The 72,089-nt window shown below is 40.4% G+C and overlaps 1 protein-coding gene and 1 long non-coding RNA gene across 5 annotated transcripts; both read right to left on the bottom strand.

Moving 5' to 3' along the window:
- Nucleotides 1–31,072: 31,072 nt before the first annotated feature.
- Nucleotides 31,073–55,707, bottom strand: LOC124721493. The gene is made up of 2 exons (XR_007006339.1): nucleotides 55,663–55,707; nucleotides 31,073–31,223 (listed from the first exon to the last, which is right to left on the bottom strand). It is a non-coding gene; the product is annotated as an uncharacterized LOC124721493 (long non-coding RNA).
- LOC124721491 (nascent polypeptide-associated complex subunit alpha-like) lies at nucleotides 31,073–62,039 on the bottom strand. Of its 4 annotated transcripts, none has more exons than XM_047246499.1 (6): nucleotides 61,901–62,039; nucleotides 55,118–55,390; nucleotides 38,169–38,288; nucleotides 34,635–34,730; nucleotides 31,989–32,150; nucleotides 31,073–31,829 (listed from the first exon to the last, which is right to left on the bottom strand). In XM_047246499.1, exons 2-6 carry the CDS (start codon nucleotides 55,370–55,372, stop codon nucleotides 31,815–31,817), a joined length of 648 nt encoding a protein of 215 aa, XP_047102455.1. In that variant the 5' UTR covers nucleotides 55,373–55,390; nucleotides 61,901–62,039; the 3' UTR covers nucleotides 31,073–31,814. The 4 variants fall into 4 exon arrangements, with proteins under 4 accessions (XP_047102455.1, XP_047102456.1, XP_047102457.1 ...); XM_047246500.1 differs by having other exon boundaries at nucleotides 55,118–55,386; XM_047246501.1 differs by lacking the exon at nucleotides 61,901–62,039 and adding an exon at nucleotides 61,655–61,790.
- Nucleotides 62,040–72,089: the final 10,050 nt, after the last annotated feature.

The raw sequence follows: 72,089 nt of genomic DNA, 5'->3' as shown, positions 1-72,089 counted from the left end.
CCATACATGCCATATGGCATTGAATGAGGCTGAACCCATTGATGTGGCTGCTTACAATCAACTCCTGTCACGAAAATTTATCAAATTATTGGTGTAATACCACCTGACATCCACAGAACAGTAGTCGCAGAAATGGAGAAAAAGAAGCATTAAATCGATTCTAGACACAGCTTCTTGATATGAACCACAAAAACCTAGGTTGAGGTCAACGAGGAGCTTCAGGCGCACTTCATCAGGAATTCTGTTAGCACCTGGAACTTGCCGAACAGGGCTGCAAACAATTCATTAACCAAAAGAATTGGGGAAAATATCAAAGAAGAACATGCTTAGGGCTTTCATATGCTGTATATGGCACTGAAGACATTAAACTGACTGAGGAGTGAGTGTCACAATACAATGCGAAGCTCAGGAAGTGGGGCTTGATGACTGAAGATGAGTCCTGTGATTGTGATGACCTGCACGACCGACATCATCTCCTAGTCTGCAGAAACCTGTCCGATTCCTGTACCACAGAAGATCTATATGCATCAAGTGATAAGGCCATCAACACAGGAGATATTCTGGAGCTTACATTCATCTAATAGAAAACAGCAGTGCCTGCCACAATTACGCCATTATTTTTATTATTTTCTATTACCCATGTCCTGGACATGTCAAATAAATAACTAAATTACAAACTTGTTGATGGAAGTTTTGGAACTGTGCATCATCCACATCTCTACTGACATGATCGTTGCATACATGCCTCATATTAAGCTCAGGGTGAAGGCATGTTTGTGGAGGGAATGTAAATAAAATTTAGTGGGGTCGTTGTAGGGATGTTGTGAGGGTGACAAGGTATCCATATTATGCTCATATTTTTTGAATGGCACACAGTCAAGGAGGCACTAACTTGAATCTGTTGGTTTGGAATTTGACTGTATATTTCACATATATAGAAGGAATCCATATCATAATGTTGTTCCATACAAAATTAAACCTTAATGTTGTCCTGTTTATCACACACAACAATATCAAAAACAGAAACAGAAACTGGTAAAGGCTTATCAGGTCATTATCTTTACAATTTGAAAATGGGAAAAACTGGATCCATTCAAGTCCGGATAATATTTCCAGAATAAGATTTTCACTCTGCAGCAGAGTGTGTGCCGATACGAAACTTCCTGGCAGATTAAAACTGTGTGCCAGACCGAGATTCGAAACTGAGGCCTTTGCATGTTGCGGGCAAGTGCTCTACCAACAGAAAATGAGGTATCTAAGCACAACTAACAACCTGTCCTCAATGCTTTGCTTCCGCCGGTACCTCATTTCCTACTTTCCAAACTTCACAGTCTGTGAAGTTTCACAGGACAGCTTCTGTGAAGTTCGGAAGGTGCTGCTGTAAAAAGAGTGATGCGCGAAGCATTCAACCACTACCACCGTCATACCTTAGCAAAAGATCTTGCTGAAAACCCATGGAAATTCTGGTCTTACGTAAAATCGGTAAGCGGGTCGAAGGCTTTCATCCAGTCACTCACTGATCAGTCTGGCCTGTCAATGGAAGACAGCAAAACAAAAGCTGAAATTTTAAATTTAGCATTTGAGAAATCTTTCACGCAGGAAGATCGTACAAACATACTGCCGTTTGAGTCTCGTACAGATTCCCGTATGGAGGACACAGTGACAGACATCCCTGGGGTTGTGAAGCAGCTGAATGGGTTGAAAACAAATAAATCACCAGGTCCTGATGGGATTCCAATTCGGTTTTACAGAGAGTACTCTACTGCATTGGCTTCTTACCTAGCTTGCATTTATCGCGAATCTCTTGCCCAACGTATAAAGTCCTGAGCGACTGGAAAAAAGCGCAGGTGACGCCTGTATATAAGAAGGGTAGAAGGACGGATCCTCAAAATTACAGACCACTATCCTTAACATTGGTTTGTTGCATGATTCTCGAACATGTTCTCAGTTCGAATATAATGAATTTCCTTGAGACAGAGAAGTTGCTGTCCATGCATCAGCACGGCTTTAGAAAGCATCGCTCCTGCGAAAGGCAACTTGCCCTTTTTTCACATGATATCTTGCGAACCATGGATGAAGGGTATCAGATGGATGCCATATTCCTTGACTTCCAGAAAGCGTTGGACTTGGTGCAACACTGCAGACTCCTAACTAAGGTACGAGCATATGGGGTTGGTTCACAAGTATGGGAGCGGCTCGTAGACTTCTTAAGTAATAGAACCCAGTACATCGTCCTCGATGGTGAGTGTTCATCGGAGGTGAGGGTATCATCTGGAGTGCCGCAGGGAAGTGTGGTAGGTCCGCTGTTGTTTTCTATCTACATAAATGATCTTTTGGATATGGTGGGTAGCAATGTGCGGCTGTTTGCTGATGATGCTGTGGTGTACGGGAAGGTGCCGTCGTTGGGTGACTGTAGGAGGATACAAGATGACTTGGACAGGATTTGTGATTGGTGTAAAGAATGGCAACTAACTCTAAATATAGATAAATGTAAATTAATGCAGAGGAATAGGAAAATGAATCCTGTAATGTTTGAATACTCCATTAGTAGTGTAGCACTTGACACAGTCACGTCGATTAAATATTTGGGCGTAACATTGCAGAGCGATATGAAGTGGGACAAGCATGTAATGGCAGTTGTGGGGGAGGCGGATGGTCGTCTTTGGTTCATTGGTAGAATTTAGGAAGATATGGATCATCTGTAAAGGAGACTGCTTATAAAACACTAATACGACCTACTCTTGAGTACTGCTCGAGCGTTTGGGATCACTATCGGGTTGGATTGAGGGAGGACATAGAAGCGATTCAGAGGCAGGCTGCTAGATTTGTTACTGGTAGGTGTGAACATCACTCGAGTGTAACAGAAATGCTTCAGGAACTCGGTGGGAGTCTCTAGAGGAAAGGAGGCATTTGTTTCGTGAATCGCAACTGAAGAAATTTAGAGAACCAGCACTTGAGGCTGACTGCCGCCAACTTACATTTCGCAGAAAGACCACAAAGATAAGAGAGATTAGGGCTCATACAGAGGCATATAGGCAATCATTTTTCCCTCGTTCTGTTTGGGAGTGGAACAGGGAGAGAAGATGCTAGTTGTGGTATGAGGTACCCTCTGCCACACACCGTATGGTGGATTGTGGAGTATGTATGTACATATGTAGATGTAGATGAAGGTAGGAGTTAAATACTGGTGAAGGTAAAGCTGTGAGGATGGGTCGCAAGTCATGCTTGAGTGGCTCAGGTGGTAGAGCACTTGCCCACGAAAGGCAAAGATCCCGAGTTCACATCTTGATCTGGCACACGGTTTTAATCTGCCAGGAAGTTTCAGACAACATTTATTCGTTTATACTGAGACTAATGAAATGGACTTTAATACAGATAATGGTTTTGAAATTTTAGAGAATTTTCATGGCTCTGAAACTTTAACATTGGCTTTTCATAGTGTGAAGGGCCACAAATAATGCACTGAACAGTACTGGGTAACAAATTCCCATGTTTTTTCTTGCTGTTTGCATCATTCTTGAAAGTAATATTTGTAACTGCTAACTGGAGTGCATGCTTCTTCAAATGCATGCGGATGGAAACTGGTGCATTTACATGTATTTGAGTGCATATAGAGGTCTGTTTTTCTAACAGCCTCATCATTCAAAAGCCAGACAGTTCTCAGAGGACTGGCAGAGGTCTTTTAGACAAGGCTTTTAAAAGAGTCATTACAAAATTACACTTGCTTTGTTACAATTATTGTGGTCTTCATCCAAAACACAACAAGAGATTGCAATGTGGCAATTGTGGTATGAATCCATTAAAACATGCAAGTAATGATCAATGCATAGCCTGCGAAAAATTTCCAGATAATCATCCACTGGCATCATACAGTGTCCAAATTGCTGGAACAAGCAGTTTTGAAGATAAAATTCATTCCACATCTTCAGAATGGTTGGATGGTTGGTTTAATGATTAAAGGGACCAAACTATGAGGTCACCAGTCCATCCTACCTGGAACAGGCAAGTCAACAAAACTGCACCCCAAAGAACGGTCTTGTGTGTGAAACCTATGGAAAGAAAATCCCAAGGTCTACCACCAACATAGCGTAGAGAAAGGAACAAGGAAAAAGAAAAGTGGTGTGGAAAGGAGAAAGGCAGGTGAGATGCTCCATCCAGGGAGCAGCCAGAGGCCCCCAAAAGTAGAAAGTATGATGGGTAACATACCCCCCACCACTTGCTTAAGGCACCCTATCCAAAAATACCCAGAAAAGACTAGCAATACAGACAAGGTGAGAGAAGCACAAGAAAAATGAAGTAGAATGCCAAGTCAAACAGAACCAGTTGTGAAGGGGGAAGAAGAGCAAAATAGTGGGTAGGGTGAGGTCTGGGGTGATCTGCATAGCCCAGAGAACTGCTGCCTGTTTAGGGCAGGCAACAGGGAATCATGCCAACACCTCAATGGGCTGACAAAGCTTAGATGTCCTCCCTTAGAGAGAGTGGTAAAAACTCCCTTCATAAGTAAACCACAAAACTAGGTCAGCCACTGAAGCATCATCTACTGACACTATGGGTAGCAAGTCAGCCAGATTTAGAGTCCACTACAGGGTGGCTAGGTTAAGACAGTCTAGCAGAATGTGGACCACTGTCAAACAGGTACCACAGTGACAATGGTGCAAATTCTCGCAGTGGAGGAGATGACCATGAGTTAGCCAAGTATGGCTGATGTGGAGCCAGCAAAGGATGATGAAGTCCTTGGGAGAGACCAGCATGGAGGAGATTCACAAATTCGTGGCCTCCTTCATCACCCATAGTTTGGTCAGCAAAGTAAGAGTATGCCATTCAATACTCCAGATCATTAGAACTTGATGGTATAATACTGATTAAAGGTCTGATTCCGGAATAACAGTCTCAAGAGGCAACTTGCTGGTAGGTAATTTGGCCAGCATGTCAGCAAGTTCATTCCCCATGATCCCAACACGACCCAGTGTCCAGACAAAGACCAACGAGCATCCACATTGTTCAAGAGTAATAAGAAAATCCTGGATAGTCAGGACCAAGTGACGGCAAGGGTAACAATGGTCAAGAGCTTGTAAACTCCTTAAAGAGTTGCAACAGATGATGAAGGATTCACCGGTGCAGGAATGGATATGCTCAAGAACATGAGGTATGGCTACCAGCTCCACAGTGAAAACACTGCAGCCATCCAGCAAGCAGTAGAGTTCATTACATCCCTCACGAACGTAAGCGAAGCCAGCACGACCAGCAACCATCGAGACATCAGTATAGACTACTGCTGAACCCCAAAACAGGCCGAGAATGGAGAAGAATTGGCGGTGGAAGGCCTCAGGATGAACCGAGTCTTTCAGATATTGTGATATGTCAGGAAACAACTGTGGATGTGGAACACACAGTGCAGGTGTACGTGAATGGACCTGTCTGTATATGGAAAAAGGAGATGGTAGTTCAGGTTCTCTGGGGACCAGTGGATGCATAATGCATAAGCAATCAACTGTTGTTAATGCAGAACTGAAACTGTGGAACCCCTCCCTCTGCTAGGTGGCTGGTCATGGAGGTAGTCCAAAAGGCACCAGTTGCTAATCATACCCCACTGTGGTTTATCAGGTCCAGCATCTGTAAAGTTGATGGTGCTGATGATCCGTAAGCGAGATTCCTGTAATCTAGACACGACTTTACGAATGCTGTCTAGAGCTATATCAGAGTAGAGCGATCTGCACCCTAGTTGGTGCTGCTGAAGCATCGAAGAGCACTGAGGTGAGACCAACATGTCAGCTTTCTTTGACAAAGATGAGAAAGCCATGTCAACTGGGCATCGAAAGCCAGACCCAAAAAACGATGGGAGTCCACCATACAGGGGGAATGGTCATCAAGGTACAGATCCAGATGGGGATGAACTTTATGGTGACAACAGAGATGCATAACACAGGTCTTGGCAGCCAAAAACTGGAAGCCACGAGTGCCGGCCCAAGAATGTGCTGGGTGTGTAGCTCCCTGCAGTCTACATTCAACAACATCCATTGTTGATGAACAACAATAAATGCAAAAATCATCAGCATACAAAGAGGGGAACATGGTAGGTGCTGCAGCCACCAACAGACTGTTGACAGCCACTAAAAACAGAGGTACACTCAAAACAAAACCCTGCAGAACCTCATTCTCCTGCAGAGGGGTAATGCTACGGGAGGTGCCAACCTGTAACTGAAAAAGTGTGACATGAAAAAAAGTTCGAGATAGAAATTGGGACCAGGCAATGGAGGCTCCATTCATGTAAAGTGGCAAGGATGTGATGGCCCCATGTGGTATCATTTGCTTTATGCAGACATAAGAAGACTGTGCAACAAGGTGTTCATGCTGAGCAAAATCTGTTTGGATAGTAGACTCCAGGTGGACTATATTGTTAGTAGTGCAGCCTTGGGGGAAACCACCATGGATCAAAGCCCAAAGGTCCCAGGATTGAAGAATCCAATACAGCCTTTGACTCACCATATTTTCAAGCAACTTGCAGTGGGCATTGTTAAACAGATCGTAAGATCATTGTCCACATGGGAGGTTGTTTACCTGATTTCAAAACTGGAATAATGACACTTTCTTACCATTGGGTAGGGAACTCCCTCTCACTCCAGAGGTGGTTAAAAAGCACAAGTATATGATGCTGGCTAGCCACTGATAAGTGTTGAAGCATTTGGTTGTGCACACAGTCTAGTCTGGGAGCCATATTGAGGCAGAGCGCATAGGGGCTGGTGAATTTCCATTCGCTAAATGGGGTGTTATAAGGCTCCAGGCAGTGGGGAACAAAAGATCGGAGGGGGTCATTCCAGACACTGTATGAGAAGATGGAATGCAAGTGGATAGTGGACCTATGCTGAGCCCTGGGCAAAACGCTCAGGGACAGGATCTGCAATGGTGAGGATAACACCATTCAGGGAAATTCCCAGGATACATGCAGGTGGATGCTTGACAAAAATGCACCTGATCTTCGCCCAAATCTATGAAGAGGATGTAAGTGGCCATATGGCACCGACATATCATTGTAGCAAATCCATTTCTGCTGTTTCAGAAGATAATGGCCTGTGCACAAAGCCATTTAAAGGCCAGGAGGTAGTCAAGAGATGGATGCCATTTGTAGCACTGAAGGTCACGACAGCAGTCTAGCAGCCATAGCAATTTTGAGAGTTACCAATGTATGGTCTTTTGCTGGGGAGAACCCGAGGAAGAAGGAATCACCAAAGCAGCTGTTGAAAGGATGTCATTGGTCAAACTCCGTATGGACTCATCAAAGCCGTTGTGTGGTGGACCGGTCACAATGGTAGCTAAGGACAATGCATCCCAATTAGTAAAGGCCCACCTGGGAGGGCATCCAGATGAGTGGTGATTAAGAAAAGATATTATGATTGGAAAATGATTGTGGTTGCATAAATCATGATGAACTCCCCATTGAATGAAGGGGAGGAATCAAGGGATACAGATGGAAAGATCAATGGCTGAGAAAGTGCCATGTGTCACACAACAGTGTGTGGAGGCTTGTGTTGGCGAGATCAAACCCTGCCAGCAGGTCTTCAACAATCCTGTCCCGGTCATTGGTCACACTACCATCCCACAGAAGGTTGTAGGCATTAAAATACCCAAGGAGAAGAAAGAGCCAGTCTGGTGGTAGATAAAGATTGCCTACTGTTACCACAGAGTCTAAATGGATTCTAACGGCCACCATTTCCAGCACAATATGAAGAATAACACAGGAACCAACAATGTCCATGCAGACCAATGTACAGACATCACCAATGACTTGCAAAAGGCCAACCCAGTTCTGGCAGAGAGCTTGGAAATCATGAACAGTTGGTGAATGAGTAACCACAAAACGAGATTCCTGCAACGCAGTACAAGCTACACAGTAGAGAGGGAGAAGAGACTGCAGTTCTGGGAGGTGATGATAGTAACCATTTCAGATCCAGTGGAGGAGAGTGGTTTCTTCTCCAGACAAAGAGAAGGCACAGTTCCATGAGAAAATGGAGGGGGGGAGACCACTAGGGAGGAGGAAAGGAAAGGGGTACATGATGGAGTTAAGGAGGTGGAGGTGGTGGAAAAGGAGGAGGAGGAGGTGTAAACAGTGCAACAGAGGCAAAGGTACACATTAAAGATACCAAGTGGAAATGGTTGAGTTTCTGTCAGGCCTCAGAGTAGAATAGATGGCCAAGAGTTCTGAATTTCTGAATCTTCCTTTTCTTTTTATAGATTGGACAATCCGGTGAGCATGGACAGTGTGGGACTGAACAGTTTATGCGGTTTGGCGGTGGGCTGCAAGGACTCCCCATATGAAGAGGGCAGCTACAGTCACTGAAAATAGGATTTGCCTCACATTGCAAAGATATCTGACCAAAATGGAAATATTGGAAACAGTGAATGGAAAGTGAGATATAATACTTGTAAATCTCTGTGTCAACTTCACCAAACTTATCTTTGTTATATTCTACAAAAAGAGCAGTATGGTAGCAGTGAGTCTCCCCATCCATCTTGGGACAAACCAAGTAATGGGGAACGGGTTTTGCCCCAAACCGGTTGGCATGGCCCTCTAACCAGGTGGTGACTACAGATGGGAAGGCTAATAAAGCAAAAGTAGGAACAAAGAGAGAACCATTCCTGTCTGAAGAAACAGTCGTGGAAGAGCAGCCAGAAGTATGGAGCTTAGCATGTGCAGAGCTTCTGCCCTCATACAACCCACTATGATCAGGGCCTCACACCAGGGGCGCCTCCAAGCTGCGGCAAGGGCTGCCTGGGACGGTGGTTGTTGCTGGGAGTTTTAATACGCTGAAAAGACGAGCAACCACTCCTAGGTATAAAAGACAAGCAACCACTCCTAGGTATAAAAGACAAGCAACCACTCCTAGGTATAAAAGACAAGCAACCAATCCTGCATTTACACAAAGTGGTGGCATTCAGGTACCAGAAGTGTGATCCACGTGTTGTCAGGGGACTCAGCCAGAGGGGTACGTAACAGCCTCACCACATGGACTGGTTATGTGTGCTGGTGACCTAGTGGAAGGGAGAGGACTATGGTGGTGAAGGAAGTAGTGAAGTACGGGAGAGGAGGAACTCACTCTGGAGATCCTAGGGAGTGAATTCTTCCCAAATGGCCCATGCTAAGGAATCAGAATTTAAAAACAGAGGTGAAGCCCCAAGGGGGACCGGAACAAGCTGGGGGAAAAAGAAAGGGGGAGAGTAGAAACATGAGATGCAAGACCAAAAAGGAGCGGTGGAACCGAGGAAATAGATGGGTTGTCATAAAGGGAAACACCGAGGGGAAAATGGGGGGGGGGCACAATGGGAAGGAGTCAATAATGGGAGGGAATACTGCCCAAAAGAGAGGAGAGGCTGCAATATCTCATGGCCTATGCATGCCACAAACATACCCACTGAAGAACTATGGGACCCCTACGGAGATCTTCAGAATGGGGACTAATCACTACAGCTATCCCATATCCAGGCAGCAGAAATAGTTCTTTTTGCTGACAATGCAATTACTATAATCAAGCCTAATAAAATAACTTCAACACTTGAAAATGTAAGCAACAGTTTCTTAAAAATTACTAACTTGTTCTCCGCAAATGGACTGTCACTGAATTTGGATAAAACACAATACATGCAATTCAATACAGCATATGGCCTTACCATAATACATTAAGGTAAATCAATAATTGAAACAAAATATGATAAATTCTTAAGGGGCTCCGGAACGCCCTATACTTGCAATGTTAAAATAACGCTTATAAATTACATCTTTCCTCACAAAGTATTTGAGGTAGGAAGTTGAACTTTTTACAGATTATTTATTGGAATATGGGCTACAACTTAACACAGGGATTTTACAAAATTTTAGTTCAGTTATTAAAGATGATTTTTTTTCAATTGTAATGAAAATTCACAACATTTTTTGCAATTTTTTATTTATATATTCAAAAATATACAGTTTTTTGGAAAAAGGCTGTGTTAAATTATGCAGAAGGTACTGTGTAACATTTACTGAAAGTTTGAAACAAATATGTTTGGAAGATCCTTAGAAAACATGTAATTAGTATGAGAAAATAAAAGTTTTGGGAATCGAGCGACAAAGATTGGATTAACTTTTTAGTGCATTCCAGGTCCATAGGATGGATTATCTTCATCCTCTGCAAACTCCTCCTCCAGCTTCCTCTTGTTCCTCCTCCTGTTTACTCTTGCTTGTATTTCTAGACTCTTTACAGCCCTGTCTGCAGCCCGAAGGTGTTCCTTGTCTAAAGCAAGCATCGCTCGTACCATGTTAGAACCTATCATCATTCCCATATTTCTAAATACCTTGCACCTTACAATGTTGCCATCATTGAAAGTCGCAACAGCATCATACACACCAAAGTGAAGTGTTTCTATTCCAACAAATACAGTCTTGGGGATTCTCGACCATATAACACTATTTACACTTTCATTGGGGTTTTGAGTTTTTCCGTGAATACACTTTTTCAACAGTTCAGGTGCTGCTAAGTCTCTGAAAATAGGTTTTATCACCTCCATTATTCCATGAGGCAGACTATGCTTATGAGTGTACACTTCACCAGTTAGCAATCCTTTGTTATATTTACACCAACTGTCTTCTTCTTTGGGACACAAGCTATGTTGGGGATTTTCATCGGTTGAAGAAGTATGAAAAAAAAGAGCCCAAACAGCCTTCTTCATTTCGTCGACACTTTGTGTATTTTGCCTAATAGCCATTCCATAATAGTTCTGTATTTTGTCAATCACACTGTCAGTTAACCTTCCCTTCCCATCCAACCCTTTACCATCACTGATTTTTTGTTTTTTGTACGAAGCTTTCAGTCGCCGAAGTCTTGTTCCCATTCGCTTCTGTACGTGTCCAATACACTCAAATTTCTGCACTACAACATCATCACCATAGGGCTTCAGTCCTTGAACATGTTTGAAACTTTTAGAATCACCGTCACCAAGGTAATTAACATATCGCACTTTATCACACGCCTCAGAACGCTGGAATATACTGGCAACACCAGCCACTTCCATTCCTCCACTACTGCCACTATAGTTAACTTTGCAATTATTTTCATGTGTACCTTTATATTTTTGTTGACATCTACAATACTTTGATATTACTGCTACATCTAAAACTTTCCCTGTATACATACTGGTGGCAGATACTACACCATGAAGAGATGTGTGTCCCCGTTTATGCCAGGTACCATCGAACGCTGCAGTCAAATCTCTGTTACCATTATTTTCCATTACTGCCTCTTCCACAGCGTTCTTCATAGATTCTATACAGACATCTTCTACTTTAGACCCTATTAATTTATTATAGGTTGTAAACTTGGTTGGGGGATTTGGAAGATTCATGATGCCACAGAAAATTACACCTGCAGTAGCACCCTTACCAACTGAACGCAAGGAATAAACAAATCTAATGTTGTGTTCGTAGCTTTTGCTACCATTTTCTTCAGTTGCAGTTACTGCAACACTGTTCCAAAAGGTGGTCATGCATGAACACTTATCACATTTCAGTTGTATTTCACTAGCAAGTCCTACGTGCTTTATTATGGAGAGTTCCAGACCAACTTCACTACAATGAATACATCTTACACAGTTTGAAGAAATTCCTTTGAGAACCGACATATCAAATATTTCATTCACATCCGATTCGCCCATAAAACATTCATAGTTTTCACTCATTGAACCAAGCTTCTTCTGTGAAGTATTTTCTTTCCCACTTTGACCGCTATCGGCAGGTGTACTTGAGAGGTTAGGTTCACTCACTTGGTTATCGTCTTTATTGTTTACAGTAATAACACATACCTTTGGCTTTCCAACATTTCTCCTTTTCTTAAAAGCCTTCAGAGGATTTCTAATAACTTTACTTTTACTCATTATTATACTTCAACAAAACAGAGACTCAAGAAACAGAATTAATTACGAATATTTTCGAGATAATGACAGAGTAAATAAACATGAAACAATTGACAATCACACCAGCGATATATATTGAACCATCACAGGTTAGCCACAACACATACTTTATCTCACATCACTAAAATGTACCTGATGAACACGGACGTTAATAATAACACCATTTGACAGCAGTTTAACAGCGCCACAGTGGGTCACGCCCATGTAGAACACATTTCAAAAAATATTTAAAAATAGTTGTAGTCATCGGAATTGAATAAATTATATATCTATTAAAAGGTAATAGTCTGCAGATTCAGAAAACGCAAAAAAGTAAAAATTGAACTTTTCATGATTTTGAGCCTTTCCAGAGCCCCTTAAGTGTTTATGTTGATAAGAAACTGAACTGCAAGTCACATGTTGCAGGTCATTAGCCTTAGCTATGTAATGTTGTGGATAACATCAGATTTTGGGGATGAGAATGACAAAGTTGAGAGAGAGAGAGAGAGAGAGAGAGAGAGAGAGAGAGAGAGAGAGTCATAAAAAACATTGAAGAAATCATGTACATTATCTGCTTGTTACCATTTTTGCTCCTGAGGAGGAGAACTATAACTGTAAAACTGACTACATAATAGCGAGAGACTGCAATTATGATTCATTGAACATGGAAATGACTAGCCAACTAACTCCTTATTGCAAAAAAGGAGTGATGGCATTTCTCTTATACAATTTTGGCAGTTCTTTCAGCCTTGCAGATGGAACTTTTGGAATAAGAAAAGCAATTAATGAAAGAAAAACTGCAAGCAAACAGTTGGCAGAGATAAGCATTTAGTGTACCACTACATGAGCAAGACTCAATCTGCAATGAATATAGTAATGGGAATAGTGTATGATGAAAACACCTATTTTAGAAAAACTAGTGGAGTACATGTGAAAAAAGGTAAATAAAAAGCAGCTTATGGTAAACATAGTAAACAATTATTTAAATTACTGTGTTAAAAACTAATAAAAATATTTTAACACTCTAAACAATGTCAATAATTGTACATGAAATGCTAAACACTGATTCAAGTCATCACATTGAAAATTACGGACAAGCAGTTTTGGGGTATGTTGCACTAGCATCAATCACCATACAAAACAAAAACAGTTACCACCTTCAGAAAAAAGAAGTGAAACAAAAATTATAAATGGTGATACAATTAAATGCACTTATTTTCTGAACTTCAGTATCATCTTAATAACGAAAGTACTGATCATGTTCACAGTCCTGAAGTAACAATTCTAAAAGACATTATATGTTGGCTTTCATCTAGGGATCTTCAGCCAACATCTGTTTATCAATTTTTCTGACATTCTGGCAGCACAAGAGGCTGGCATTTTCAAAGGTTCATCCTCTATTGCTGGTGGCAGACTGCAGCTCAGCCTGCAGCTGGAGAGACTCCAGTCTACCACTAGCAATGCATGGTGAACCTTTGACAATGCCAGACACTTGTGCTGGCAAAATATCAGAAAAATTGTGTAACAGATGTTAGCTGAGAATCCCGAAACAAAAGCCTACAGACAATACATCAACAAGTGACCACAAAAGCCTCATTAGCTTTTGAGCTTCTGAAAGAGAGCACATCTTTAACATCAGATTATTCTATTGAATGAAAGATGGTGATCAGCTGAACCCTGAAAAATCTAGTCGTCGATAATGGCTGTTTTAAAATTCTGGTTCCCATAAAACTGATTTTTGGTTTCTGTGAATAATATAAGATGATTATTTTCAATTATCAGCATGAGGAAGTTTTAATTCATAAGAGTCATGACATGTCTTAACTGATATTCGGTAAACCAGATTCATAAGAAAAAATAATATCGGAAAAAGTATGGTGGAATATGCTTCACAGGCATGTGTCAAATAAGATGCTGATTCCATTTTGAAATATCTTGAAAAATTATAAAAGATTAAGACTTACTTTTCATCACTTGGATTTAAAGGAAAGTCTAGCACCTGTTGTCAATTTTGGTCACAACAAACTGAAACTCGCTACATCTATATAAATGGTTAGATATGTATGAAGGTAGTATCTGTTCCCGAAAGAAGAGATACCATTGATGACCGTGCAGCTTCTCTAGAGTGAAATGATAATTAAATCAACACCCTAGCTGCAAACAGGCACTGGTGTACATCATTGGGAACATGTTGAAAATGTGTGCCCCGACCAGGACTCGAACCTGGGATCTCCTGCTTACATGGCAGACACTATCCATCTGAGCCACCGAGGGCACAGAGGATAGTGCGCCTGCAGGGACTTATCCCTTGCACACTCCCTGTGAGACCCACATTCCCAACATGTCCACACCACTACATTCATGGTGCGCCTAATAGATGTTTTCCCATCAGACTCATTACTCGTGGCAGATTACTCTACCAAGTCCCGGACGAGTTGTGTTCGCACAAGGTAAATGACTGGGTAGCCATATTTTAACTATATATGAAGGTAGTATCTGTTCCTGAAAGAACAGATACCATTTATGACTGTGCACCTTCTCTAGAATAAGGGGTAAGTCCCTGCAGGTGCACTATCCTCCATGCCCTCAGTGGCTCAGATGGGTAGAGCATCTGCCATGTAAGCAGGAGATCCCGGGTTCGAGTCCCAGTTGGGGCACACATTTTCAACTTGTCCCCAATGTAGTATATCAAAACCTGTTTGCCGCTACCCAAATTCCACAGGACCTCCAGAAGAGAAATTTCTTTGGGATGCTAAAAACTAAACTAGAATAAGATTTATATTTAACATTTCAACTATCATATTGCATGAAATGTGGGTGAAGAAAACTACTTTTGAACTCTACTGAATTTAATAAAAACCCTATATTTGACTGTTCACATAAAAATGAATCATTAAACTGCTCAATAATTGATCTGAAGACTGAGAGAGAAACAAACTTTTCAACAGTAACACAATGCATACAGTTTGTGATAAATGATGTCATCATTGACTTGACCCTCCCTAAAAACAGTGCAATAAAGCACATATAAAATTGTAACTCCCGCCACATCGTTAAAACTAACTAAAGAATGGAGTTTATCAGAATGAATAATGTAATACTCATTGATTAATCACAAAATATTGCAACTTATGTAGATGTGAATTTGTTTGAGAATGCTAATACAATTCTAAAAGTTTATAGTATTGTCTATGTTCTGGCATAATGACATGCACCAATACGAAGATCAAGAATGATACAGCACAGAGGGTTGTGAGATGATGTCAGCCAATAGCATGCTGACTAGGACATCACCATGGCAGGAGTGGTATCTACATGAAGAGAATAAAAGCAACGCACCACCTAGAATATGCGCACTGGTAGACTGGCACTAGAAGATGGACTAGAAGAGAGGCACTAGAAGAACCGCAGTGATATTAACAATAGCAGTGACTTATGAACTTGGGTACATTACTTGCCTGGACATTGTATATAGTGAATGACATTGGTTATTTGCATGTCACCATTTGCTTGCGACCCAAATTTAAGTACCGTTAATTCAATTACTGTACCATTTATAGAATTTTCTTGTGTGTTGTATAGCTATCTGAGAAAACAGCTACATAGGTGCCCTACAAGACACGAGTGGGCAGGATACCACAGTCTACTCAACAACTGCACTAGAATCTCTTATAAAAGCAGCGTTTCTAGCTCATACTGAAGGTCAAAGAATGCTACTTCAGATATCAAATGTAGATGGAACTAAAGGTCCTGTATTTCCAAATAAGTTTGCCCAGATACTTTAGTTAGATAAAGAAGTGCTAGGCCATAAATTTTTTCAAGCAAAGTGCACCAAGTAAGATGGTGCAATGGTTAACACATTGAACTTACATTTGGGAGGACAATGGTTCAAATCCCCATCTGGCTATCCAGATTTAGGTTTTCAATCATCAACTTTCCAGTTGCAGACTTGGAATATACTGCATTAATGACATGGGCCTTGTGATTAAATTTTTAGCAGTGGGTCAAATTTTTATGTATGTTCTATAACACCCAGGGGAAGATTTTATTCTGTTCACCTGTGTAGCCGCCCGTGTAGCAAACTGCTTATGCAGCATGCAGCGTTGTTTACTCGGTTTGGCTAGCGCAAGCTGCCGGTGTGGAATGGGGTGATCACAAGCAAGGGACTCAACACAGCAAATAGCTGGCTGCTCAAATGTATGAGCCGGCAAGACATTGGAATCATACTGATCTAGTATTTGCACTACCTGCTGAAATGATGCATTGGACTGTTTCAAATCTGTTCTCCAAGTTTGACATCAGGTACATTGCACACAATCACATCACGCAACATAACATCAGAATATAAAGCACCACAAGCACATCTGAATTTACATCTCCTCGTCATACCCAGAAAATCTATTAACCACTCGCAATAAGTTTGTTCTGAACGTTTTTTTTGCAATTGAAGAATGCTACCACGTTCACTTGTTGTTCATAATAGTTTGATAGTGAGTCTACCACTGCATCATAAGCAAGTTCACTCAGAGTGGCATTAGGGAAGTTTTTGAATTAATCTGAACACTACACTTCCTATCGTGAATAATAGATACGGAGGTTGCACAGAACCTGGGACATTGTGAGCTAGCATATGGGCATTGACGTGGTGCAGCCACTCGAGCCATTCCTCATCTTGTTCACTAAACTGTTGAAAAGGTGGTAGAGCAGCTGTAGCAGGCGGTGCTTGTTCTGTTGGGCACGCAGCATTGGCCAGTAGCTGCTGCACCGCGTTGAGCAGTGTAGATATTCCAGAATGAAATTGTGACTCAGCAGCGGAGTGTGTGCTGATCTGAAGGTAGGAGACGAGGTACTGGCGGAAGTAAAGCTGTGAGGGTGCATCACAAAGTGTTTGGGATCCCCACCAGTTCAGATTGGAGTAAGACATTGATTCGTGATTGGTAGTTTTGAACAACATGCAATTATTATCGAGATGCTTCACTAACTCGAATGGGAACCTTTGAAGGGAAGGGAAAGTTCGTTTCAGGGAATGCAATTGAAAAAAGTAGCTAATCAGTATTTGAAGCTGACTGCAGACTGATTCTACTTCTGTTAATGTAGATTTTGCGTAAGGACCACAAAAATAAGAGAAATTACAGCTTGTACAGAGACATATAGACACGAAACCCGACATGAATTTGATATTGACATATAGACAATCGTTTTTTGCTCTTTCTATTTGAGATTGAACAGTAAAGGAGACGACTAGTAGTGGTACAAGGTACTTCTGCCATGCACCATATGGTGGCTTGTGGGGTGCGTATGTAGATGCAGACGGCAGCAAGACCGTGGGCAAGGGGGATAGTAGGATGTGGATGGTTGAGAGTCAGAGATGGAAGTGGTTGATGTCTTTAATATCAGATGCTACACTGTGATCAATTGGTTGGTGGTGTTGATAGACAAGAGTAGGTATACTTTCATTTGGAGCACAATAACCAGCTACAATAAGGTGTCCAGGGTTGTTGGGTTTATGGATTTTGGGAAGAATGCAGAAGGTGGGTTTTTGGGATGAGGAGGATGACAGATTGAGAGAAAAGATCAGGGATAAGCCTTTGGATTTGAGTAGGGATTGGAGCTTATTCCGGACTTCTGGTATGGGATCGCTATGACAGAGCTTTTAAGTGAATAGTTAGACAGTTGGCAGAAGCCTTCCTTCAGGTAGCTACTGCAATTCACCATGACACTGGTGGAGCCTTTGTATGCAGAGAGGATGATTAAATCTGGGTCTGTGTTGAGGTTCTGGATGGCTATTCTTTCTTACGTTGTGGGATTTTTGTTCTTGGGAAAAGGCCTGGGGAAGGATGGTGAAGCCAAGTTGGAGGTAAGGAATTTCTGGAGTGGTTAAATGGGAAAGGCAGGGGCTCACAGCTGGATGGTGGTATGAACTGGATGAGGCAAGGTTCAGTCTCGGGATTAGGCTGCCTTTGGTTGGAGAGACCAGTAGCAAAGAAGTGTTTCTACTTAAGGCATCGGAAGAAGCAGAGTAGTTGTTTGAGGAGCCCAGAGCATAGCTGAACTTGAGTCTGCACCTGAAGGTGAGGCCTTTGGACAGGGTTTAACTTCAGTAAGTCTGGAGTTGACAACAGTGTTTTGAGTTTGTTTAGGTCCTGATAGTACACAATGGCCAGGGCTAATTTATAAGTCTCAAGAGAAAACCTGAAGTTTTCAAATACATCAGTCAATAAAATAACAAGATTGCAAGTATATATTTTAGTAATTTCCAGAAGTCTTACACTAAAAAAAACTCTCCATGCATCACAAGTATGTTTATACTCTGTCTGGTAACAGTATCACCAGTAAGTAGACTTCTGAAATGCTCTCTTTGAGGTAGGTAGTTATGTTTCTAGTATTTATTTGATCTGTTAAATACTCATATGGAAAGAGACCTTTATGACAGAATTAACTAAAATGAAATTATCACTAGCATGTGTCATAACTACATCCTGTTTGTCTCTATCAAAACTCATCTGTAAGGAGCATGCCAAAAAACTAGTGGGTCTATAAATCAATTATTTCATTACACTACTTATCAATAATTGAAAGTTTAAAATATTTTGTGACTAATTTGTATTTCTTGGTATTATATGGTAGTAGGGTGACATAATCTTTTATTATAAAAATATCCATCACAATTTGTGCAGTTATGGAGGTGGTTTGTAACTTAGCATTTTTTATGTGCAGTTCTGCAGAATTTTCCTGCGATTCCTGATTTTTAAGGACACACACACACACCACCTAGTCCCCTACATGGCAGGGTCTGCGCTAACATTGCCAACACTATTTTTTTGCTGGTGGACTGGTTGCGGGTGGGGGGTGAAGTAGGTAGAGGGAGAGGGTGGCGAGTAGGACTCTGTGTGTGTGTGTGTGTGTGTGTGTGTGTGTGTGTGTGTGTGAGAGAGAGGTAGCAGTAGCAACCACTGGAAAGCAGCATATGCTGAAGCAACGTGAGTTGAGTGGGAGTGACAGGAAAGAGGAAGGGGGGGGGGGGAGACTTTGCTTGATGGTGTGGGTAGATGGGGAACCTGGCATTAAGGCCAGGATGATTACAGGATGGGAGAATGTGTTTTAAGAATAACTCCAATCTTCGTAACTCAAAGAACAGCCACTGAAATTTAGCATGTTGTGCCACTAGATTGTCATCTTTGTTTTTCACAACAGTTTGGCAGCAGCCATTCATCCTTGTGGACATCTGGCTGGTAGTCGTGCAAACATAAAAAGCTGTACAGTGTTTGCAGCAGAATTCATATATGACATGGCTTTTTTCCTCTGATGGGGTAGAATAAGCCTGTGATGGGGCTGGAGTAGGTGGTGTTGAGTGAGTGGATTGGGCAGGTTTTGCACCTTGCTCTGCCACAGGCATATGATTTCTGTGGCACAAGGTTGGGAGTGCGAATGGCATAGGGCAGACTAGGATGATCTGTAGGTTGGGTGGGTGACCGAACATCACTTTGAGGATGTGGGGGATGGATCTTGGGTAGAATGGCCATGATTTCAGGGCAGATTGAGAGATAATCAGAGCACTGGCAAAGGATGTTATTCAGTTGATCCAGGTCAGGGTCCTTTGTAGCTGATTCTTGGGAGTGTTGGAGGATTGGGAGAGTGTAATGATACGGCACAGGAAATCTGTTTACGGACTAGGTTTGGGGGTTGATGCCTGTCTGTGAAGACCTTTGTGAGGTCTTCAGCATACTGGACAAGAGAATGCTCATCACTACAGATACACATTGTGTGTGTATGTGTGTGTGTGTGTGTGGTTTTTTCCTTCTGATTAAACATAAAAAGCTCTGTTTGGTACCCACACAATCTCATTGTGTGTCCGATTTGCTACATAATATTCAACTTTGATGGAAATTTCAATAAGTAATCATTTTTCACAAATATCACTTATTCAGAATGTGAAATTCGGTGTGCTGTCATTCTTCCATTACTTTAGGTCTGACCAGAGTTTTTGGTTTGGTTGTAGGCCAAATAATAAAGCTGTCCCCAAAACTCCCTTAAAAACAAATTAATAGAAGTACCACCATATTTTGTCTAAATAAATAATGACAAAACACCAACACAACTAACAGACTAGTACAAGATAAGAAGCACTCAAAACAGCCCACATCCATCCACCATTCCTCCCACGCTGAAGTAAGGGGTGAAGAGAACAAGTAGGAAGACCTTTTCCCATCGTAGTTCAGTGTTAAGCCAAATGGTGTACTGTTGTTTTCAGTGCATTTTTACTAACTATAACACATATAATAAATCTAATACTGCAACTTGTAGTGAAGTTTTTTGTGTCTGCATCATCAATAAACCCACAATAACTTCGGAACACTTTTTCACTATGAGAAACTGTAAATCTTCACTGTCCTTGTCTGCAAAGCAAACAGGTAGGAACATCATCTCCTTTTCTGGTCTGATTAGTATTACATAGATGAATAATGTATTGAGTTTTTTACTCTGGGCACTGGAATCTCCTTTGCTTGGTTGTCGAGCTAGTAGTCTTGTGATTGACTTCCGGCAACCAGCTGCTCTATTGAGTGCCTTCAGATCCTGCATTGAAGGGTTCCTGTCTTTAATATGTTGTGTATATTCCCTTAATTTAATGCTAGTACTTAACTATGCTCGAGACAATTGCAAGTACTTACGTTTTGTCTGTGTTTACAGTTTGCGATGTCTTCAAATACGTCGATACACAATGTATTTTATCCAACTGATGCACACCGTCCATGAATGAGGTTATACGAGTCTACCAACAGGCAATCACTGGATGCCTATGTTAACAGTTATGTTGCTAGTTGAATGGTCATCACACTCACAAGGATATTTATTTAGGTCATCAACTCACTGTCTTCAGAAAAATTGTTCCTCCTTTAAACAGTGGTTAGCGGTTACCATACAGATCAATATTCAACAGAGCAATGAAATGCTTACATCATTCTCATGGTCATCAGTGTTACGAAGACAATAGCAGTCTTCAACCCCATCAATAGCAAGCACTTATTAAAGGAAACGTGACTATCAGACACACGTTAGCAGACGAAATGATTATACACTTTTAAGATTATCTGTATGGTCAGAAAATGTGATGTTTCACTGCAATCAAAAGTCTGTTTTACTTAAATCGTTTCTTCGCAGTGCATAATGCACTAGGCTGGACTGTATTTGTGCGATGATTCTGAAAGAAAATTTCTTCAGTTAACTAAATTCTTACTGTTTGATACTATTTTTGTTGAGATACAATATAATCTTTGATTGTCAGGGTTTTATGACTTTCAGCAATATATTTATTCCCAAAAAAAATTGCCTTCATTGGAATGCAGGTAACTGGTTGCATTCACTATTGTCGAATGTCATACTACAAGTTTAACATCTCATTGGCTAAGTGGCTGATGGAAAATCACTTACCAGCAGGGTATCAGCGCAATGAATAAAGCATTGGAGACTGCTCTGAAAGTCGTCATTAGCACAGCACATCATCCCCGGTGCAGAAGAGATGTGCTGTCCTTCTGCCCACACCCTACATATGCTAATGAGAATGGGAATGGGGGGAGAACTAACCAATGCAAAAGAAGAAAGAAATTTAGAAAGAGTTGGAGCTATTGATGGACTGACTGCCATTTCATAAGTTCTAGTGCCACATCATTCAATAATTCACAGTGATTATCTGTGTATTTGGCTGTACAACTAGGCATCTCATTTGCTAAGCACTGAATGAATACAAATGTTAGTAAAATGGTAGTGTGACAAACTTCAAAATAATAATCCTGCACGTATGACTACTCTTTATTACAAAATTAAATGTTCAGTGCAATTAGATGTCAAAAAATGATTCCAGTGCTGTTTGTGAAGTGATGATGGTGAGATAATAACTTTATTCCTTGCTTAATGACATTAACTGATTGAGTAGTCTATGCTGCTAAGTAACAGAAAATTTTCAGTCTATAATCAACGCAATAATGTTCTGTAATGGAACTAGAGTTTCCATTACAATCCTGTGTTGTACTGAACCCACATCATTTCACCAACGAATCTCTCTTGTTTAAAACTAACTCTTCAAGATCGGTTTGTCAATAATTATTTTGACAAAATTCACATTTCTATAATGAATCCGTAATATTATGTAATTGGATAATTATTGAATCTGCTGCTTGGACTTCATCTACCTTCAATATTTGTTGACCAGTTTGGAGTGTACCTATCATCAGAGGCTATTAACATGTAATTGGAGACATATCACACAATGTTGAGATAAAATTTGTACAGATAAATTCTGGTCAGTTAAAGATGTCCTACTATTACTGTCTTTTGGTGTAAAAATTTCTAAGCTTCATTTAAATTTTTGGGATTTGTGACAAAATTAGTAACTAAAAACCTTACTCAGTTACTTAAAGTAACTTACACTGAAACCATCACTCAGATGCACATGAAAAGTCCTCTCAGATATAATTTTTCATGGCAGACTACTAGACTATTCTCGTCCCTATACACAGAATACCTTCTTTTTGCTTCAATTCCAGTTATCTACTTTTATGTTAGACTTTCACTCTTACTGCCATTTCTGCTCCTCCTCATTACTTTTTGGTCTGAATTAGTCTACTATAATTATTCCACTATAAGAATTAGCTCTACTAATAGTAAATACATGCAGCATTATGCTTCAGTTGGTGTGTGTGTGTGTGTTTAGCTAATTTGTATAAGCAGTTTGTCAGTGTGTGTGTGTGTGTGTGTGTGTGTGTGTGTGTGTGTGTGTGTGTGTGTGTGTGTGTGTGTTTAGCTAATTTGTATAAGCAGTTGGTCAGATCACGTCAAAAAAGTGGTATCCACAACTTTAAAATGTACTTCATTTCTAAATATGCCATCAACACGCATCAGACATTGATGAACATATTACAAACCTCTGTGAATCAATATGGTAGTATTAAAAATAGCCACAAGTGGGAACATTCATTGTTTCACTCTATAACAACTACAACAGCCAAATCTTACATTTTGCTAAGGTACAAATTCAGTTACAGAAATTAAATACAAGGCTAACCAGTTTATGCTGTTAACCTCTCGTATGTGGAGTAAGAGGTGCATTTTACAGCATTATCATCACACACAGTATTCACATACAAGTAAACATTTATGGTAAACACGAGAAATAAAGGATGGCAGTTGAAATGCAATTTTGTAGGATATTTTGAAAAAGTTTTTATGCCAATGGTTCACAGCAGGAGATCACATTGCAGGAAGGCATACACTGTGTCAAATACCTTAAATATATAAGATGAAGCTATGAGAATATTTTCAACAGGGAAATACTACAGAAAATGTTTAGGAGCAGTGAAGGACCTAGTCGGTGAAGAATGATAAATCCTGATGATGGGTGGTGAGGTGAGGCAATATGACCTACTTAAAGAATATGACACTACAGCAAAAATAAAAGGATTAAGAAGGTTGGCCAAGTAATGAGATCATAAGAAGCTGATACATCAAGACAGTGGTGGTGGAATCCCATTCAGACGGCTGAGAAGGAGATCATTAAATGAGAGCTCACTTAGCTTGTAACTGCTATTTTGTTTTTGATGATGATAGTAGTAGTAGTTGGTTGGTTGGTTGGTTGTTTGAGGTTAAAGGGACCAAACAGCAAGGTCATCAGTCCCTTGTTTCAAATAGACTCCATTCTGCTAACGGGGCATCTCAGAAAAGTCAGAACAATAAAACGGAAAAAGGGGAAACGTAAAAGGGCAGTCACGTTGTCAATAGTAAAAACAAATGAGGGAAGTTGGCAAGAGAACGAACCCAACACTATGCTGAAGCAGCATAGGCAAGACCACCTGTGACTTAAAAGGTACAACTGCTATAACGCAGGAAGTACGTATGGGAATAGAAAAACTAACCAAGCCTTAAAAAGAAGGGGGTAAAAACAGAGTAAAAGGGAAAGAAAAGAGGATTCCGGTCAGGGAGGTGAATCGGGAATCTCTGAACACTGCCTACAGTGGGAGACACCCAAACACTCACCGCCCTGCCAACACCAGAGGGAGATTAAAAACTTTAAAACTGAGAATAAAAACCACTCTCCCGGAGGAAACCTAGAACCAAAGAGACCATCCGGGAATCGTCAGCCAACATCAAAGGTAAAGTGTGGGGGAGTCTGTACTTAGCACGCAGAGCCAAAAGAAGGGGGCATTCAACCAAAATGTGGGCCACTGACTGGAAGGCTCCACAACCACATAGCGGGGGTGGCTCATCGCGCAAAAGGAAACCATGGGTCAGCCTGGTATGGCCAATGCGGAGACGACACAGTGTGGTCGAGTCCTTGCGGGAGAGGCGAAAGGAAGAACGCCATGGGCCTGGATTCACCTTAATTGCACGAAGTTTTTAGACAGTGGAGTAGCCTCCCAAGAATTGGCCCATGACTGTGCAAAGTGGGATTTGATGTGAAGCCGTAAATCCGCTGCAGGAGGGGTTACAGAAAACGGGGGGTAAGTAACTGCTCCCCCAGCCAAACGATCAGCGAGCTCATTACCCGGGATACCTACATGGCCCGGGACCCATAGGAAGTCAATGGAACAAGCAGCACGGTGAAGATCAGCGAGATGGTCATGGATGGCAGAGACCCAGGGATGGCGCGAAAAACACCGGTCAATAGCAAGAAGGCCACTCATCGAGTCCGTACATAACAAAACGCGGTTTTGTTGGGATTGGTTAATAAAGGTAAGGGCCCGGGAAATTGCCATCAATTCCGCAGTAAACACCCCACATGAGGGTGGCAGTAGATGATTTTCCGTTCCAACAAAGGACGTAAAGGCATACCCAACATGATCAGCAGATTTAGAGCCATCAGTGTAAAAAACAACAGCATCCCGAAACTCCCATAAAATTTGGCGGAAAAAGGAGCGGAACACCACCGGGGGGGATGGAATCTTTCGGACCGCGGCGGAGATCCATCCGAATTCGAGGCCGAGGAACTAACCAAGGAGGGGTGGAGGGGAGGGAGCGAGGAAGACAGGACAAAGAATGAAGCCGAAAATCACGGTTAAGAGACGCAAGGCGCAGTCCAACCGGTAAACCCGCCTGTGGGCGGGAGTCAGGCGGGCGACGTCCATGGTCTGGGAATAGGATAGAATAGGAAGGATGAGCGGGAGAAGAACGGATAGTAAGGGCATAAGACACCAGAAGCTGGGACCGCCGAACAGAAAGGGGGGGGGATCCCAGCTTCAACCAGGAGACTATCAACAGGGCTAGTAGGGAAGGCACCGGTGGCCAAACGGATACCACGATGGTGGACCGGATCCAGCACGTGCAGCGTGGAAGGAGCAGCTGAACCATAAACTTGACAACCATAGTCCAAACGTGACAGAACTAGAGCACGATAAAGACGGAGGAGGAGGGAACGGTCCGCACCCCAAGAGGAGTGGGCAAGGAAGCGAAGGACATTGAGTTTACGGAAACATCCTACCTTCAGGAGTCTGATATGGGGCAGCCAAGTGAGCTTGTTGTCGAAAAGAAGACCGAGGAAACGAAACTGTGGAACCACAGGCAATCTTTGTGCAGCGAGATAGAGCTCTGGATCAGGGTGGACCGTAGTACGGCGACAGAAGTGGACCACCCGCGATTTTAAAGGAGAGAATTGAAACCCGTGTGAGAGGGTCCATGCAGAGGCACGCCGTATAGCCACCTGGAGCTGCCGTTCTGCAGATGGCATCGAGGAGGAACTAACCCAAATGCAGAAATCATCCACATACAGGGCAGGGGCGGCCAAGGGACCGACAGAGGCCACAAGTCCATCGATAGCAATGAGGAAAAGAAGGACACTCACGACAGAACCCTGTGGGATGCCCGTCTCCTGGGTCCGTGGAGAACTAAAAGCAGTACCAACTCGAACTCTGAATGACCGATGGATCAGGAACCGGCGGATAAAAATCGGGAGTGGGCCCCGAAGACCCCACTGATGAAGGGTTAGTAAGATGTGATGGCGCCAGGCCGTGTCATAGGCCTTGCAAAGGTCAAAAAACACTGCAACCAAATGGCGGCGCTGGGAAAAAGCCTGCCGAACTGCGGATTCCAAGCGAAGTAAATGATCGATTGGAGATCGTCCCTCTCGAAAGCCACACTGGTAAGGGGACAATAGATCCCGAGATTCGAGGACCCAAGTGAGCCGACGGGCTACCAGCCGTTCAAGCAACTTACAACCAACATTGGTCAAACTAATTGGCCGATAGCTGTCAACAGATAGGGGGTTCTGACCAGGCTTAAGGACAGGAACCACAATGCTATCCCTCCACTGAGAAGGGAAGTCACCCTGGAGCCAGATACGGTTAAACACCCGAAGAAGATGGTGCCGTTGTGGAGCACTGAGATGTTGAAGCAGCTGGTTATGAATGGAATCTGGGCCAGGGGCCGTATCGTGAGAAGAAGATAGAGCAGAAAGAAATTCCCATTCAGTGAAAGGTTCGTTGTAAGATTCTGACTCACAAGTGGTGAAACATAAGGTGACAGCTTCAGCCTGCTGTTTTTGATGAAGGAAAGCAGCTGGATAGGAGGCCGACGCTGATGCCACTGCAAAATGGGTCGCAAGATGTTCTGCGAGAACTAATGGGTCCGTACAAATGCCATCTGGGAGGTGAAGGCCTGGGAGGGTGGACTGCCGATAGCAACCTTAGAGAGAGCGAAGTGTAGCCCATACCCGTGACAGAGGGACAGTGGAACCAAGGGAAGAAACGAATCGTTCCCAACATATCCGCTTGCTCTGTTTGATTAAATAACGGGCTTTAGCGCGAAGGCGCTTAAAGGTAGAAAGGCTGGCTACAGATGGGTGCCTCTTAAAGTGTTGCAAAGCTCGACGGCGATCACGGATGGCAATGGCAATGGCCGTACTCCACCACGGGACTCGCCGACGACGAAATTGTCCAGATGAGCGCGGGACAGCAAGGTTAGCAGCGCGAACAATCGCGTCAGACATGTCACGTAGGACGTCATCAATACAACCCGACAAAGAGGGAGAAAACTCGACCTGTGCAGTATATAGAGGCCAATCGGCGCGGTGGAAAGACCAACGAGGTAACCTCTCCATCGGGGAGCGGGAAGGGAGCGTGATAATCAACGGGAAATGGTCACTATCACAAAGGTCGTCGTGTGGCGACCAGTGTAATGAAGGGAGGAGAGAGGGAGAAGAAAGAGAAAGATCAATGGCAGAAAAGGTACCATGACCAGCACTGAAATGAGTAGGGGAGCCATCATTAAGAAGGCACAGGTCGTGGTCTGCAATAAATTGGTCTATAAGAAGACCTCGTCTAGATGGAAAGGCACTGCCCCACAAAGGATGATGAGCATTAAAATCCCCAAGGAGGAGGAAGGGAGGAGGAAGTTGCTGAAGAAGGGTGGTTAAGGCAGCAGGTGTAAGAGTCCTGTCAGGAGGGAGATAAAGATTGCATACTGTGACTGCAGAGTCTAAGTGGACCCTAACAGCAACCGCTTCCAATGTAGTTTGGAGAGGAATCCACGTGCTAGCAATGTCTGTACGGACCAACGTACAAACGCCACCAGAAGCCCGCAAGGGTCCGACCCGATTTCGACAGAAAACACGGAACCCACGGAGGGTCGGTGAGTGAGCATCAGTAAAATGAGATTCCTGGAGAACCACACAAGCTGCTGAGTAGGACGAAAGAAGGGATTTCAATTCCGGAAGGTGACGATAGTAGCCATTACAATTCCATTGGAGAACCACAGAACGATGGTTTAAATGAGGGCTGAACACGCTAAATCCAGTCATACCGCCGGGTCCCCACCCGTCACCGACAAGGAGGGGGCGACATCCATGAACGACAGGTCAGAATCCGGTTGTGAAGTCGGGGAAGGGACCTCCGGTGACACCAGAGGCTCTTTGTTCCGGGACTTATGTTTCTTCTTCTTTTCAGGCTGAGATCGAGGAGGGCTGTGTGGCATAATGGAGCCAGCTGCAGCAAGATCAGGAACAGAAAGAGACCGGGCGACCTGGGGGCCGATAGACTGCGGCTCTCGCGGTCGCCGCGCTGCAGCAGACCTTTAACCTGGAAGGTGCCGGGAAGGGGCATCCCGGGAGAGGCGCCCTTGACCGGCAGACGCCGAAGGAGTGGGACACTTCTCCGGCTGGGGAGGGGGAGCAGCGCCCAGAGGAGAAGGTGTGGGAGCCGCAGGGGAGGGGGGGAAGGAGAGGGGTCCGGGATGGGGGTAAGGAAGGGGGAGGAAGGGATGAAGATGTAACCAAGGCGTAACTAGATGTCATGGACACAGGGTGCAATCGTGCATATTTCTTACGGGCCTCTGTGTAGCTTAAACGATCAAGGGACTTATACTCCTGTATCTTTTTTTCTTTCTTATAGACTGGGCAATCTGCTGAACGTGGAGAATGACTACCATGACAATTTACACATACAGGAGGGGGAACACAGGGACTCCCCTCATGGAGTGGACGTCCACAGTCACCACAGAGAGGGTCCTGGGAACAGCGAGAAGACATGTGGCCAAAACGCAAGCACTTAAAACACCGCATAGGAGGTGGGATGTACGGCTTCACATCACAGCGATAGACCATAATCTTAACTTTCTCAGGAAGGGTATCCCCTTCAAAGGCCAGGATAAAGGCACCAGTATCAATACGATTATCTTTAGGACCCTTCTGAACACGCCGAACAAAGTGAACACCCCGCCGTCCGAGATTGTCCCGAAGTTTCTCACGAGTTTGAAGGATGAGGTCTCTGTGAAAAATCACACCTTGTACCATATTTAGAGACTGGTGAGGGGTAATGGACACGGGTATTGTGCCAAGATGGGTACAGGCACGAAGGGCCGCAGATTGGGCAGCCGAAGCAGTTTTTATCAGCAACGAACCCGACCGCATCTTGCTCAGGGAGTCCACTTCGCCGAACTTGTCTTCAATGTGTTCCACAAAGAATAAAGGTTTGACACTGGTGAAAGTATCTCCATCAGTCCTGGTGCAAACTAGATAACGGGGAAAGGTTTTGCCCCTAGATGACGGGCCTGACCCTCCTCCCAGGGGGTAGCCACGGAAGGGAAGGCCGAAGGGGCAAGAGAAGCAGCACTTGAGGAATCAGTACCACGCAGAGAGACGGCCGCAGAAGGGCGGCCAGAGTTTTGGACCCGTATGCGTTTCATCTGCATAGCGTCCGCCCTGATACCACCCACTCCGATCAGGGGCTCTCCTCACGGGCGCCACCCAGCCACAGCAAGGGCCGTCTGGCACGGCGGCCATTGCCGGGAGTTCCGATGCTCCAGGATGACGAGCAACCACTCCAAGGCATGCATGAGGAGGTCACAGCTCAGGTATCAGAAGTGTGATCCCTGTGTGTTCAGGGGGCTCAACCAAAAGGGTACATAGCGACCCCACCACACAGGCTGGCTACCGTGCTGGCTATGCACCCTAGCATCAGACAACGACGTAAAAGAAAAGGTGGAATGTACTAGGAGGGCACACGTCGGAGACACTAGGTAAGGTGCTCTTCCCCAAATGGCTCACACTACGGAAGAGAAATTTTGGAATGGAGGTCAAACCCCAGAGGGGACCAAGGAATGCCAAAAGGAGGAGATGGTTACGCAACAAAGCTTGAGTGTAAAACCAACAGAACCAGGAGGATAGCAGGGGCCAACATAAGCAAAGACACCAATAGAGGGAGAGGAGAGGGCGAGGGGAAAGGGGTATGGAGGGGAAAGGAGGGGAAGGGAAAGGAAATGCAGCCCGGGAGAGAAAGAAGGCTGCAATGGCTCGGGGCCCCGTGCTCGCCACGCAGTAGTAGTAGTAACAATAACAACAGAGTACACTAGAGAGAGAGAGAGAGAGAGAGAGAGAGAGAGAGAGAGTAAACATCTCTCACTCTCGAACTCTCAATCACTATGTGCTAAAAGTTCTCACTCTAAATCAACTTTTGGATGTATCAGTATTTGAAAGCAACCCAACCATCACAAGCTGAAGGTTGGTTTGGGCATCACAACTTTTTAGAAGACATGGCACTTTGCCTTAGTCCGAGTTGAGAGCAGCCCCAATGAGGGAGACCTACCATTGAAAACAGAATCACAATTGCAATGCATCTTGCCATTTTCACTTGCACTAAGAACTATTAGATATAAAATTCACACCATGTTCCATATAATAAACCTGTATAATAGATTGGGAACTGAACCTGTAACACTTCTGATGTGAATGATACCCTTTTTATGAACTACCTAGATTGCTCTAATTATGATGGACTATATACATGTCTACCCCAGGATTAGCAGAAGACAGTCTAAATAAACCCATGTACATACATAAAATTCAAGAGTTTGCTATGATTATTTCTGGAAATGGTGACTTGTTCACTGTTCCCATATGAAAACAACAGACAACAGTTTTCACTGTTTGACCACAAATGAAAAACAAGGTGTGACAGTACTTTTTGATTCAATGACAGGTGCAGTGGGTATCAGTTATCTCCTGTGTGTTGCTGTTACTAATACTGCCTATTTTTCGAACTCTAAGCTGACTCAGGCCAACAGTTTAGTTTTCCTATCTACCACTGGTACTTATTGTCACTAGTTCTAATGGGTCATTTACAGTGTTTTAATAAACTGGAACCATTTTCTAAACATCCATCACTATGCTGTCAAAAACTTTTCTGCTGTAGGGCTATTCCACTATAAACCCCCCCCCCCCCCCCCAAAGTAGTCTTGTAATTCCATATTTTGTGTCACTACTCTGTCAAAATCATGTAAGTAACAATGCTGGATGTCCAAAGTACAGAGATCTAAAAGTAATCTACATGGAGATAAGCTATCAGAAGACACTGTGTCAAATACACCCCAAAATGGATCATCATCGCGTATTGAACACTTGAAATATTAAACAGTTCTTAATTATCTGTGTGTAAAGAAGGAATGCTCAAATACTTTGCAAATTAAATTATTATAAGCACTGCAGATTATGTTGGTTTTTCCATGTCCTATATTGGGAGCTCCATCTCTGTTAGAAATTGAAAGATAACAGGAACATCCATATGCGAGAACTTTTATAACAAAATAATACTTCTTACTTCACAAAGCACATATTTATAAATTTCATCCACAACACAGCAGTCAAAATGAGGTCAAAGTAACGACACACTCTGAGAAATCATGTAAATATTAACAGTTTTTATTTCATAAAACGTACAAAGTGGCACAGAGGAAAAAACAACAATGTAGCCAATTTCTGGCTTCAAATCGTAAGTACTGAAAACAAAACACACACACACACACACACACACACACACACACACACACACCTAGCTTTTGAGTCCTAAGGCAAGAGCTGATTCACAATGTACAAAGATTCACTGTAATAACTTTGTTTGTTTACCTACACAAACATTTATAGATGGCTTTCTATTACAGTACACCTGACAGAACTGTGGAACACATTGTACTCAAATAGAATAACTGTTTCTTTTTCTGACGTAAGATATCTTGCAACATGGAACGAAAACATAAACACAGATAAAATAAGCAGAATCAGAAATGAGCAAAGAACACATGGGGGTGGGTGTGCATAGTTTAATGCATGTAATGTGATTCACAACCATTAAGTATTTAAAGACCAAATTATGATTAGAACTAAGAGGTATCATGGATCCAAAGTATTTGTATATTTTTCCTTCAAAATCAATGCTCACTGAATAAGGGACCCCCAAAAATGATTTAAAACACATGGTGTGTTCCACTCAGCATAGAAGTTAATGAGTAAAAGTCAACAGAAGTGTCTTCTTAAACAGATATGACCACGTACACAGTGACATCATTGACTCCACACACCCTGATGATAAAAGGCTACTGTGCATCCGAATTACACACACCACAGAATCAAGAAACACTGATAATCACATTGTCAGTTCCTGCAACAATAAAGAATACCAAATAATAATTTTCAAAAGAATATTTGTTAGTTTTATTACCAAACTTTGTCCAAGTTCTTTAAATCTGAACATATGAACTTATTCAATAGCTATTCCAGTGATATATCATCACACATATTACATAAATAAAATACTCACCATAATGGCATTGACAATATCATTGCGATTATTTTTCAATGCTTTTATGGCTTTTCCTCTGCTGACATTTGCTTGAGACATAACAAGTTCAACATCTTTCTCTTCAACACCTGAGTCATCAATTTCTTCCTCCTCACTCTCTTCTTGAATTGGTGGAACAATCTGAAAATTATGAAACAAAAATTAGCCTATATAACAGTCCTAAAAAGTTATTCACCAATTTTCATAATCATGTTCCTAGTAACTACTTCATTCTACATTTAAAAAAAAGACACCATGAAGGAACCACAAAAAATGAGATGGAAAACTTACAGTAAAACAAGTGATTACCATTTCAGAAAGAGTGGGATGATTTATTCAAGAGAAAGAGCTTCGCCACTGACCAAGTAAATAATGCACTGGTCCACATCTGACCCTTAAGCAAGCAGTTGTTTGGCTTGGCACTGATTGATAGATTTGTTGGATGTCCTCATGAGGGATATCGTGCCAAATTGTCCAACTGCCATGTTAGATTGTCTAAATCCCAAGGTGACTGGAGAGCCATACCAATAAAGCTCCAAACATTCTCAATTGGGGAGAGATCTGGCATCCTTTCTGGTCAACAGAGCTTGCAACCATGATGACAATCAGTAGGAACTCTTGCTAGGTGTAGGCTAGTATTATCTTGCTAAAATGTAAGCCCAGAATGGCTTGCCATGAAGGGCAACAAAATAAGGCTTAAAATATCAACAACATACCACTGTGTTGTACGTGGTCCTGCTATGAAAAGAAATGGCCGTATGGGTGCAACAGTAAGGTTGGCACACCACTGCTGACTGGGGCACCTCCAGACATGTCTTAGCTGGACATCGGGGCTCAATTCAAAGTGGGACTTATCATTGAGAACAATTCTGTACCAGTCAGAGAGATTCCAGGCAACAAAGTGAGCATGTGGTGAAAGAGAACAAACTACGACTGGCCGGTGGCTGGCCCCTACCACTCAACTTGCTGAAAATGTGATCAAAGTAATTTTAATCTGAGTACAGTTTGTTGCCTGCTTAGCCCACGACCATGTAGCACGTCAAAACCACTATAAGCACAATTCACAATTACATAAAAAATTGGAGTATTGTTTGAAAACATTATATGGATCTGAAGGCTAGTAATTTATTAAGGAATTATTTCAATTTCTGCATTAGACTAGAAAAATACAACACACAAAAAGTGAAATTGTGGCTAAAACTGTTTCTATTTGGATCTAATTTCCTCATCAGGCTCCCCATCTTGATGTTACTTACATATTGCCACAAACTAAAGATAAAGTTCATTTTTATTTATGAAATTCTGTCACAACTGCCTACTTTGGTCATTCTACTTAGCAAACTGAGCTGCCTCAGAAAGCATCCTTACAACTTTTTCTTGAATATGTCCAGCTTATTTAAACAGATGTGCTACTGTGGACTGTGTTTTTGTAATGTGATGAGCATCTGTGCCCATGGCCTTTTGCACATGGTACTTTATGTTTTTAAACATTTTAGCTACGACAAACCTTTCATAATTTGCTGACTTATGAACATGATAACATAGCATGAGAATCAACGTAAAACGAACATGCTTCACAACACAAAGATTTTTAAGACCTGAAGGTGACAGTGAAGTCTGTTGAAACTGATTGTTTTAAATAAAGGAACATTTTATGCAATCTAGGCTATTGAGTGGTGTTTCTCCCCCCCCCCCCCCCCCCCCCCCTCAGCACGTAAAACAGATCCCTCCTTCAGCAACCTCAAAATGAGAAAATCCACTTCACAGCACTGGCAGTTGAATGCATATAAACCCAAGCGGCATGCGTATAAATGTTCACAGCACCTGGGAGACTGTAGCAGGAGAGAGAACCATGCCCACAGCACTGAAAGGGGTAATAATACTAAGCATATGATAAATAACACTTCATATCCCAACTCTAATGAATTTTATGAGGTCCTCTGTTCAAGCAGCACATTTCAATGCCACTTCACCATACACAGAAACAAGCTGTTACATAATAGGGAGTTGAAAGGTCACTTCTATCAGTCAAATTTATGCAGAAATAAGTTACAGCTCTTTAGATGAGTGAAACATCAATAATTTCAAATTGTCCAATCAACGTAACAGATTTCCAATCTTTAAAACACTATTGTAATAAATCAACTGGAATCAATCTTTACAGCCCAGGGCATATTCTTACTCCTTTTTACCCCCCCCCCCCCCCCCCCCCCCAAGCTCACTAATTTTGTTCTGATTAAAAACTCCTGACAAACACACACACACACACACACACACACACACACACACACACACACACACACACACACACACACCTGGGAATAGCCCACAGATTAGTTTACTCCATAAGTTGCTAACCCTGAGATGCACTTCCAGATGAAATTCTGTCCCATTCCACATGTATTTTCATGGTAGACTAACTTTCTTTCTGTTCACAATGTGATCGTTTTGCAGAATTTGCAAAACAATAACACGTAAAGAAGATGAGTAATAGTTAAGGACTCATGTTTTCTCTAAAAAACTAAGAAGTTAACTATTGGGTGTGATAACTTCCATAGCAAATAATGATGACATACCGTGTACATTATATGTTTTTCAAATTATTATTAAAGGTACTGCACTTACTTTTGCATTTGTGCTTGCTTCTGCAGCAGTAGACACTTCAGCTGTTTTGAATTTCTCTGCTGCTGCCATTTGTGCCTGCTGGCTCAGGTCTTCTATCTGGAATGGTAATATTAAGAATTATTCTTACAATCAACAACATAGTGAATGCATATTCCTGTTACTGCGTGAATTATCTCCAGAACTTCCTACAAAACAATTTCCGATTTTCCTTTCTGTGGATCACTGACAGCTTGTCATCGATCCACTCACTATCAATACTTATTGTCACTGATTCTTACTTGTTAAGTAACTACCACTCTGTTGGAATATTTTCTGTTCATTTTTTCATATGGATTTCAGTCTTCAATACCTTGTCATTATTTAGGACTGACAAAACCTAACACATGAACTTTCACATTTAACCTCTTTACTTTCCAAGAAGAAACATTTATTCAAAACATTCAGGATTGCCAAAGGTTTCCCCAAGTGGAATTCTCTGATATTTCCCTCATTTCCAGACAAATTTTAGCATTGTTCCCCGACAAATTTTGAGATCTCACAGGTAAGTTAGGTTGTAAGTTGACAATCTGTTTTTGCAGCTACAGTATAAGAAACAAGAGTGCAAACAAGGAAATATTAAAAAACACTTCCAAGCAGATGGCATTTCCTGACATGAGCAAAAATCTGAAGTAGTAACATGAACATCTTTTGTAATGAATTGTTTTTAGATGGAGAAGTAAGCCAAATGGTATTGTGTTTCATTAAGACAAATGATATTTTGTTTCAATAAAACGAAATTATTTTTTGGAAATGCTGACCAGACACAGAAATGAAATGAATGAATAAAACAAAACACATTTATGACAAAAATACACATTTCCTTGGAGTTTCAAGACAGTTTTAAAATACCTTCACTGATTTCAGAATCTCAGAAACAAGTAGGCCTCTTGAAAGAAGTGTAAAAGGTGTGGAAGAATTGTGTAAACCAACACTGTAGGTGACTGCCAGTGGGTTATAACCCACTGTGTTATATCTATTATTTTACAAGTATTGTGTGATTTTTCTTTCAAGAAATATGATGCCAGTGACAGTGACTCACAATTTTCTTCTTCTTCTTGTCCATACTTTCTAACATATAAACTACCGTATTTACTCGAATCTAAGCCGCATTTTTTTTCCGGTTTTTGTAATTCAAAAAACCGCCTGCGGCGTAGAATCGAGTGCAAAGCAAGCGGAAGTTCTGCAAAATGTTGGTAGGTGCCGCCACAACTAACTTCTGCCATCGAATATACGTAGCACTACACAGGCATGCTTTGCGGGCACAAAGATAAATACCGGTATTGGCGCCAAAACCTCTGCATCAGTAAATAAATTTAAAAAAAAAAGGTGGAAGACGATCTTCTTTCTCAACCCCGAGTTTCGACCACTGCATTTTCGTACATTATCCAACGAAGTAAATACAAATTCCGTATTGTACATCTTCAAATGTAGCAGCATTTCAATGTACTACGAAAATCAGACTGGCAAGACTGTTTGGGATGTTTGTCAATATGGCCAATTCTACATTCTGAATTTTTTCCTACCTGTGAGAAGAGATGGTTGCTAATAGGAACTTCTATGAATTGCGAATCACATGCATATTCTCGTCACCATAAGAATAATATGAATATATACATTTTGTCATGTATTGTTTCGTGTTTGCTGCTATATCATTCAAATCCTGTCTGCCTAATAAACTACGAAACTAGAGAGACAACAGCAAACGCGCAAGAATATACATATCATGTCATGTTTATATTCGTATTATTCTTATGCCTAATAGTGATACAGTCAGAAATGAAGCACGGCAATTGACTAAATTTTTATATCTAAGATGACTAGTTTCTGTGCAAAATGTAATGTATTAAAGAGGCGCCTGCAAAGATTTTCAAACGGAGAAAAATTTTCCCTAAACACTCATTCAGAACATCATCTATCACACGCAGTCTATTATTTGGTGCTTGTTGATCATTATCAAAAAAAAGCAGCAGTGTAAGTAACAACAAATAGCAGTCTCTTGCCATTGTTTCGCCAATGAGATGATTCCTCTCTTTAAAAAAAAAAATTTTTATAAGCGGTCGTAGCACGCACAAAAGCAAGCCATGCCGCGAGCGGTGACAGGCCGTCGCCCGTAAACACTCATTATCAGAATGCTACAAACAATGAATGACACAGTACAGTAATGCATTTTCACCTTAGAGTGACGTAAACAAAGAGAACGGCACTTATGAGATCAAAGAAAAATAAGCAATCAATTCTAACCAGACGAAGCACGTGAAAAAGGAAGGGTACCCGTATAAATATGGACAGGGCGCCTAACGCATAGCAATGGCTACCTGGTAAAACTTAACTGCTAAGCTTACGACTCGAACCAAACCACTGTAGCTGTATCGTCATTCATTCAAGCTAAATTGTATCTCATATTACAATGGACCAACTTTGTTTCGATTTGGAGGTGCGATCTGAAACTTCTCTCTCCCCTTGAATTTCGAGTCTCATTTTTCAGGTGCGGCTTAGATTCGAGTGCAGCTTAGATTCGAGTGAATACGGTATTTTTGAAGTGTAAAAATGTACTACAACAAATGAAATGTATATAGAATGCCACACTGTACAATGTACTTGCAGTGAGACAGTCACAATTCTCAAAATCCATCGCTTGTGGCCTCTGGTCTGCTGAGGACCATCTAAGTCCTGGGTACATGGATAAACCATGAAAATCCGCAGCATTACGCCACACACAAACACACCCACCTGAGGGCAGATCGGTGAGACTAGATCCAATGGACAGGGCCTGCATGTTACAAATACCATCAGAAATGACCTGCGGTTTTGGCCCGTTGTGGAAATTCAACTGTGTGGCCAGCTATTCATGAGCCACAGACAGTATGTGGATGAGGTGAGACCATGATGATCAATCCGTGCAATGGATAGGTTGTTCAATTATTTTGAGAATCAGTAATAATGAGGATAGGTAGCAACTCACCCCGAAGATGATTTCTAAGCTGCAGAGAGCTACATAGAAGAGACAAACACACTCTGACAACTAAATTTTCAGCCATAGCTTTTGTCAGGAAACAAGAGCAGACACACACATTCACACAATCACTCAGACAAAACTCACGCACACGACTGCTGTCTCTGAGCACTGTGTCTACAGTTTCTGAGGATCAGATCCAAACAAACCAATCCTCATGCCTCCCTGCCTCTCATAGGCAGCTGCTACGCTAGTGGCAAGATGTGGTGGCAGCATTGACTGCTAGCTGAAGGGAGTGGTAGGGAGGGGAGAAGCAGCAAGAATGAGGGGGTAGGGAAGTGGTGTACATACTTAGCAGCACCAAGCCAGCATGATGCCTCAAACAAACCATTTCATTTACTAAGACAAAAACTAGATTTTCCGGTGGTTTTCAAATTTCCCAAATGTGTTTGAAATTCCCTGATATTCCCCGATTTCCAGAACCCGTGGCAACTGAATTACATTATATTATAAAAATTCAAACACAGTTTCAAAATATTTACCTTTGCTTCACCAAAAACAATGTACGTATCAGATGCTGGATTTTTATACACATCTGGTTTGTTTATAATGAACAGTATATTTTTCGATTTTCTTACTGTAACTCTATTGACACCTTGCACCTGAAACAGAATTATATGAATTAATGAACACCAAACCACCTTTGCATATTTTTGTAATTTCATCATATTTAAGAGCCTCCACAAGAAATGTCTACACAATGACTTTCTTGCAAAATGTGTAACCAATATTCTTAAGTTAATGATAGTACATTCAACAACTATTCACAAACTGGTACACTAAAAGTAAGACTGCTACAATTACATGAACTAATTAACATGTTCCACACCATACACCTACAGAAACTTGTTCACTGGAAAAAAAAAAGTATTTTATTTAATAAAATTGCAGCCAAATAGCCATATACACGCACCTCTCTCTACTTCTACCTTTATGAATAAATGGCACAGATCTGTACTGATTCAGTCGAATAGTAGGCACAAGACCTCTAGAATAAAAAAAACCCAGCAAGAATATTAACAAGGGAACAGCTCACAGACAGCTTACACATGTATCCAAGGTATTGATAATAGTGTAGTCATGGTATTCATAACGCTATTTAAGAAGAAAAATGTTGGTTTATATTTTATCTTTCACACACTATTAGTATTTCATAGTGTGCGAAATTAGGTCACACACTTCTCTGGAAGGAAAGTCAATAACAAATTCATACAAAAATTTATGGGAATTGATTGATAACTTCTTATAAACATTTCGAACGTTCTTCACAACTGCCTAGCAAAACTTAGAACCTTGAGTTGCATCTATTTCCCTCCCCACATATCTAAGCACAGGAAAAATTAGTGTTTTGCAATAAATGCAAAATAGATGCCAATTCTGTCCCTAAATGTGAAAAAACAGAATTACTTAACAGACAATTTCATAGTGAATTGTATCCAAATGAACTATTTTATGAGAGATAGTTTGAAATAGTTTTATTTTCTGCATACAAATATCTAAAATGTAACCAATTTTCAGTTACTGCTATCATACATCATGTGGCGAAACCCAATTTGGAAAGATAATGTGTACAAGAAACCATTTGCAAAATAAAATGTGCATGAATGCAATGTATCAATGTGCTTATGCTCTTTTGCTGTGACAACTGTGGGTGGTTGGATGGTTCATTTAAAATACACACCTTGTAATGCAATGTAGTGCTCAACCATGGAACTTAGCATTTTATAACAAAGAAATGCATATGTTTGTTAGCTAGCTAAGTTCAAAAATTTGTATAATGCACACAGTCTAATGTGGAAAATTAGATGACAGATATTTTGACCTTTAGTTGCTTCAAATACTGCTAGAGGTCTGGACTGAACTACATCATTAACAACACTCCACCATCCTCAACAAGCAATTGCATGGTAACTGTTCCTGAATCCTTTGTATTGTGTGTTGTTCTTTCTTATTTTGAAATGAGTGAAGTGACTAAGCCTGGCCCATCACAGATTTTGAGGGCGACCCTTACAACACCAGAAGAGATTGGTGATCCCCGAGTCAGTTCTGCTTTCGCAGAACCCAAGTGTAGGCTGCTACCCTGCAAGAGGGAGGCAGGACTTGTTTCCTTGCACTACTACTCCCCTCCGACAGTCAGAATTTTAATTTGTTTACATCTATCTAATCTAATTTGTTTACATCTATACAGTGTACACACACTGCACTAAAGTGACTGGAAAACAAAATGTTATGTTTCTCGACTGCGCCAATATTCTTTCCCTGACAAAATGGAGTTACTATCTGTAGCATCGTCAAGCATGGGTCACAAAGCAACAAATTCCCACAAAATGTAACATTTAATATTCTGCAGATTTTGGAATCATGCAATTGGGCAGGAAAAGGCAAGTAATGCCCAGAAACATCTTCAATAAGAGACACATTCAAGCTCACTCGTAGGAAACCACTACTCTTTTCAATAGAACAATCATTTGTTGAAAGCCTAAATACAGCCAAATAAAGAAATCTACCAGTCAAAAAGTTCCCAATCAGTACGAAAAAACCACCAACAGTGAATTTCAAAGAACGAAGGCTTAGTTGTCTTCCCTCACACAAATGTGACAATCTTTTAAATGTGTGCATCTAATCATTTAAAAAAAAATTAAACATGTGATTTTCGACCAATACACAAGCGAATTTTGCAAAAAAATAGATGCTACATTTTCTAGTCCACACAAAAAACTAAGGACGACTTATCACCAACAAGACAGATCAGGTGGTGGGACTAATTTAAGACACAGTGTAAGGAAAATCAAAGCTGAGGATGAGATAAAAGTTTATCATTTAGTTTGTGAGTGACTATGGGAAAAGAGCAGAGGCCTACTTACACAGTAAAATTTGACCTTAAAGTGATCAGCTATGCAAAGGAACACGGAAAGTGGGAAGCTGGATGTAGATTTCATGTTGATGAAAAAAAAGTTGGTCGGTGGTGAGCAACTGAAGAGTAACTCTTAAACAGTTCATAAAATCAGTGTTAATTTCAGGGGCAAAAGTGAAAATATACAGATGAGGAAATAATACACTCAATTTTGTAGTTCAAAACAGGAAGTGTGGATATTTCATTACAACTGAAATGCTTCAGTTTGAAGATTGCAAAATAATTTGTATAAAAATTTAAAGTTTCATACAGGTTGGTTCTTGTGTTTTACACAACAAAATAATCTGTTTGTCCAGAGCTACAATGGGTAAAAACTGCCTCAAACTTATGGAAACAGTGCTGTAACTATCTATTACATGTGTGCACCGCTTTACAGTATGTTCTCTGCCACTAGAGGCTACCCGGTCTGCTAATATGACAGCAGTTGTAAGCGCAGTCTGCCGACTGCTCCCCTGCTGGAACTGATGTCTATATTGGGCGGAGCACTAGGCTCTGCTAATTGTATTGCACCTTGTCTTCCACGTGTATGTACTGTTTGAGCAATAAATTAGTGTTCTCTGATTAGAACACTTTTTTAGTGATGAGTATTGCATTCGACTCAATGTGTTCCACTTCAGTCATTGGTCCTTTGAGTTTTAATTTCCATGGAGCCAGTGTTTAAATCTCTTTTCAGGCAACAGCACGCCCTGACAGTTACTATTTCTAGTTTAATGACTACACTGGCACAACCTGCAGCCCTGCCAACAACATATGCTCCACCATTCCCTGCATACGACGACGCGCAGGACGGGGATTCTTACGAAAAACACCTGCGGCAACATTTCCAGGCATTTGGAGTAACAGACGTAAACTTGTCCAAGCCCCTTTTCTTGTTGTCTCGTGGGCATCAGTAGTTGTCAGCTCAACCCCTCAACAACTTACGAGAACCTTCAAGTCTTTCTTTTGATCAGACGTGTGAGTTATCTTCCACCTACCATTGTAAATTTAGTCACATTATTGCGGCTAGTGGAATTTGACTGCTGCCAAAAGCAACCAAAACAGCCATACAGGGCATGGGCAGCAGAACTACGTGGACTTAGCCACTGTTGTAATTTTGTGGCAAAACGTCTTTAAAGAATCGTGTGCAGCCAAATGGTTCATGATGCAATCAAACGTTTTTCTCCCGATGGAGGAGTTCAAAAGTGAGCTCTACAGTGTGAAAAACCCTAAGTTTACAAAGTATTGAACATAGTTCAGTCGTCTGAAGTTTCACGAGCTGCAGTTTGTCCAATAGAAGCCTGGTCCAAAGTTTCAGAATCAGTTCCTCTCACTCCTCCCAGCCTTCTTGCAGTTCGCAGGGAATGTAGACACTACTGCAGCAGTCCAGCAGACGTCCCAGTATCATATACATATAGTCTGGCCCATGAACTATGGCAGTTCACACAGGTTGACAAACGGATGGTGACTGCATTGTTCCTGGTTCAAAAGCGACAGTTGTGGTATGCACACACACATCCATTGCTTCGCTTACCACCCCCATCAGCCACAACAACCCGCAACAAATGGAATAAAAATTCGCTAAATAACTCACTATGATCATGTGTAATGCTAGCATGGGCACAATATTCACAGCATAGAGCTCAGAGCACTACTGAACACTCATTGGCTGTCAGAGACTGTGACACAGGTATGCAGAATGAACCTGAACTTGACCGCCATCATTTGCGACTCCAAATATAATTATTGTTTGCAACAACAGTGTGTCACAACAACACCTTTGAACTCCACTGCCTTCATGACCGTGTGTCCCAAGCACTGGGCAACATGTAATAGAAGTCATAAGAAAGGACACACGGCTCCTGTATGCAGCTCCTTTCCCAACATGAGTGAGGCTGAAACGAACATGGATGCAAACAAAGTGTCAGTAGTGATGGTGTCTCAAAGCAAGTTATACACTGAAGTGCATGTGTTTAACAAACACTGAGAACGCAGGTGGACATGGGTGCAGCAGCAACATTGGTAAATTCTCAGACTTATGTGAATTTGGGTTGTTCTCGTCTGACTCCAGTGTAATGGGGGCTGGCGTGTTATAGCAAACAACAGATTCCCATTCTTTGGCAGTTATTCGTTCATTAACATTCCGCGTTGTGGACAATGCTTACAATGGAAATCTATTTGGTTTGCATGCTTTTAAACTGTCTGGATTCTCCATCGATGATTAAGTGCATTTGGATTCTGATCAAGTTCCATATCAACAGTTAGTTGCTCTCTGTGTCTCTATTTTCTCCAGGACTGGTTTGTGCAACAGAATTTCAGGCTCATATTACAATGAAACAGTTTGCCTGTCACTGTTTTTCCTAAGCCTGCCCTGTATCGGAAACTTGACAAAAATCAAGTAAAAGCGCAGCACCACCGGTAATAGCAAACATCCTACAGGTAAATTACACCCCTGTGGTGATTTTAAAAAACTCAGTTATTACACAATCCAATGCTGATATATATCCTTTGCTGTGTCCTCATGACAATGCACATGGTATATCAGGTGCAATTACTTTCCACCGAAACAGGCAGAAACAAAATGTACCAGCGACACAGCTGCAGGTAACATATGCCATGGTCAAGAGAGGGTACCTTGGGCTAGCAGAATGCCAGGTGGCACAGTCATCATCATCATCATCATCATCATCATCATCATCATCATCATCATCAGGAAATTTAATATAAATTGTAAATCCAGTTTACTAAAAATGACAAAAGCAAAGCTGTAAGGCATAAAACTGCGTAAGACAAGACAGAAAATATTACACATGTAAAAATCACAGCATATTAAAAAACAAACACACCTTTATTTTCATAATGAAGAATCTGTAATTGCTTTCGACGTCACAAAGCTGATGATTGCACTGACATGAATGAGTTCCTTGTGGACTACCACTGCTAGGATAACCATGTTCCACATCTGTTCTGAACTCACTCCCAGTCTGATGTAAAACTTGTGACAAGATTACACTTACACCCCCCCCCCCCTCTTTCCAATATAAAACTTATTAACAGCTGCTCTACATTATGTCTGAGCAGCTTCACAAATTTGTTCATAGCACAAACCTATCACTATGTTATGCTTCTTAAACACTTCAGACACTGTGCCAACAGACATGTCTAACTTCTTCGTTTTTTTACTCCAGTTCCTTCGTAGTCTGTGACAGTTTTTTTCACCCTTTTCCTAATATCACTTTCTCTAAATACATTTGCAATCCTTATCTGTACAATGGTGGTCATATCCCTGTCAGTGGCCTCTAGTCAAGCCCAATTTTTTTTTAAAGACGTGAAGAAGAAAAAAAAAAAAGAGCTTTCTTCTGTGACGGGGGATGATTAGAATTTGCATCAATAATGACATCTGTTAGTGTCGGTTTACAAAAAACCTCGTATTCTAAACACTGACCATTCCTATTTATCAATAAATCCAAATAGTTCAGTAAACCTTCAATTTCAAACTAAATTTATGATGTAAAGAGTAAAAAATTTCTTGTAGTTTCAGTGTCTCATCCTTACTATCATTAAAAATGATGAATATATTGTCAACAGCTCTCCCGCCCTCTCAGAAGGTAAATTTAATTATTAACAAATCAGACATAGTATAGAGCAGCCAGTTAATAAATTTTGCAATGGAGGGAGAAGGGGGGGTCTAAGATAAAGTGTGGAGCTTGTGACAAGTTTTACATCAGACAGGCTGGGAGTGAGTTCAGAATGCGATATAGGGAACATGGTTATCCTAGCTGTGATAGTCCACTAGGAGCTCATTTAGTCAGTGGAGTCACCAGCTTTGTGACACCGAAAACAACTTACAGATTCTTCATTCATGAAAATAAAGCAGTTTATTTGGATATCTTGGAAGGCCTAGAAATTTTCAAACACAGACGGTGCTTCCATGACCTTTACTTACTGAGCAGATCACTGGAACAAGAGACTGGTTTTTTCTCATTTTTGATAATGTCTTCAATTGCCACTGGAAGTAAAAATGGTGTGCCCTTTGCGACCACTGTTTATAACACCAAATGTTTGGTGATGTTTGCTGCACTGATGAGTTTCTTAATATGCTGTAATTTTCACATATGTAATGTTTGCTGCCATATCTTACACGATTTTATGCCTTTGAGTTTTGCTTTTATCATTGTTAGTAATCTGGATATACAATTTATACTAATTTCCTCATGATACTGATGGCTCCACCACCTGGTATTCTACTCGCCCAAGGTGCGCTCTATTGGTCATGGCATATGTTACCTGCAGTTGTGGCACTGGTACATTTGGTTTCTGTCTGTGTGAGTGGAAAGTTATTGCATCTGATATACCATATGCATTTCTTGCTTCTTGAGCTTATAAAGGGTGATTCATGAAGGTATGCAAATATTTTAGCACATTATTCTACAAGTAAAACTAAAGAAAACAAGTTCATATAAACATATGTCCACAAATGTTTACTTACGGAGTTACAACTAATAAAAGATTTTGCCTGAAATTTAGCAACTTTGCAAATACGTAGCCATCACAAAACAGTACGAGGTTAAAGTAAAGCATATTTTCAATTTTTTTGTTGTTATTGGTCTCGTGAACCTAATAAAACCTGTTCCGGATGTGTATCTGCAGTAGTTTTCCAGGACATCCAGAGAAGCAAAGGTTATTATACAAGTAAATTTCTTTACTTTCCATTAAGAATATAGAAACATTTACGTCATTGTTGGCAACCGTTAGTGATTTGTTTCAGTCAGTTTCTAAGCTTGAAAAGAGTTAATTTTCTGTATTGTTCAGTGAAAGAACATAACAGTGTATTTAAGTGAAACCACATGGTAACTTTTGTAGTTTGTAGATTATTTATGAAATAGGAATGCCTTTCAAATTTACGACAGAGGAATACATTTCTGAACATTTGTTGGGAATGTATTGTGAAATTGTATGTGCACTTATCCTCAATACCCTATCAGTTAATGGTAACAACCTCTTCTGCCAGTATATAAGAGCCAAAACTTTACTCATTCAGCTGTTAGCAAAACACCCTGAGGAAGGCCATTTGCAACAGTGACCAGAATGTTGGAAAATTTCACACACTGACAATGCAGTCACATACCCAGGAGAATTTTATTGACAATACTGACACTTGTCTCAAAATGCATATGACCAAGGAAAACAATTAGAAACAGAGTGAGGTGGAAACCTACAAAATGACACTCATGCACTCACTTTGACCTACACAGTCACACTACCTCACACACCTTACAACAGTGAAAGGTGGTATGCCTTTGATTAAAACAGAAGTAAGATGACAGATGAGTTAAAAGAAAGGCAGAGAAATGTGACTGGCTGACCAATTACAAAAAACATGGATGAGGCAGTCACACTGTAACACATTAAAAACTTCTCCTCAAAATTTTTGGAAGCAAGCTGGACAAACCACAAAACCTTAAAACTGTTACCGCATTTGTGTGAATATTACTTAAAACAGCAGATCTGTCAGAAAATCTGCTGCAGCCTGCTGGATGGAATGTAATAAAAATGCGGTGCACACTGAGCTGCATGCCACAAGCACCATACATTGGAGGGTCCTCTCACCAGAGCAAGAAACCATGCATTCCAGGCCTGTGGTCTATGCGAAAATGAGTAAGGTCAACCTCGTCCCATCTGGAAGGAGGTACACCATAGCTGCATTGTCAGCTTTACAAGATGAAGCTTGTTGTCTGTCACTTCCAGCCATTCATTTCCCATTGATGCAACACTACACCTCAACAGTGAAACAATAGCATGCAGGGGTATGGCACACTGAACTAACTGAGGAACACGACAACTCCTTGGCTGCTATGTCAGCCCTTTCGTTTCCTGCAACACCCATGAGCCCTGGCACCCAGCAGAACACCTGTTTGCCAAGCCTTCATAGCTGGAGGAGGGCATGTTGGATATCCTAGACTACTTTATCACTTGATACAAGTGGTGTAGACTGAAGGACATAGGAACAGATGAGGAATTTAGCACACATGGGACAAATCATCTGCTCCAGCACTGAATACAGTGAACTTTGGTGGCAACCAAATCATGAGAACACGATCCGTGAAGACAACAGAGCAGAGCAACAGATGGAGTCACCTGTTTACCCATTCAAAAATACAGCTACGTAGTCAGGTTCCTCATTTAGAATGTCAGAAAATATCTTATTAAAAACAGAAGCAGGAGTGCAATAATCCCTCCTGCCACTGCATCAGACCTAAAACGAATCTGAGCCTCTGAAGTAACCAAGGTGGCAGTTGGTTAAAGACCCAGATTTGAGCCCATACATGCCCGACACCAAAGGGTTCCAACATACACTTTGCACAGATCCCAAATGGTCTTGTTGCCTGCAGATGATTGGTAGAGGCCAGATGAGCAACGGTATGCTATGCTGGGGAATTGGATGTAGCGAGGGACTGACATACCTGATGCACCATGAGAAGCTGCAATCAGATGGTAAGTAGGGGTTCATTAGCCTCGGCACAAACAATTGCCGTGAAAGCGTGATCTCCTTACGGTGTGCAGCGTCAATGATTTTCAAGTACAAAGGCCTCGTTGACCTGTACACTGTGCACCCATAGTCCAGCCGCAATCAAATGAAAGCCCTATAAACAAAATGGAGCAGATGTGCCCTCCCTGCTCCCTAAGACCTATGGCTAAGACACTACAAAATGTTCAACACCTTCACGTCCTCAAACTGGGCGAAAAAAATCACTTTGATGAGAAGGACTGAATAAACATTGAGAGATAGCCACAGATGCCCAATTGGTGGAGCTGCCCTAGAATACTGTGGTGCCTAGTAGTATCGTACACCTTACTAAAAAATATACCTACATAATGCTGTTGATCAAGGTGAGCTTGCTGAATAGCCACCTCTAGCAGGTTCAGAATGTTGATGCTGGACAAAAATCTCCTGAATCCACAGTGAAAGCAACTTACGAGCTGCCTAGTCTCAAACATCCAGACCAGATGACCGTTAACCATTCGCTCCAAGGTCTTTTCTACACAGCTCGTTAAAGGTGACACTCTGGTAACTACTGGGAGATGTCTGCCTCTAATGGTTTGAGAAGTGGGATCAAAATTGCCTCCCTCCATGAATTGGGAAAATTGCCTGTCGACCACATCGAATTAAAACATCATAAGAGAACTTCCTTTGACACTGGTGGCGAGTTCCGCAGCATGCTGTATCTGACTGGGCATAGTATCACGAGCCACAGACGAGCCGAATACAGCTCCCACATGGAGAACGGACGGTTGTAGGACTCTGAATTGTTAGACCTGAGGTTCAATTCAGGCTCTCCATGGTAGCACGGTAATGACAGAACAATGGATCCTGGCAGGCAGTGGCAGTAGTCAGTGCAAAATGCTCTGCCATTGTATGTGCATTGTCTCCAGGTGTTTTTTGAAAACACCCCTGATTCAACAATGACTACCTTTACTGGAAACCATACTGATGGCTTCACATACCATAGTAGAACACATGGAATGGTCAATGAGAGTCCACTAACACTTGCCAAAAGCTTTTCTTGCTTTCCTTGATGACACATCTAGCTTTTGCCTTTGTTAGCCGAAAGCCTGTGAGGTTTTGCACCACCAGGTGGCTCAAACTGTCACAGACCCAAATGATCGAATGACACTCATTAGTCCACCAAAAGACTGGTGGCCTCTTAGGACAATGATGTGACTTTGGGATGAGAGGTCAGCAGTGTGGTGGACTACTCATGAGATGTGGTCCACCCACTCCTGGATGGTGTCATGGCACTCAAACACAGCCAGTTGGCTGAACAGCCTCCAGTTAACTCTTCTCCTCTACCATGGCTGCATCCTTTCAGAGAGAACTCCACCTAGAAGATGAATATGAAGTGGTAAGTGGTCAATGGAACAAAGGTCATCAGTGACTTTCCACCGAACAGAGTCTGCAAGGGCTGGAGAGCAGAAAGAGAGGTTGATGGCTGAGCATGACCCAGTAATAGAATAGAAATGAGTGGGAAGTGCCTGTGTTGAGAATGCACGGCTTGTGAGACGTCATGAGATTTTCCAATACCCAACCCCAATGGCAAGTAGATGTCAAACCTCACAATATATGACGGGCACTGAAGTCTCCCAGTATGAGAAATGGTCACAGGAGTTGTTCTATTCGACATGTTAGTGCCTTAGAGTCAATTGCATCATGTGGAGGTAAATATGGTGAACAAACTGTGATCCTCTTACATACATGAACTACAAGTGTAATTGCTTGCAGGTCAGTAGGTAGAGGGAGAGCAGAGGAGTAGTGCACGTTATTGACAAAGAAGGCGACCCCTCCCTTCACCCTTCCACAGTCAGGTCATCCTTGCAGTAGTGTGTACAGTCCTGTAGGACAGGGACATCAAATGCTTTAAAATATGTTTCCTGCAAATACAAATAGAGGGGGTGTTTCCTACACTATAGTTCAATTCTTTTATCTTGGCAGCTTGCGCATGCCCGCCTAGACGCGGGAGATTGCTGTGTTGCCAGTTGCACACGACGTACGCGCCAAGAGAAGCAGCGCCATAGTATAGCATAGTTCGCAAGCTTACGTTTAGGGGGGAGCGCGCAGTTCATGAAGTAAAGCCACCACGGCCGCATTAACCCTTTCGCTGTTACAAAGACGTGCTCCCTGCATTCCGCGCTGTGGGCGATTTTGTCACTGCACTGCTCGCCTGTGCAGACACATTGTGTTCCGACTGCTTTGACACTCTTTATCATTCAATTCCACAAAAACTATTTGGCTCAAAAATTAGATTTTTACCTATCTTCTTGACTGATACCTTCCCCCCATAAATGACTTAATTTTGTTTCGATGTTCAACGCAGTTATTATGCAGCATTAAATATAGTAAACCATTGCACGAAATTTTGAAGAGTTTGCAGAGTTAAAGTCCATAGAGTATACTTTCCGGATTGTCGATTTTAGTTGCCACAATGTTGAGAATGAAATGTGGACAAGATACCTATATATTTCATTTAATTTAAGTACCACATAAGTGTCGTATGTAATATTGAGAAATATTCCACCTTTCGCGACTGTAACAAAAGTTTTACTTACACTGGGCACGTTTGGCTTTATTTTAAAGCACTTCATTCAATCAAAAGGAAGTAGACAGAATACATGAAACAAAACTGTGGACTTACAAAAATATTAGGACTTGAATATACCGTCTGACAGTGAAGTGCTCAGAGCTATGTCAAATATAATTTTGTGTGTGGCACACACAAACAGCATTTATTTGCTAAAACACTGATGAGCCAACACAAACGTTGAATATTGTGCTACCGCAGCACAAAACTACGAAAGGTGACTTGGCAATGGAGGACACAAAATACAGTCCTCTTATGATGCTTCAAAAGAGAGAAACGCGTCTGGTCTAAATAAGTCGCTTATTACAGTTGCAGAAGAGGGATATATTTCAATACCATTGGTAAAACTGCAACTGTGGAACAAAAACAAGAAATAGAACATGAATACCATTGTGTATGTGCCATACCTTTCACCAATGGAAGTGCTTTAAAATAAAGCCAAACGCGCCCTGTATAAATAAAACTTTTATTACAGTCGCGAAGGATGGAATATTTCTCAATATTACATACGACACCTATGTGGTACTTAAATTAAATGAGATATTGTTATACATTAAATATTATATGAAATTTAGGTATCTTGTCCACATTTCATTCTCAACATTGTGGCAACTAAAATCGACGATACGGAAAGTATACACTATGGACTTTTACCTCTGTAAACTCTTCAAAATTTCGTGCAATGGTTTACTACATTTAATGCTGCACATCAAAACAAAATTAAGTCATTTATGGGGGGAAGGTATCAGTCAAGAAGACGTGTAAAAATCAAATTTTTTGGCCAAATAGTTTTTGTGAAATCGAATGGTAAGTGTGTCAAAGCAGTGGGAACACCATGTGTCTGCACAGGCGAGAAGTGCAGTGATGACAAAATCGCGCACAGCGCGGAATGCGGGGAGCACGTGTCTGCAGCAGCGAAAAAGTTATTGAAGAGGCAAAGCTCTAGAAATTTCATTCAAACGAATAAAATTCGTGAAGTAAGGCACTCCAATATTGTTTTTAAATAAAGAAAATATTAAGCACCACACAAGGTTAGAACTCATAACCTTTCACTTGGCAGCCCAACACCTTAACTGTTCCGCTACCTCAGCTCATCGAACAGTGTAACTCCATAAGGACTCTAACACCTCACGCAACTACTTATAAACACTATTGGTATGACTATGAATTACTCACGCTTCGTCGAAGTACAATAGGAAATAAACAATTACCCCTGTTCTTTATTGCGAGAAAGCAGTTCGTGAGATTGAAACAAACACCTTTCCTTGCTATCGCCTGAATTAGGAGTCTTATTGCTTGTTTGGTTTAATTAATTAATAGAATATGAAGCAATTGGTATAAAGAATGCTTTTTCCAAGCTTTCTATAAAAGAAAGTCTGCTATCAAGACATTGCTTTTGTTCTATTACTTTATTTATGACTGAACGTTTCTAAAACTGAAGACACTCGTCCGTGCTCTGCACTGCAGTCGAGATCTGGCAACATCGTTCTCTGTTCATTGGCTGACTGTGTTTTGTGACGTCAGATGCGCAGAACGAACCTAAACTCGGCCGCCAAGATATATGACGCGCACTTTAGCTGTTTCAGTTCCTACACATGTCCGGAACTCATTAACATTCCACTGCAGTATGGGAGCCACCTAACACAGGAGTATCACTTTCATTCTGACTTTCTGCCAGGGAGGGGAGCCTGCATTGGGTGGAGGCCAGTCGGGTGGGGTGGGGGAGGTGGGGGATGATTGCCCCAGTCCCACATCATGTGGGAATCTGGAGAGACTTCAGAGAGAATGACATCGACATTTTTGGGCTGTTTACCTTCTGACTATATCAGTAGTGGATGCTTTGCCTTTGATTTTGGAGCCACAACTGCAGCTATGTGGTTGTAGCACTGGGCAGTGTACCAGACTGAACCTTTGGATGGCAAGGAGCTCTGCAATGTAGACAACCACAGCCTTTCCGAAAGGGAAATACAGAAGCGTCCGATCCCGCCCGTCTGCTTTGACCCATGACGTCACAAATATGGCGGAAACGACCATAAACCACGATTCCAATATGGCGCATATAAAGTCGTTAAGTACACATTATAAAGACGAAAATACATCGGAAAACACACACACACACACACACACACACACACACACACACACACACACACACACACACACACACACACACCAACGAAAAAATACTCAACCTAAAGAAAGACCCAACTGACCTACGCCCTCCCCCCACACCTCACCCCCCCCACCATAAAATAAAAAACCCACAAGCAAATACCAAATGCAACATAAAAAAACTCAATCACACACTACAACTCAAAAATAACTTCAACAAAATAGATCCTCCACAAGTAAAACACAAACCAACACCCCCCCCCCCCCACAAACTCTAACACGAAATAAACCACCCACCCCACCCTGAGCCGCAGCCACCCACCCAAAACAACCCAACTAACCACTTTCGGCCTATACATTTTACTAACAGCCCTTCAAAAAACCCAAAAAACACAATAGCCCTCAGGGACACTCTTCCGCCAACAGTACTCATCTAAATGAGACTGAAGGTTGGAAGAGCGCCTCTTCCCCCTCCCAAGAACTGACTTAATAGCCCCCAACATCCCCTCCGTTGTATTTGTGCAAGCCCCCCCCTCTCATAATTTTTGAACTCTAAGCCATAGTTAACGACAAAATGATTGAATCCCCTCTCACCCAACCCCTTATATGAAGAAAATGCATCTGAAATTACTCTGGACCCCAGTTCTATGTACTCCTCAATTAACCCCACTAATTCTGCCTTAAACCTCCCTTCCACAACCCTAAAAACACATTCAGAACACCCACCCCCCAGAACAAACAGCCCCCCACACCCAGATACCAACCACATACTTACCCCTCCCATACTTCCTTTTCCGGAACTGTGACTCGTCCACCTCCACAACAACCCCACGCCCTCCCCCCCCCCCCCCCACCAACTTACCCCTGTACTTAATAAACTCTGAATACACTTCATGGCAAAAAGAAAACCAATCAAGCACACTCCTCTCACTCACACCAGTCTCATGCACGCAAAAACTGTGTGGGGATCTATAACAAAAATAATAAGTCACCAGTACAATCTCACGCATGCTCAACCTAGACCTAGAACCAGGAACCACGCCGTATGGAACGCCAAATGTCATCCTTTCGACAGTGCCACATGTAACCGTCCCTGGTCCGAGACGCCGGCACTTTAGCCAACTTCATTTCTTCACGACTAATAAAGCACTTCACGATCTCGGCAATTAAGCCAAACAGCTGCAACAACTGTATCAGTTCCAAAGCGGTGTTTCCCATCATTTCCCTCAGACACGCGCTATTAATTTTATCCATCATATCCATTCCCGAACAAAAACAACAACCGATTAACTCACTAAAATTACCACACTACCTACAGCGAACAACGCTAAATTAACCTTCACACAAAACCACTAAATCATTAACTCGCTGAAACGAATTCCACTACAAACACAGCCAAAAACTGAGCCCATTACACCACACAAACGAAAGCCCTGAACATACCACCAGAGGGCACAACAAACCACAACACGACGACATCTACAAACACACCACACACACAAACCAAACTCCACGCCGTCATGTCACACACCACAACACCCTTACGTCACGTATCAAAGCCGACGCGTGGGATCAGACGCTTCTGTCGACCCTCCGAAAGTTCTGGTGGGAGGTGCAGGCGTCTAAACAGATGCAGAAGCGCAAATGCATTGACAAATGCAAGTACTAGTGCTGACACTAGCAATCTCCATTTGTGTAGCTGCATCTACTTTCTGCAATGGAGGTGAAAAATGCAGCAAAGAAAGTAGCAAACAATGGGAGCAGTGTGGCTTTATACATCTTTTTGTCTTATTGTATGAGATGTGCTTCATAGTCTTAAGCCGTAGTATCTTACGTTCAAGATATACGCTGCTGACTTGACTACAGACAGGGTGAGCCTCAGAGCAGCTCATACACTTCAACAGATGTGAACAAATGACTCTTGTGGGCAGCCTTACAACACTTGTCCTAAGTGACTTCTCCACGACACCCTTACAGCACTACGTCCAAAGTATTGGAATTTGAAACAGTACAACATGTTGAGGACACAGGCTGCACATTGAGGCAAAGAAAACCTGCCTTAATCTGCTCTAGAAGTTTCATACTGCTGAAAGATTAAACAAGATGGATTTGACAAGATCACCCTCCACCCTTTTCATATTCTGCACGTTAAGTATTCCTTCTTGGGCCCACTCAACTTTCAGTTCTTTGGGAATATCCATCAGATCCCTGCATGTCACACAACTTTTGCTGTAATTCAGTGTGGTATGGAGCTCAGTTTCAATGCCATACTCTCATAGGCATTTCAATTCCTGCAGGTTTCAACCATTAGTGCACCATTATGTAACCACTTGACTGATTTTAATGTTCCTGCAATGCCCTCTAAATCCTTTTGAATGTAAAAAGGCCACACTTTCCCGACAGTTCCCTCTCACCTTTTAACTATCAAAAATACATTCTGTCGAGCAGAATGCATTCTGTTACTAAATACTGAACTACTTTTAAAAACTCCTGAATCTGGAGGGCTTGTCACATGTGGCCTCTTGAGCAATTGGGTATTGTACCTACCAGCAGTCCACCCTTTCTGCTGGGATGAGGACAGATTTTGAGGGTGTCATCCAGTCCCCGGGGCAGCTAGAAAAATAAAAGTCCACCTAGACAGAGCCCCACATGCCTAGGTAAACCTATTACAACTGAGGTGTGGCAGGTTTGCCAGAGGTCGCCTGCTAATGACTGTTACACCTCAAAACCTGAGATTGAAGGGTTTTTTTTACTAAGGATTTTAGCATCCTCTCAATCCAGGCAGTCAAGCCAAGATCCCCAGTCCCTGTGACACACAGTGTTCCACCGCCTCACTGCTTGGTGGTCTCTGAAGCATGCTCAGTGCTTACAGTGATAGGGCTGGCATCACTTAGCAGTCCGCTGCTCAAGGAACCCCGGGGTCGCCAAGTCTGTACCCAGCAAATGAATGCCGAGTCCCTTGTGGCTTTATGTAATAGAAATAAACACCACATTTAAAAGAAATATATTATTCAATGAAAAATCTAGTAGAACTCCACATTGTGTATCAAGTTTAAAAATATGAAATTGTGTTCATAACACAGATTTATATGTATCAGTTTATTACTGAACAAAATCCATACAAAATTGTATTTCACGGACATTCGGCCACCAAATCGTGGAACACAACAGCCTCCTGCCTCATCTGTACACACTGCATTGAACGTTAAGTACCCATCTGCTTTTCCTCTTGAATTTAATGTAAAGTTCTGCCTTGTTAGGTTAGTTCTAAAAGCTTAGAAACAATACTCACTTGCTTAAGCCCAAGTTTGGACATTATTTTTCGAGCCTTCTTCTCTCCACGACTTTGTTTTGCTTTGCTGACCAAGTCAATTGGCAACCCTGTTCCAGGAGAGAAAACTGTTGATCCTCCACTTGGACCAGCCTCTTCAAGTTCAGGGACTGATGTCTCTGAATCTGACTCGGTACCAGAACCTCCTGCAGAGTCATCACCTTGCATTTTTCCTTTCGAAGTTGATGGTTTCTCTAATTCAGTCAATTCAGGCATTTATACTCTCAAATCTACCTGAAACAATGTGTGAGAACCTTATAAATCTGAGGAGATATGCTGTTGGGTCAGTGTGTTATATGCTAAATGACACTATAATTTTCCAAGAAGAACAATCTATCCAATGCTATCAAATATGTTGCATAAAGTAAATAAAATAAGTAAAATACACATGTTGGTAATAATTTTAACAAAAAATATTAATGGAGAGATTATATTTCAGACATCAGAGACTATCAGTGTTCTTATTCAGAGTGAATCAAGATAAACCCATCTACACACACACACACACACACACACACACACACACACACACACACAGAGGGAGGGAGAGAATGTTCACATCACATCATCGCCTGAAACAGTGCTAATTTAAGATATTTTTTGTTCACCACAAGGTTTCTCATGTCATATCCCTAATGCCAGTGGTTACTGTAAGTGATTAATTTTCCCTCTACTTTTTAGCTTCTGCACTGTATTAGGCTTAGAAAAAACACAGTTCTTTCATTCACACACCATGTTCTATAAATCCCTCCATGAAGGAGAGCCTCCAGGGACATGGAACATGGACATTAAACATTAACATGTACGCACACATACTCTACATTTTTTCTGTAATATATAATAACAAATTATAATTAGTTCTAATCTGCACAAACAGATAATTATGGGAATTACACTGTGTGTGTGTGTGTGTGTGTGTGTGTGTGTGTGTGTGTGTGTGTGTGTGTGTGTGTGTGTGTGTGTGTAAGAGGGGGGGGGGGGGTTGCACATGGACACACACATGAACATTTTCAGGTGAAAAAAAACAGCTACTCTAAAAAGAGGCCATTGTTCCTCCTCGTAAATATGCTGTCTTTCATTTAATAGGCCTATGTCACACCAAGTATTTATGCAAATTTACACAAAACACATTTAACTGTCTATATTCAACAAGGGAATATACATATTTTTATTATTGGGACATTTTGGTTATCGACACTTTCCAAAGTATTAAAAACATATATTGGGCCACAGTGGTAATGACACATTCAGTGGAAACACAAATATGAAATGTGTATGCATCATTTTTTTTAACTATCATTGCACTTTCATTGGCTATGCCAACTGACAATGAAGCTATCATCTTCCAACCTAACTTAGGCCTCGGACTACACTACCCACCAGCCTGGCATAATAATAATAATAATGAACAAGCAAAATACATGAAAATTAAATGTAACATGCAGAACACTACATAACATGTTTCAACTACTGTACAAATACTGAATAACTGAGTGCCACATTTCATATTTGTAACCACTTTTCAGCATTTAAGATGAGATGTGTGCACTCTTCATTGAAATGTGTGACTACCACAATAAGAGAGAGGCTCACCAGCTACAATCTACAATCACTATTATTCATCTCTCTTCATAGAATTTTACAGGTTTGACTTTCAAGGTGCATTTTTAGAAAATAATTGTTTGCAGCCAGACATCTTAGCACAACTCTTTGCAATTGATCAGATCTGTTCACTGTGAAATTTTACAGATCTGTGAAGATATATGCTCTTAAGCCATGAATGATATTTTGTGTCTGTAAAATGAATTAATAAATCATCAAAAAGATATTAGCAACTGATGCTAATATATTTAAACACGTGAAGTTCTCACGTTTCAATACTACAAATCCTGTCTTTCATTCTTTAACTGGAAACTGAAGTGGGCACTGTGCATCTGCAGTCCAAAACATTGCAGACTCTGATACAAACTATTCTGCAGACACTTTTCTCAAAGGCCTTTACAAGAATATCAGTCAATAATCAAATCTTTCTGCTCGTTTCTAAGTTACCTTCATAAAGTCAGTAAAACTACAGTGTTGCCACCCAAAGCGCAAGATCCCAAAGCAAGGTTGATACCTCACGATGCAACCACAAATAAGGACAGCCACTGCCAGCTGCAGCAACAAATGAGCACTGTCAGTGTAGTCCCCAAAAGTGTCTCAATAAGCCGCTGCTTCCACTCACTAAAAATCGAGCACATTATTGCTCAACCCAATCCACGATCATCAAAGGAGATGATGGCATCGTCTTCCAACTAGGCTAGCAGTGTGAACATTGAATTATTCAGAACTCTACATAAAATTTATTGTCAGTTATACATCATGTGAAAAGACTTGTACCTTGTCAGTATCAAGTGATATGCTAATATTCAGTGACTGTTAAAAATACTCATTACATCCCTGTGAAACTGCATTGTACAAAGTTAAGTAATTCATCTTGTCTATGTTGTAATAAACAGAACTAATATTTTACGTGTAATAGTATCCACTTGATATCTTCCCAGAGTACAGTAAAAGAACCCACCACTGTACCTACAAGTTATTTTTGTCTGGTACAAGTACTTCAATGCTGCCAGATCTGTTCACTGTGAAACATATGCAGATCTGTAGAGATGTCTCTTTACCAGTGACAAAGAAAGGTAGGGTATCTGTCAAGACTAGCAATAAACACGTAAGAAATGTGATGTTAAATTCAAATTTTTACATAATTCATGAAACTCATTACTGGATTTTTCAAATCCAACTTGTGAGCAGGCGCTCTGTAAGAGAAGGAAGAAAACCAGATCTCACATCCTTATTCTTAATAAGCACATAACAGATACAGAGCATTGACAAGGAAGCATTATTCCTCAAAATGATGCTCAACTCTGAGCTGGTAAGTTAACTTTACATCAAACTACTGTTTGCAACAGTCATGCATAATTGCTTGTAAGATGATTACCCCCTCAGAGTCTATTTTTTAATGACAGAGAAAGGTGGACAACACGTAATTCTCTAAAAAAGAAACACATAAATATGACCGAAAGCAATATCTAAAGAAATAAACATTAAACTTTTAGTTTTATAGGAGAGGTAAGGTTCCATTGGTGGCGTAACAATAAATGCCAAACAACAAAACCAAATGCTGAGGGTTTGATGCCCTGTTAATAGAGGCATTTTCCCCTTGCATTTGATATGGCGGGTCAATGGAAGCGTCTGATTCCACCCGTGTGCTTCGACCCCTGACATAAAGGTGTGTGACGCCATTACGGAGCAGAGTTTATGAGCTGGTTGTATTTGTAGACGTCATCTTGTTGTATTTGATGCCCCCCCCCTCTCTCTCTCTCTCTCTCTATTTTTCTCAAATTGTAATGTTTCGTGAATTTATTGTGTATCAATATATTTTAATTTACGGAGGGATGCCCGACTTGAATTTCTGAGGTGTTGTGGTTTTGGTTCTGTTTTTCGTAGTTGTAGGTGTTGGTTTTTCATATCAATGGTTATGGTTGACTTATATACATCAAGGGAAATGATCGATTACAATTTTCATATAGTTTTATAAGTAGGTATTGGTGTTTTGGTATCGTCAGCTGCAGTTGACCTATATAGGCCAAGGGAAGTGTGTTTCTCATAGATTTTGTAGTTTTTTGTTTGTCATTTTGTGTGTTTTGGGATCGTGGTGCATTTTTTTACTGTTATATTTAGCTTGCCCCCTCCCTAAAACCCCCAATTTCCCCCAGTTGTCCCGTTACTTTGATGGTATTTTTTGGAGGGAGATATTTTCTTATTTATATGTATTTTCATGTTTTTTGCCATGTGTATGTAGTGACATCATAGGCAACATATTGGAGACTCTTAGAATAGCCATTTCTGCCATATTGATGATGTCATGGATCAAAGCAGACAGGTGGAACCAGACACTTCTGTAGTCCCGATATGGCTTCCACCAATGTCAGTTCCTTACGTATGTGGAAATACGTCAATTTTACCATTATCTGTTTTACATTTTGAAATGTATGTCCTAATCTAACTGGATCAATTAGTTGGTTCAAATGGCTACTTTACTGGGGTCACTTACTTCACTGCTGTTAACAGTATCATGTTTAACTGGTAACTAAAGTTACTATGTTAATATTTCCTATCTCATGACTTCCATTCTGGAGTAATTTTTGTTACACTGTCTCAAAAATTTGCTTTTATACCTGGAATACGTTAATCAAAGTTTAACAGGAACTGAATCAGCATCCTGATTACTTTTTCCATGTGTTGCAGCACTAAATGTAAGAAGCATGCCTCTGTTACCCCTGCCACCCTTATTGTATTCAGACTTAATTGCTGTAATTTAAAAATGGTGTATACATTAAGGAGAAACTCCTTAGTAGAGATGACAGTACACACAAAGTGTCTTATATAACAAAACCTGATAATATATTTGAACAGCACATCTGCCACAGACAAATTATTATACGTTGTTATTTTGATCACATAACGATGAATGGTCCAATGAGAAAAAATATCCATTCCAGGCTGATCAATAGTGAGTGCTAAAATCTTTAAAAATGATTATCATACACAACTCTCACAATATTACACAGAAGCTCATAATGCATTGGAGACTTAAGTACCAACTGCTGGATCCCACACTTGTCTCTCATAGCATCGCCACAAGGATATGAGCACTCTTGTTCTTGGCTCAGCCATAAAACTTATTATGGCATACTTCAAATAAAGTATAAGTTACAGCTGCTCCCTTCGTATTGTTCATTGTTGGCATAAAATACGTGCACATAAAAATCAGAAAACTTAAAGGTTTTTCTACTGGCTTATAGTGGTCCTAAATTTACCTTGGAGTTTTACATATTTACAACAAAAGTGTATCAAACATGAAGCATATGTTGCCTACAGTGGACTATAATGCATCTTCAAACGCCCGAACCAGTCACAAAGTAGTGTTTACATGGGAATTACTGAGCCTGCCAATACCTCTCATCTGCTTTGACATATAATGAAATTAAAATAATGGACACAAACTACTTATATGAAATCCAACACAGGTTCAATACACACAGTAACAAGAATTTTAGTTACTCTCAAGACATCACATTCCTAGGCTTCACCAACTCATGAACAGTTATTTTTCAATTCAGTCTACACCCTGAGCTATGCTACCTACAGATCAGTATGTCACCACATCAAAGATGTCATTTGCATTCAGTACCTTCACCAACTCAATCTCTCACTAACAACCTAACCTATAGCCCATGCTAAGCTACAAATCAGCATGCCTACATTATAAAAAAGAATGAGTTTTCATTGATCTAATCTACCTGATTTCATTATAAATAACCAAGGATTACTCTGATCCACTATTCATCATTACATCCTACTACATAGTTTGGTAAAGTTGAGTTATAAGTAATAAATAATGTGGATCAAAAAATTAACAGACAGCAACACACAAAAACATGAAGGCCTTTAATAAAAAATTCTGTAACACTGCAAAAATGGATCTAAGAGGAGCTGACACAATTGCACTTTGATGCACGATCAATATAATATTTGATGTTTAACTGCAAGGGATTCCTACATAAGAGTAACTCTGTGTGTTAATATTGCAAGAATTGTAATAATACAACAGATGAGTCCCCTGAAAACTGAAATGAAAATTTTAGTGTTATACAATTACTTTTATCAAGTATCTCACGTACCTCTCGTCACGGAATATGGGTGTGAGAGTAATACGACCAACACTAAAGGAATTAGTCACAATAATAAAACAAACTTCCATACACTACTATGCTGTTAATATCCAATGGGGGGGTGGGGTGGGGTGGGGGGTGTGGGGTGTGGGGAGGGGGGGCGGACAACTGTGACATTGTGCAACTACTTTTCATCCCACTAAACACTAAATCCAGGTGATCTGAAGAAGTTTTACTGAAACTGCATAAATAAGTATCGATTAATATAGACGAATTAATCCCTTCTGTATATTACACAAAACCTAGCAAACGAAACTTTTGCCCGTGTGCATAAGCGGTAGCAAACGGACTGCCATCAGTTTGTTCATTGTCATACATTTTCTGCTGCAGCATAACTTAAAAGTACAGTCTTTGGGAGGCCACGAGTACTCTTTTGGTGATTAGTGTGACATGCTGTTTAATGGCCTGAGCAGAGATTTTGGAAAGTGGCTTTAATACTATTATGTACGAATTTTGCTATCCAACAGCATGGCGTAAAATACACAACACTATATCATTCGAGCTGTAATAATATAGTCAACGAAGAAGCCATAGCTGTCTCTTTACTATCACACACACAATCAAGGTTCTTATTTTACATGTTCAATGCTTAAAAACTTACTGCTACGCAGAAGCCACATTCAATTGGTAACGAACAACAAAGGGGGCATGTTCCCGCCTTATCGATATTTGATAATTGTTAACATTATATTTCCATAAAAACCATCTACTAGCACTGTACCTGATACCCCGAAAGTACAACTGGTGCAATCTGAAGGATAGTAAGATCCTTTTTCTTAAACAACTGTAGAGTCACACGACGCCACAATCCGCCATTAAAATTTACTAAGCACCTCGTGACCACCTCTTCAAAACATACAACCGAAGAACATTACAAAACTATATATATAAATGGTTTAGATTATCTTACAGTAAAATTTAATAATACCCAAAATAGTTAATAAACCACCTGTAGGCTGACTTTTACCTTCTCGTTCAACTTAATACCGGCTCTAACTCCCTGTTTTCAGACTCAGAGATTCTAGCCACTTCTTCCCCACGTGCAGTCACACCTCTGAGCCCGAATCAGACAGGCGTCTAAAGCTAGCGAAATGAGGGATGCTCAACTACCGGACCTACCGATAGATGGCTCTAGCGCGTGCCGGCAAGACGTTATATAATTGACTAATAGAGTGTCCGCCATATCTGAATTTGGCAAACAAACGAAGTGTCAAAACACGGATGAAAATGTTTTTCGTTCTGCGCCCTCATAAGTATTTTATATTGGATGTTCTAGATATCTACACATCAACATAATGAAGTGTTTCTAATCTAGCGAGAAAAAACAGTGACAGTTCTGCTATGAAATTCCTAAATTCGAGTGTGTTTTGAAAGTTTGACAAGCTGACCTATAAATTGTTTACTATTTTATGAGTGCTTTACTTATTTGCCCGTTTTAAAACACTATTTAAGATTCAATGGAGGTCAACAAATTACCTTACTTGCCGAAACTTTTAACTACTGGTATAATTCGGAAAATCAAGTGTGGACAACAGTGAAGACATCTCTTGAAAAAAAGTTGACATCGTTTGCTGAGGGGTATCTTTACTGACAACAGAAATTACAACTGAACTATTAAAGTATTACTTACGTATAAACAGAAAAAATTGTTATTTTTCTTTATCTGAAGTGATGCATTGCCGACCTGCATATATGCTGACACTGTAATTGCAACATGCACTTACGAATTTGGCTCTCCCTTTGATCAGTAATTTAAATGCCATGATTTTATTAACGCCTGTACATGACACGGTGTATTTAAACTGAGTGATATGGTAGAAGCACCAGTATTTTAACAGTGCTTCAGTCTTTGATACGAGACAAGAACTACATTTAAATGAGATAAACACAAAGCCCAACATTAAGGCTCCTCTTAAATGCATGACTTGTATTGGACTGATCCATGATGATGTAGGAAGTGAAGGAAGTTGTTGAAAATAACCTTGATCACAGCTGTTAATTTTAAGGTTGGCGTGTCTTAAAACTGTAATTTTCCAGTCTGACACCCAAACAATTTTAAAATTGAATTCAAAACATGTCAGTGAGCAAAATTAATTACACTTTGACTTACAACCACAGAATTCTATTTCTATGAATCTTGGTTCCAGTCTTTGACATGGTGTCAATCACTGGAATGAGTGGTTGTCAGTATACGGCCCAAGCAAAAAACAAACCTGAAAGTGAAAGCTGCAGAAGCTGGCCAGACAGGCACCCCAATGGCTGCTATAATCTGTGTGAGACAAGGGTGACATTATATTGCAAATTTATTGTAAAAAGTTCCATATTGTCTGAATTTGTCCTATACTGACAGGACAATCTACTCCAGTCGATTTTCTTATCTGCAAAAGTACACTAGCCAATCAAGGGAAAAATGTGATAACATAAAAGTGCAAGAAAGTTGTGTACAATGTTGGAAATGATGAAAAAGAAAATCTCACTATGCTTCCTCCTCCATGTGAAGAGTATTCCTGTAATAATAGCTAATAGCATACAAAGAACATGAGGGTGTCACAGTGGAGATTTGTTTCTGGTACAGACACCTGATACAACTATTCCACAACAAAACGTACTTTCAGTAGGTGTGGTACCAGTGCACTCCCATAGGATAACAGAATATTATGTCCTCCAGGAATCACATTGGGTACACCACATACAGCATAAATTGTACAGCAACTACAGTGCTTTGTGAGCAAGTAATAATAGTCAGTATCTTTAATTTTAACATAACTCTTGACTCCCATAATTATCTCCTTATACGTGTGCTTGTACTACAGGTTATTGGTAAAGCAAATACTAATTGAATACGTCTTCACACTTTTAATACTTAGCAGAAATTCTGAAAAAAGTAAATTGTTTTATTACTGTATCACCTCTATGGCGAATTAAGAGGTACTGACTGGTTTCTTTGAACATTTAATAGAAGCCTTCTTTTTTACCTGCTATTGATTAAGAGCCATTCCAAGTTCTGTACAGAACAATCTCTCGCATTTTTCATGAGGTTTGTTATTCTGTACACTAATATTTCTTCTTCTAAATGGTAAATAATGCATTCAGACAGTGCTGGTATTAAAGGTAATTCATGAAATAAATTATATTTAAGCCAGAAAATTAAAGGTTCCACATGGCACATGAAAAGTACCTTGCTACACACATGTATGTACAGATTCCAAAATGTCTGTGATTTTGAGTTACAAACTTTTTTAAATAGAAATATGAAGATCACAATACTTTGGGTCTGCAATAACTCAAACGTAAAATACTTTAGTTCCCTATGGGAAACTTTGTTCTTTATGTGACTCGTGCAACTGCTTTCACTCTTAATGGAAAACTAAATGGTTTATGTTAAAGTTAACTAGAAAAAAGTGTAACCATTGTTACATAATTTCTGTGAAGTAAGATTCCTTAATGTTATTTCCTTCCTTTGTCATCATAACTCGATAATTTCAGTTCCGTATGGGACATAAGAACTAACAAAATGAAATGCTTTTATTACTATGACCAAACAAAATCTTTTTAACATGTAGTACACAGTTCAAATCAGCAAAAAGTGTAACCGTATAATTAAGGTAAATGTTGATGAAAATTAGGCATGTAACATGAATACTGAAATTTCCTAGATTTCCACGTGTACCTGTAATCTCTGTATTCTGTACTTTGTAATGCTAGAAAGATAATTCTATATGATTATTTGCATTCTCTTCCCCCCACCCCCCCCCTTTACACAGGAAAATATAATAGAAAGACATCCTAACAAAATAAGGACAAAATTCAGAAAATTAGGTTTTGCCTGTCTCAGGTCCCCTTATTCTAGAATGGTTATAAAGTAATAAGAATGCTTATGATCAACTGGAACATTGTGTTCATTATAGGAAGTATTAAAACAAGAATTAACAGAGTAACAATTTTATTGCTCTTATGTTGCAGAGTATCCACAAACATTACTGTTTGAAACATAGGGCCACTGCATACTTCATTAGATCACACCCATCCTGTGATTAAACTGTTTTCTTAAAGTGAAAAATTCAAGTTAACATAGTTATTGAGGGACATATTTTCTCACACTGAAAGCCATCTGTCAAATAAGTCTCAGCACATTTTTTTTCATTAATTTCACAAAAATCACCCATTTTTAATGCAAGTGCATATTTTGTAACACCAAACATCTTAAAATAAGCTTGTATAATAAACAATTATAATTTTGTTACAATATCTACACAGGATGTAAAGACTTAATTTTACTTCAATGTGATTCATCTTTTGAAGTTCATCATTACACAACAACAAATCTATGGACAAAATATTTTTAAAAAATCTGTCAACATGTCGCACCCATCTGCATGGAATGTCCCATTACATAATTTTTCCAATTTGAGCACTATACATGATTAAACAATACGAGTTTATTTAACTTCTGCCTTATACTTGATTTGTTGTTTAAAATTTTCTCAGCAGGCTTTTTTTCCACATGTTTTTAAGCGTATGCAGGAGTATAGGGATGCAATCTTACAAACAAGTTGAGTCTGATATAAGTCCTCAATCCTAATTTCATAACTGTAATCATGACCAAGGGCAGGAAATGGGTAATCTACAAATTTATTTTTAACACAATGCAAAATCTTGGCCTGTATATGTTTGTCACATGTCCCCAGCAGTCACAAACATCTGAAACAGTTTCTGAGTATTCTACAACAGAGTACACGCAGTCACTTGTTTTAACCAGTTTTCCCCGTTTTAACAAAATTTACAAATGCATTTTTATTGGCCATATTGGGAAAAGCATAGAGAGAATCACATTCTAATGCAGATTTAACTACTGGTGGCTTCAGTATGTGAAGACAGTCTTTGCATGTGATCTGCCTTGAAAGGCGCAATGACACATACCCTGCAATATAATTGAGTATGTTTTACTTGTGAAATCTTATCATCAAGAAGTGCACACCACTCCTCTACTTCATTTTCCGCAGCACTTTCATCACTTTCTACTACATGCTTTCTTGCATGAAAATCATAAACAGGTGGCAAACAACACACATTAAAATTTGAGCAATTCCCATTCATTGCAGTGACACTGTTACCCAAGAGCAACTTTCTCATGGCACATTTGAGCTGGTATGCATTTGGATTGTTGTTCCAACCACATCTGGACCGAATGCAGGGGAAAAAAAGCTCTATGTGGTCTTGTGACAGTTTATATGTTAGCAAATACTTCAAAGGAGATTCAACACGAAGCATACTTGTCAGAGCTATGTGCCTTACTGATTGCACATTGAAAATTATCCCAAAAGCAAAAATATTTCTTGCATGGAGCAGCAATGGAACACCAATGATTTTTAAGCTTTTGATATAATTTTCAGTGTGTCTGAAAATACCAACATGTTGACTGGGTGTTGTGTGATGACTTAGGTTAGTTAAGTTTAAGTAGTTCTAAGTTCTAGGGGACTGATGACCATAATTGTTAAGTTCCATAGTGCTCAGAGCCATTTGAACCATTTTTTTTTAATTTAATTTTATTTTTAATGCCAAGCCAATAAGATTTGTTGTCAAGTCTCAGGGGGGCTCTTATACCCTTTACCTAACGGATTTCTGGAGTTCAGAATATCAATAATCCTATCAATATTATACAAAAATATTACTGTTGCTTCACTTCCTTTAATATTTGGATCACCAACCCTCCACAAACACTCTATACTATCTGCCACACTAGAAAGTCTGTGGAGCTAATGAAACATTCATTTTTCTATTTACATAACTTATATGTTGTCCTGATAGTTTGTTGGCAAATGTCATACCTTCTTCTTGTTGTACCTTGTTCAATTGCTCAACGAAATGCCATCTAATAGCGCCAGTTGGAGATGATGTACCTTGTTCAATTGCTCAACGAAATGCCATCTAATAATGCCAGTTGGAGACTCAATAGCAGATACTTCTGCTAGAGCATTTCTGGCAAACTTAATCATATGACATGCCCAAGATACAATAAACATTGTAGCTCTTAAAATCACCCTTGGAAAAATTTAAAGTACAGCCAAGTGTACGTAAAGTGCTTATATTTACCTTGCAGCCATCACATGTAACACACCAAACCCTAATGCCAGAACTATGCAGCCTCTCTAAAGCGGATTTTATCAGTGTGGCCTGATTATTTGCCTGTACACCGTTGATAAAGAAATATGCAATCGGGCATATAAATTTGCCTTTAATAGAGACAAGCATAAAAACCAGAGCCTCAGATGCCTCTATTACTTCTTTTGACTGAGGCACTTCCCCACCAAACTCTAAAAAACCTGTGTATTGCTTAGTTCCTTGGTCCCAAACTACTTGCTTCCTGAGTGCCACACTGTCTACAATTAGACATGAATCGCTGAACTGGTCCCTTACAATTGGGTTCGAATCAATGTACTTAAAAACATCTTTTAAGAAGCCAGTTTCACAGTCGACACTTGCCCCCCTTTTGGGAATCAATGATTTATGGGTCAGAGGCATTAATTTTTGCAGGTATTCATATGCTGCTGGTGAATAAAAGTACACAGTCATCGCAAACATTTTCACATTTGTTGTGTATCTATTACCCTTTGACGAGAGAGAGTTGTCCACTAAATTGCACACTAATTCCACTTGTGTTCCTTTCTGATGATTGAGGAAGTTATGTAACTATTCAGGAAGATGCCCCTTCTCCTTCAATGAACTTATGATGTCATCCATGGAAAACACTTTCTTCTCTCTTCTTCGAAGTTTTTCACGGACACACTTCAGTTTACGTTTTAATTCGTGCACAATGTCTGAGAAAAAATTGCAAGTTTCAGTCGCTTGTCTTCCATTTCTACTTTCGGCTGTATACCACAATCAATTACTTGAGAACCAACTGCACTCTGAAATAAAGAAATAATTTCGTTTTATATGATTGAAATAACTCAAGGCTTGATGAAAAAATATTATCAGAAAACTTTGGAGGTGTGAAAACATCCTTATACTAACGATTTCGACACAATTCGTAGCTTCTGCATTGGATAAATGGGACATGCTTTCCACGGAAGAATTCTCATTGACAACATTCTCCACGCAATCAGTTGCTTCTGCAGAGGGCAAATCAAGCACGGATTCCAGGACAGAACGCTAAAAACAAAAATATGGAACTGTATTACAACATTGCTTAGACCTATGTAGCCCATTTGTGTCCGTACGAAATAAATTCACAAAAGTCAAAACCACACACATAGCAAGGAAATTAATTAGCTACCTCAAATGGAGAAGCATCGTTGTCACTCAAAATCCTAAAATGTCGTCGTGGCTGCTTATTTGGTGGCATCAAATGTGTCGGAAAGTCAAAAATTGATGGCACTGCTTCGGATCTGAGACGTTTCTTCCACGTTCCAGGGCTCACTACGTAATCATCTTGTGGGAAAAGGTTTCCGCAAAGAAAACTGCAAGACGTAGGTTTAAAATCTTTCCGCTTCACGGAAGTAATCCACTTCTTTAGCAGCTCTGGGTGCTTTAGAGGAAACCTGTTCAAAAACATCGAATTAGCAATTAGCAATTGTTGTCGTATTGTATCGGCAGTCTTATCACCAGTGAAATGGTAAGTCACTTTCCCTACTCCATCGCTTCGCACAATTGAAAGCGGAACAAGAAATCACCATTTCGATAATCCTTAATTCCTTATACACCGTACAGACCGAGAGAAACTTCTTGGCAAATTCAAATATGGCGGGCAATACAGACGATAGTAATCAGCTGGTAGACCCATCTATCGGTAGGTCCGGTAGTTGAGCATCCCTCATTTCGCTAGCTTTAGACGCCTGTCCGAATCAGCTTTCCTATTTTTTGGTAAAAAGTTGTATAACATTATCAACAAAGTCTTCAGGTTAAGTTCAAGACGACAACAAACAAAAGTATCAAAGGTCGTATTTGTCACGCATGTTGTTAACGTTGATAATACCAATACTTCATTTGAACGTGCGAGTTCAGAAAAATCATTGCAGCATTTAGTGCTTTGAACAAGAAATTATGGTATAAATTTTTTTGTGAAACGTTAATTCTGTTATTTCCTCGATATGAAAACTCACCTCTTTCAATTACTATTCGATTGTGCGGATAAACGCTGTCTCACCTACATAATAATTAACTAGGAGTCAAAAGTGAATACGAAACTTCTGGCAAGGAGATGATGAACCGATTTCGTTTCCCATTTTGGAATGCGTAGGCATTGTACACACAAGGAACGGAAACGTATTTTAAACCATAAACCTTTCAGCGTTCAAGCTTGTGTAGAAGACAACTGTGTTAACGAGAATGCCGATTGCCACTTTCAGATGCTATGTAGGCTAGTGTTCAATACCGATTTCAAGGGAAAAAAATGAGTACACAGAACCTGGTTAAATTAAATTTCGAGCAGTCATCTACACTTGACATGCAAAAAGTCATCGAATACCGTAGTTAAGAAGAATTATTCGGACACTGAAGCTTTTTGGAATTTGATGGAGCTACATATGGATCAGATCCGATAATGTGAAAATGAAACATCATACATACATTAATATTGCTCCATAGATCATGAATACGACATTTCGTAATGATGTGGGAACGTGTCACTTTAACATAAGTTTTCTTTACACACACACACACACACACACACACACACACAGTTACTACATAATATCTAAAAATTCATCTATTGAGTAGAAGGAGTTGTCACTCAGAAACTCTTTTTACTTATTTTTAAATGTTGTTTAGCTATCTGGACTTTTAATGCTATTTGGCAAATGACCAAAGATTTTTGTGGCAGCAATGTTCACCCCTTTCTGTACCAAAGTGAGATTTAATCCAGAATAGTGGAGATCATCCTTTCTTCTGGTGTTGTAGCTATTCACTTCACTGTTATTTTTGAACTAGGATGGGGTGTTAATGGCAAATTTAATAAGTATTCCGAAGGTACTGTGAATATCTCGAGTTCTTTAATAAAAGTCTGCAAGGTCATCTTGGGTGGGCTCCAGCTATTATTCTTATTACATGCTGTTGTAGAATAAATACTTTCTCTCCTAATGACGAATTGCCGCAAAATATGTTGCCATATGAAAGCAGTGATTGAAAATAGGCATAGTAGGCTAATTTACTAAATTTGCAATAACCTTAATAGAATAAGTAGCTGACTCTAAGCATTTCAGCTTATCATCAATGTGTTTCTTCCAATTCAATTTATCATCAATATGCACACCCAAAAATTTTGAATATTCTGCCTTAGCAACAGACATCTGTTTATAGTCTATATTTATCAATGCTGTTATGCTATTTACGCTACACAATTGTTGTGTTTTCTCAAAATTTAGTGAGAGCCCATTTGCAGAGAACCACTTCATAAGTTTCTGAAAGACGTTATTTACAATTTCCTCAGTCAATTCTTGTTTGTTGGGTGTGATTACTATACTTGTATCATCAGCAAAAAAACTAGCTTTGAATATTCATGAATATAGAGTGGCAAGTCATTACTATATATTTAGAACAATAAGGGACCCAAGACTGGACCCTGTGGGACACCATTCTTGATACCTTCCCAGTTAGAGGACTCTGCTGATTTTTGTAGACTATCTGCACTGTTAATTTCAACCTTCTGCATTCTTCCAGTTAAATATGAATTAAACCATTTGTGCACTGTCCCACTCATACCACAATACTTAAGATAATCTAGAAGAATTTCATGATTCACACAATCAAAAGCCTTTGAGAGAACACAAAATATCCCAATGGATGATGTTCAGTTATTGTTTAATATTTGATCGGTGAAAGGACATATACCATTTTCTGTTGAAAAGCCTTTCTGAAAACCAAACTAACATTTTGTTAGCGCTTCATTTTTACAAATATGTGATGCTACTCTTGAATATGTTACTTTTTCAAGAATTTTGGATAAAGCTGTCAGAGGTGAGATAGAGCGGTAGTTGTTAGCATCAGACCTATCACCTTTTTTCGCAATGGTTTAACAATAATGTATTTTAATCCCTCTGGAAAAATGCCCTGTTTCAGTGAGATACTACATATGTGGCTCAGAATCCTACTTTATTTTTGGGAGCAAGCTTTTAGCACTGCATTGGAAATGCCATCAATTCCCTGTGAGCTTTTACTTTTAAGTAAATTTATTATACTCCTAATTTCAATAGGCTGAATTTAAATTTTGTCAAATTGCATAGGTATTATCACTTTCATATACTGCCTTGCATTTTCTAATGAATAGCTGGATCCTATTTTCTCTAAAACACTTAAAAACGATTATTGAAAATGTTTTCTACTTCTGACTTCGTGTTAACAAACTTTTCATTGACTTTGATAAAAATACAGTCTTCCTGTGCTCGTAGTTTCCCTGTTTCCCATTTAACAATATTCCAAATTGTTTTAATTTTATTATCAGTTGTTCTAATCCCAGACATAATGTATATACTTCTTGACTCTTTAATAACTTTTCTTAACACAGTGCAGTAGTTCTCATAATGTTTCACTGTTTTGAGATTACTACACCTCCTAGCTATAAGATACATTTTCCTTTCCTGTTTACAAGATTTTTTTGTCCCTTTAGTAAGCCATGGTTTTCTACATGGTTTGTTACAATTATATCTCACTGTTTTCTTAGAGAAACTGTTTTCAAATATACTCACAAAGATATCATGAAATAGGTTAAATTTTAAATTAGCATCAAGTTCCCTGTACACTTCAACCCAGTCTAACTGTTGGAAGCTTTCCCTAAACTTTCAGTTGTTAAATTGTTAACTGAACACACTATTTTGGAGGATTGTTTTGCATTATTGGATGGAGTTATGTCATATACTGTAACTAACAGGGCATTACGATCAGACAGACCATTCTTAACAGGAAAAGTTTTTATTTGATTAAATATATCTTGATCTATAAAAACATTATCTATCAATGTGCTTATCCAGAAAGGCTGAAATCAATATTTCAGTATCGAGCTCTCTTTAAAATAATCATAAATAAACCACAGAAAACTGCTAGTGCAGTGGTCCCTCTCCAAAGCAAACTCGAAAGGTGGAACACTTAGGTGTTCAGAAACTTTTCACGCAGACAGTGCGTCACTGCCCCCTACTGATCCCAGCAAGTCAGCAGTCATATGC

The sequence above is a fragment of the Schistocerca piceifrons genome, chromosome X, assembly GCF_021461385.2.
Source record: "Schistocerca piceifrons isolate TAMUIC-IGC-003096 chromosome X, iqSchPice1.1, whole genome shotgun sequence".
Taxonomy (NCBI): domain Eukaryota; kingdom Metazoa; phylum Arthropoda; class Insecta; order Orthoptera; family Acrididae; genus Schistocerca; species Schistocerca piceifrons.
This window is presented reverse-complemented; position numbering and strand designations above follow the sequence as displayed.

Coding starts and splice junctions, on each gene's coding strand:
- LOC124721491 (XM_047246499.1), bottom strand. CDS start 55,372: ATGCCTGAATTGACTGAATTAGAGAAACCATCAACTTCGAAAGGAAAA. Junction 38,289..55,117: donor CCAAACTTGGGCTTAAGCAA/GTGAGTATTGTT, acceptor ATTCTGTTTCAG/GTGCAAGGTGTCAATAGAGT. Junction 34,731..38,168: donor TTGTTTTTGGTGAAGCAAAG/GTAAATATTTTG, acceptor TTACCATTCCAG/ATAGAAGACCTGAGCCAGCA.